This window comes from Rhinopithecus roxellana, chromosome 8, assembly GCF_007565055.1.
Source record: "Rhinopithecus roxellana isolate Shanxi Qingling chromosome 8, ASM756505v1, whole genome shotgun sequence".
NCBI lineage: Eukaryota > Metazoa > Chordata > Mammalia > Primates > Cercopithecidae > Rhinopithecus > Rhinopithecus roxellana.
This window is the reverse complement of record NC_044556.1, coordinates 48711553-48776997: the sequence shown is the minus strand read 5'-3', so window position 1 is coordinate 48776997 and position 65445 is coordinate 48711553. Positions and strand designations below refer to the sequence as shown.

The following is a 65445-nucleotide window of genomic DNA, read 5'->3' as shown; positions in this document are numbered from 1 at the left end:
CCCCACCGAGCAGAAGGGACTCATCACTGCCTAGCAGCCCCAGGACACGCTCTAACCCAAAGCTGAAGAATGATCCCTTCCTGGCATGTAGTAGACAGGGCAGGTGCCCTTAGCCCACCCCTCCCGCCATGGCCCACCCAGCCTCCTCTGCAGGTAGATGACGGTGCTCTAGAGGATTCCAGCTGAGGAAAAGGGGTGCCAGGTGCCACTGACAAATACTTGAGTTTCCTACAATGAAAATAAACAGGTCAGCCCGCCAGATCCCGGTGCTTCGAGGACTAGGGGAGAGTGGGACGGGAACTCTCTCCTCCTTCCTCTTCAGTTGGGCCCTTCAGGGTTTCTGTCCCCTTGCTGTCATTTTTAAAGATCCACGTGGAACTGTTACAGGGGAATTGACACACGGCAGTGAAGGGTCTTGTCTAATGACAATCTTTCATCCCAGGGGCTGCCAGAGTCAACAGCTCTGTAAGATAAGCCATGAGGCCCTCAGGAAGAGCTATCAGGGCAGCCGCAGATGAAGTCGGCCTTCCCTGGCAAGCCTGGCTCTCCTCCGTCCTGGGAAGCCTTTTATTTTGCCATACACTGTCCGGAGCCATGAGGCCCGGAATTAGCCGACCTCTGTTGCTTGATCTCCGCAAAGCGGAGACAAGACGGCACATTTCCGGGTTCTTTATTGCGGACCCTTCCCGCGCGCGCCTAAACTGTTCCCGCGTGCGCCAACCTTTCCCGCGCGCGCGCAAACATTTTCCCGCCCAGGAAGATATGCAGCCTAGGGCTCAGGCGCGATCCCGCGCCCGGGAAAACCCACGGCGCATGCGCGATTGTAATTTGAGTAAGCCCAGCCTCCTGTCACCGCCCTGGCCCAACCCCTTCCTCTGCCAGCCTATATAAGGCATTGCACTGCCACCATTAAACGAGACTTGATCAGGCTATTTGTCTTGTCTCCATTTCTCGTGTTTTGTTGTCTCCTCCATTCCCACTCCCCCTTCCAGGGTCTGTTCGACTGTCCTGCAGGTCGGGACAATACACGGGTGAGAGCCTGCTGTGGGAATTCTTTAACCTCAACAGCACCCTGAGGCCCCTTAGAGAAAGGAGTCAAGGCAGGGACAGGTTAGGAATTTATGAGGAGCTTTTCACACCCTATTTTCCATCCTCAGGACAAATCATCAGGTAGATAAACATTAACTTTCCCGCTTTATAGTTGGGAAAATGGAAGCTCAGAGAAATTAAGTGACATGCCCACAGTCACACAACTGGTGAGTGAGGGAGTCAGGGTTCTGTACAAATCTCCTGCACACACAGGCACAGTGCCCCTGGAAGGGCAGGCGGAGACGGGGCGCTGCCTGCAGAGGAGCATCGCCAAAGGCTCCCTTGGCTTGGGAAACCTACCATAGTTAAGAACCTCGTGGGATGTGAGATGAAAGAGAAAAGGGAAAATAAGCACATTTGAAGGCACTTATACGTTTCCTTAATTAATTCTCACAACAACCCTAATTAGTACTATCATTATGCCCATTTTCACGAGAGGAAAAACAGACTCAGAAACACCCGTCCAAGGGTTGCAAATAAATAAATATGCTGTCAGAATTTGAACCCAGCTAAAGCCTTGGTGTTTTCCTTTACTCCATGCTGTCCCCTAGTGGTGTGTGGAAGGAGAGTGCACAGAAGCCACCTGGGTGCCAACGGAAGAGTTAAGTCTTAGCGTTCTGAACTCATTTATTCATTCAGTAAATCTTTGCTGAGGTCCATTTGTACAGTCTCTGTACTTGGTTCTAGAAATACAATAAAAGACAAGACAACCTCCTATTAAAGGACAAACAGAAACACAGGAAGCCTGGAGATAATTGGATTAGACAGGAAAAGGGAGTGTGTGTCAGGGGTCAGGTGATAGAAAAAATGTGTGCCAAGGTGAAGAGGCCAGAGAAGTGCAATTTCCTTTTTTTAAAACATACTATGGGTCTGGCTAGGGAGACATGTGAGGGGTGAAGCTGGAGAGGTAGGCAGGGGCCAGGTCTCAGGGGGTAATGGAAAGCAAGTGAGGGTATGGCCCATTAGGAAGCCACTGTGGTAACCTAGGAGGGTGGCCTTGGGCCCCAGAAAGATGTGACAGAGGGGATGTGTCCTTCAAATGTTCAAGTGTCTGAGTACTAGCATGCAGTAGGCACTATTCCAGGTGCTAGGGACACATCAGTGAGCAAGAGGAAATCTGCCATCATAGAGCTTCCATTTTAGTCAGGGAAATAAGCATATGGATACACAAATACGTAATATCCAGCACTGATAAATATCACAGGGCAGGGGGAAAGACAGGACAAAGTGTATTCATTTGCTAGGGCCTGCTGTAGCAAAGTATCACAGACCAGGTGGCTTAAACAACAGAAATGTATCTCCTCACAGTGCTAGAGGTTAGAAGTCCAAGATCATGGTGTCAGCAGCGTTGGTTTCTTCTGAGGCTTCTCTCCTTGGCTTGTAGATAGTCATGTTCCCTCTGTGTCTGTGTCCTCATTTCCTCTTCTTATAAGGATTCCAGTCATATTGGATTACAGCCCACCCATATGGCATCATTTACCTTAACTACCTCTTAAAAAGCCCTATCTCCAAATATATTGCACCTGAGGTACATTCAGTCCTCAACATCATTGATAGGATCTTGGAAACTGTAGCTTTATGTAAAACAACGTATTAGAAAACCAACTGTTTTTCTCATCAATGGTACAAGGCAGCGATGTTGAACAAAACACAGTGTTATTCAAGGACCTGCTATATGTCCTTTCACTGAAAGTCAACATTTCCAAGAGCCTATTGACAGTGTCAAGTGAGGACTTACTGTACTAGGGGTTAAGATCTCAACATATGAATTTTGGGGGGACACAATTCAGCCCATGACAGAAGGTGGCTGAGTGCACCTAAGGCAGGAGGTAGAAGGAGGGCCTCTCTGAGATGACAATGAGCTGAGATCTGAATGAAGAGAGGGAGCTAGCCACGCAAATGTCTAGGAGAGCATTCCAGGCACAGGAACAACTTGTGCTCACCCCGAGGTGAGGACATGGCTCAGGGCTACTTGGCATACTCCATCTTCAAGGATAGTAAGAATGGGATGGGATGATGGGAAAAAGGGAGATGTCAGTCAAAAGGTACAAAGTTTCAGTTACACAGGAGAAGTAAGTTTTTGTGATCTAGTGCACAGCATGGTGACCGTAGTTCATAACAGAATACTGTTGTCTTAGTCCATTTTACGTTGCTATAACAGAATACCACGGATGCGGTAATTTATAATGAACAGAAATTTATTCTCTCATAGTTCTGGAAGCTGAGAAGTCCAAGATCAAGGCACCAGCAGGTTAGGGCCTGGTCTCTCTGCTTCCAAGATGGTGCCTGTTGCTGCATCCTCCAGAGAGGAGGAACACTTTGTCATCATGTGGCAGAAAAGCAAAAGAGAAGGAACCCGTTCCTGCAAGTCCTTTTAGTAATGGCATTAATCCACTCAACATCCGCATTAGGCTCCACCTCCCAGTAACATTGTGCTGGGCACTAAGTGTCAACATAAAATTTGGAGAAGACAAAAGCACTCAAACCACAGCGACTGTACACCTGAAATCTACTAAAGAGTATATCTTAAACATTTTCACCACAAGAAAGTGATAAGTAGATGAAGTGGATATGTTAATTAGCTTGAGTTAATAATTCCCTCATGCATACATATATCAAAACATCACATTGTACTCCATAAATATACACAATTCTTATCTGTCAATTAAAAAGAAAGAAAAAGTTTGTATTACAAAACAAAAAAAAGAAGAATGGTAAGATGGCTCGTATGGCTGGGGTGCAGTGAGATGTCATAGGACCGTGAGGGCATTATGACTGGCCCTTAGTTTGAGATGGAAAACCAATGGGGAATTTTGAGCAGAAGAGTGGCATGATCTGACTTTGTTTTAAAGGCAACACTGCATTGAGAATAGATGGGCAGAGAAGGGAGGGGCAGAAAAAGGAAGACTAGTTATGAGGCCTTTACAATAGTCTAGGTAAAAGATGACACTGGGACTAAGACAGTAGCAATGGAAGTCTTGGGACATGGTCAGTTCTGGACATAGTTTGAAGAGAGATACAACAGGAGTTACTGATGTAGTAGAGGTAGGATATGAGAAAAAGAGGGGAGTCAAGAGCAATTCTAAAGTTCTTGGTCAAAGCAACAGGGTGAATGGTGGTGCCATTTACCTAGATGGGAAAGCCTGTGGAAGGAGTAAGTTTGAAAAGGCCCAGAAATTGAGACTTTATTGTGGACAATGGGAAGTTTGATACCTATTGTATATCTTAAACACCCAATAGAGACATTGACTAGACTGTTGGAAATGAGACTGGAATTCACAGGGAAAGGTCTAGGTGGAAGGCATAAATTTAGCAGATATTGTATAAATATTTAAAACTGGAAATTCTTTTTTTTTGAGATGGAGTTTTCGCTCTTGTTGCCCAGGCTGGAGTGCAATGGTGCAATCGTGGCTCACTGCAACCTCTGCCTCCTAGGCTGAAGTGATTCTCCTGCCTCAGCCTCCCGAGTAGCTGGGATTACAGGCACACTGTACTCCATAAATATACACATAAATATATAGCTTCCCGAGTAGCTGGGATTACACCACATTGTACTCCATAAATATAGTAATTTTATAAAATTATAATAATTTTATAAAAATATAATAATGTTTGTATTTTTAGTAGAGACAGGTTTAGTAGAGACAGGGTTTTGCCATGTTGGCCAGGCTGGTCTCGAACTCCTAACCTCAGGTGATCTGCCTGCCTTGGCCTCCCAAACTGCTGGGATTACAGGCGTGAGTCACTGTGCCCAGCCTCAAACTGGAAATTCTTGAGATCACCTAGTGGGTGAGTGTAAGGGAAAAGGTGGAAAAAAGGTCCAAGGAGTAAGCCCTGGAACACCCCAACACTTACAGATTAGAAAAAGGTAGATTCAACAGGAACAAAGTTGAGAAACTGGAGGAAAACCAAGAGAGCATTTGTCCTAGAAGCCAATGAAGGAAATAGTCTAGGAATACTGATGAGAAGTTTAGTAAGAAGAATGAAAACTGGCTGTTGGATTTACCACACAGAGGCCATTGATGATTTTGACAAGAGCAGTTTCCATGGAGTGGTGGGGTTGAATACTTAATTGTAGTTGGTTCATGAGAGAACTGGAAGGGAAGCATCAGAGGTAGCAACTCTTTTGAGGAGTTCTGCTATAAAGGGGAGAAGGAAAAGAGAACAGCAGTTCAAAGATGCAGAGAAAAAAGTTTAAGACAGGAGATTTTACCACATATTTGTATTGCTAATAGAATAACTGGTCAGGAAAAGAATGGACAATCCAGAAAAAAGATAATAGGAGTCAATGTAAAGCTAGAGGGTTGGGCTTGGATAGGAATAGGGTTGGTTCATTCTTAGTAAGAGGGAGGAAGGAAGGCTATAAAAGCACCAATGCAACCGGGTTAGCAGATTTGGTGGTTGGGTGTTGGGGGATATGGAAGTTTTCTTCTGATCTCTTTTAGTTTCTTAGTAAAATAAGAAATACAGCAACCAGCAGACTGAGGATGGAAAGGGGATACTGAAGATTGAGGATAAAGATATGTGAATAGATTAAAGAAATAAACAGGTAGTATTGATAAAACTTAACTGATTAGACATAGGAAAATATAAGACAAAGAAAACAAAGACAGATTTCTGATTTGGCAACGGGGTGGACAGTGGAGGTGTCTTTCATTCAGATAGGGAGGTGTGTGGGAGAAGCAGATCTGGGAGGAGAGGGGGTTGATTCCATCATGGCAAGTTTTGTGCCAGTGAAATCCAAGTGGACAAAAGTGTCTGAAGCTCAGAAGAGAAACCTGAGCTTGAGATATCTCAGCTCCCTGATCTAGAAGTTGTCAATATTAAGATAGTAGGAAGTGGAGAGGCTTTTGTGGTTGCTGTTTTCTCTGAGAGGTAAAGGGACTGGTGGTTTGAAATCAGAGAAGGGTTGAAATAGATTCTGGAGAAGAACAGGAACATTGACAAGGAGATAGGGGGATCATCAGGTACTCTTAGGGGGCACAGTTGAAGGTGGAGCTCTTATGTTCAGTAGTTCCAGTCCTACCATTGCAGAGCCCTGGGGCCCGCATTTGTTTCTGGAACTAAAACCACCAGGGGCCCAGTGGTTCCTGCTTCTTCCTGCTGGGCCTCCACATCAGGGTTCCATCTTACCACCAGCAATGTTCCTTGACCTTGAAGCCTATCGTTTACCTACATGCAACATGCTTTTCTCCTTGCTTTCCTGGTTAACTCCTACCCACCTTTCTCTACTCAGATCAGGCCAGGACTATCTTAGAAGCCTTCTTTGACTGCTCCCCACATCCCCTGCCATGTGAGCAGGAAGTTTCTTCTCTATACCCAAATAGCCCCTCGAATATCTATTACAGCATAAAACATACTGCACTGTATCACTGATCTACTCAGCTGCCTGTCCCACTGGACTGCAACAACTTAAGGGCAGAATGTTTTCACCTTTATAATGATCACTACTTAGTAGGTAGCTCAATACATGTGAAATTAATATAGGAGAAAAGAACTAAAGTCCAAAACCAACACAATTCTATAGGGTCACGATGTCCCCAGCCTGTGTCACACACAGATGCTTCTAACCTTAGAAACCAACTCACAAAATAGAGAAATATCCTTTTGGTGTCAATATTATACCCCTTTTCCTTTCAGGAAGAAACCTTAATATACCCACAGAAAGGAAATATCCTTACCTTATATTAAAGTACATTACCCCTTGCTCTCTCCTCTTCCCAAACACACAAAGCAGGAGGCATTGTATAAAGGCACTTTATTTTAAAATCAACACATCCTGCTTGTATAAATCAGTTACTCTCCATTTCCAACTTCCATCACCTGACTTTGAGAGCAGAGTGCGTGGTATTCTCCTGGGCTTAATGTATAAACTGACATGGCGTTCAAGAACACGTCCAGCGGGCAGAGCCCATCGGGGCAACCTCTCGGCACTTGCTCCTGCGGAAGAGACATAACTCAGCGGGTCCACCAAGGAGCCTGTCCTTCTGCTATTTCCAGCTGAGCCCAGAGATCTGAGAGGCTCTGACCCACGTGGTATATGTGTGCATACATATTACAGACAGGAAGGCACCACTACCCGGTCAGCTTCCAGAAAAAAAGGACTATGCTCTGCTTGTAAAAGTCACTCAAAAAGTGTTGAATTGACTGGGAAGAAACAGTCAAGTTACATCCCTGAGCTGGGAGAACCAACAGGCTCATCCCTGGGACGTGCTCCGGCCTCTGCCCTGGACCCCAGCTCTGATGAAGCAGCCAACACCATGGGTGCTGCTAACAGCAGCACACATCACCTCCCAAAGATACCATCAACAATCTGCAAAACAGGCCTCACAGCCAGGAGGCTACATCCTGACAGGAACACTCAGGAGAAGAGGAGGGGGACCCTGTTCCTAGAAGGAGTCCATAACAGAACTGGGATAAGGCCCAAGCCCCATCCTGCCACCATCTGTCAAGTTCTGCCTGACCCGTGGGCATAGCCAGGAGTTGCCCTATATGATTTAGAGAGCTGACTGTGCCGAGGGAGACTCCACTGGGCCTGAGGAGGGGGACTGGGTGCTAACTCAGGTGGGTGGGTTTTGTGGGAGGGTGCCTCACCACCACCCAACCCCACCTCAGGGGTATTACCTTCCCATGGTAATAGAGCTGCACAAACCACTCCTTAGATTCCAGGTGCTGGTATAGTTCCATGGTCAGGTCAACAGCAAACGGTGGCCATTTGCGGTCAAAAATCCCCAGGGTCATTAAGAGTGGTATGAAGGTCACATCATGAGCCGCATAGAGATACAGCTTTCTGCAAGAGGAAACCGCTCTCCACAATTCTCTACCTCAGGACTCTGAAGGTCAGGATGTGGCCTGCCTCCTTTAAGTAAGACACACTTGCCTGAGAAACCAGGTGACATCTAGAAATCAGCTGAGCCTGGTATAAAACTCCTTTGCAATAGATTGTGGGAAGAACCCTTGTTCCCACTCCCCATGTCTTCGTGAGGAGGGTCTCTGCCAGAGAAACTCTCCTGGCTTCCTCCTTACCACCCACTCACTCCTCCCTGGTGAGTTTCAAAGAAGAAACTGAGCATGTCTGGCTTAGGCCCTACCTCTCTTCTCTCTTTGGGTCCTGCCAGCCTACGTGAATGCTCTTCCTACTCTCAGTCATGAGATGAGTTTAGTAGGGCAAGGTGTGCTCCTTGTTGGGGAGGCTTAAAGTTTTGGGGTATTAAGTTTATTTCAAAAGAATATTCATAAGCCCATTTGGCCCTCAGCACATTCTCCAAATGGCTTTCATCTGTAATAAGAATGCCATTTTAATCTACATCTGCCTGACACCAGTATCCATCTCTTAGGAAAGACCAAGGATTTTATTTATGAACCCCCACCCTAGAAGACTAGCATTGGATCCTGTGGTATTCTAAAGATCCAAGGCAGAGGGTGGCAAGGTGGCAAAAGCCAGCAAAAATATACTGTCATTGCAGGTACTGTGAAGGATAGGAAATGGCATTCACAAGATTTGCTATTACAAATCCTGGTCCAAAGTTCCTGTTTCAACTCACTGTCCCCTATTCCTTTTATGCCATCATGAGTTTCTAGCTGTGCATAATACCACAACAGTGCTTCTCCAAAATTCAAGTGAATATCAATCACCCGGGGATCTTGTTCAATTGCAGATGCTGATTCAGTAGATCAGGCTGGAGCCTGAGAATCTGATGAGTTCTTGGGCAATGGTGAAGCTGTTTGTCTGCAGACCAAACTTAGCAAGTGCCTAGGACACATAGTATTCCACAGCCGTAGTCCCAACCTCAGATTCAAGGCTACAAAAGTGGCAATGGAGGCTCATGAGCCACTTCCAACTTTTTTTTTTGGAGACAGAGACTCGCTCTGTCACCAGGCTGGAGTGCAGTGTCGTGATCTTGACTCACTGCAACCTCTGCCTCCTGGGTTCAAGCAACTCTCCTGCCTCAGCCTCCCGAGTAGCTGGGACTACAGGTGCATGCCACCACACCCAGATAATTTTTATATTTTTAGTAGAGCTAGGTTTAACCATGTTGGCCAGGATGTTCTTGATCTCCTGACCTCGTGATCACTCGCCTCGGCCTCCCAAAGTGCTGGGATTACAGGCGTGAGCTACTGCACCCGGCCACTTCCAACATTTTTAAATGCCTTATGGATATCATACCTTCTTTACACTCAATGAAAGTGGTTCAAACCACACAATCCATTAAGCAATTATCTTTGTTTTGGACTATTATCATATCAAATCAGTGTCACATCATAATTAGCTATTGTTTGACATATCTTCAATTAATTAAAAAAAAAGAAGAGAGAGAGAGAAAGCAAAAGGAAATTTGAGGTTCTTTTCACTAAAATAAAATTTTCAAAACATGGTAGGAGGGATGCAGCAGGAAGAAAGGTTAAAAGATTGTGAACCTTTTTGAGACATGGGGCCTGTTAAACATCTACCTTTGGTCACTGACAGCCTGGTTCTTGCCTCCCTAAGATTTGGGTTCCCTCCCTGCAGTCAGAAGTCCCCACGGCTCTTAGCTGCACAAAGCAGAGTTGCTGTGCCAGGTACCTGATGTTGTTGGGTGCAGTGGCAGAATCCACGGCTCTCAGCAGGTTGCCCTCCAAGATATGGAGGAATGGGCCTACTGCCATCTGAAGACTTTCCCTGTGAAAAGTGAACAACGTTTAAGCACCTAGAGGACACTCAGCATTCAGGGGACACAGACTGATTCTGCCCCCAGGACCTCATGAGTCCAATCAGACAGAGCTGAGAAAAAGGCAAGTAATGCATAAGGGCTAGCAATGGGCAAGAAGGAGAGAAATGGCACTGAGTCTGGTTTTGGGGTCCTCTGTGAATAAAGACTCTCAACAACACAAGCACCAGCACACAGACCTGTTGTGAACACAACTGAGATAGGAGGGGCTGAGGGAGCAGGAAGGTGATAACCTGGATAAGCCGTGACCAACTAGGCCTTGAGGAATCAAAGAACAAAGCTGACAAAGCTGGGAAGGAGAAGGGGTAATAATTTCCAGGAATTCTAGAAGGCCCTTAGAAAAACAATCAGAAGTAACAAGAACATCCTAAATTTTGTTTCCTATGTGCCAGCCTTCCTTCTTTTGGAGTTTAGACCATAAGGTCATTTCTTATTTATGTCTTATTTACTTTACAGAAGAAGTTCAGTGGTTGTGCTCCCAGGCTTGGCTCTGTGGCTCCACCACTTTCATTCTCAGGCCTGTCACATCACGACCACAGGTGACTACTGCAGCTTAAAGCACATTCACTCACAGTAGTGAACAAAGTCCACTTACTATAGAAGAAAGAAATGTTTCTCATCTACTCATCCTAGCAGCTGATCAGCTTCCATGGAGCCTTCAGGGGCGGGTCTTCTCCTTGTTTTTGTGCTTCTTACTTTTTATCAAAGAGAAAAAAATACCCCTCCTAGAATTCCCAGAACCCAGTCACTGACAAATGAAAACAAGGTTGCCATGACTGGCTTAGACAAATCCTTATTCATGGTGACTGGGTAAATGACCATCTTTATAAGTCAAGGAATGTTGCAGCAATGGATGAAGAACAGGCAACCAACACTGTATGCAACATATACTTTTCAGAAGAATATATACAGGCAAAGCCAAGTTGTATGACCTTGTGAGGTTGTAACCATTTGTCCTTGAAGAAATGTCAGTTTTATAAAACCAGGGCTAATTGGAATGGAATAGACAAGGTCCTGTTTAAAGTGATTTACACCAGAATAAAGCAAACTACACCATAGGCCAAATCTGACCAGTTTTGGTAAATAAATTTTACTGGCACACAGTTGTGTCTATTTGTTTGCATATTGTCTTTGGTTGCTTCATGTTACAAGGGCAGAGATGAGTAGTTTTAACGGAAATTGCATGATCCTCACAGCTTAAAATATTTACTAAATATGTGTGTGTGTGTGTGTGTGTGTGTGTGTGTGTGTGTTGATAAAGGAGAGGGCAGTAAGTAAAAACTTAGGTACGGTGGGGCCCCTGCACAAACAGAAAAGGGAAGCTGGCAAGCCCCAGGGAGTGGCAGCAAGCTGTGTGGCATGGTAGGAACCTTCTGGACGCCCTAGGCTTGCATAAAAGTGGACACACTGACTCTGAGTGGAAGGAATGCAGTCAAGGGCTCTTATCCTTAGGCACTCAACCGTGCAAATTCTTGAACTATTAGATGCCTTTCCCCCCTACTCATCTTTCCCCGGACTACTTCCTACCTCCCCTCCTCTATCAAGTCACCTATTTTTAGTGCAAGCTGAATGCTCTCAACCAATCAGAAAAAAAAGGTGTCTTCTGAAATTTGGTAAGAGGAAAACTTTCCATTCTGGTAGTCAGGAAACACACCTAGAAACAGAACCCTAACTGTGAGTCATATAGCGAAAACACAGAATAGGTAGTCAGTGGATCTGGGTCCAAGTTCTGGCTCCATCACTTGCTAGCTGGGCCTAGACCAGGTAGGCAGTATCTCCCAGCCTCAGTTTCTTTATCTATAAAGCCAGGGAGAAAGGTATCTCTCTCACCTCACAGTGAGAATGTGAAAATGATTTGTAAATTGTAACATGATGACTAAAGAGAGAAATGAATATTCTTTCTTCAGCTCCCTGCCACCCAAATCCTTTAAACCTTAAAGCAAAAGGAAAAGGCAAGTGATAAAGTCAGGAGGGTGGTGGCTCCTGGTTCTGCATAACGGAACAGAAGCACTAGGTCACCAGTTCCAGCTGCAGAAGTGCAAAGACCTAGGGCCTACTGGCAGGCGGGCAGAGTGGGGTTCAGCCTCCTTACACACGGAGATATCAGCTGTCAGGCGTGAGTGGGCCTGATGAACTCCTCTTCCCCATACACTCGGATGTCTGACCAAGTGTGACTTCACGCCAGCAGTGAGAGGCCCCTCACCTGTCTTCCTTGGGCAGTATGTACAAGGATGTGTCCACAGCTCTCTCTTCAATCATCCGTGCAAATCTCTTCAGCATGGGGCAGCTTGGGAGGCTGTGTGCCTGAAAGGGCCACATGTAGTTTTAGAAGAAAATGCTTCTCATCTACTGATTCTAGCAACTGATCAGCTCCCGTGGAAGCTGCAGGAGCCTGTCTTCTCCCGGGAAGAGAAGACAGGCTCAAGAACAGCTATGTCCCTTAACAGCTCAAGAAGATATGCCGGCCGGGCGCCGTGGCTCAAGCCTATAATCCCAGCACTTTGGGAGGCCGAGACGGGCGGATCACGAGGTCAGGAGATCGAGACCATCCTGGCTAACACGGTGAAACCCCGTCTCCGCTAAAAACTACAAAAAACTAGCCGGGCGAGGTGGCGGCACCTGTAGTCCCAGCTATCCGGGAGGCTGAGGCAGGAGAATGGCGTGAACCCGGGAGGCAGAGCTTGCAGTGAGCTGAGATCTGGCCACAGCACTCCAGCCTGGGTGACAGAGCGAGACTCTGTCTCAAAAAAAAAAAAAAAAAAAAAAAAAAAAGAGAAGATATGCCTGTAAAGCTCTTCCAAAGCTATTACTAGCTATCTGAAGGCCAGGGAGAAAAAAAAAAAAAAAAAAAAAGAAAGGGTTTCTTCCCTTTCTGATGACTCCCCATCCACTCCAAAATGATTAGCATTTTTGTTTTTTGTTTTTTTTTTTTTGTTTTGAGACGGAGTCTTGCTGTGTCGCCCAGGCTGGAGTGCAGTGGTGCAATCTCGTCTTACTGCAAGCTCCACCTCCTGGGTTCACACCATTCTCCTGCCTCAGCCTCCAGAGTAGCTGGGACTACAGGTGCCTGCCACCACACCCGGCTAATTTTTTTTGTATTTTTAGTAGAGACGGGGTTTCACCATGTTAGCCAGGATGGTCTTGATCTCCTGACCTCGTGATCCGCCTGCCTTGGCCTCCCAAAGTGCTGGGATTACATGCATGAGCCACCGTGCCTGGCCTGTTTTTCTGGTTTTTTTTTTGAGATGAGTCTCACCCTGTCACCCAGGTTGGAATGCAGTGACGCGATCTCGGCTCACTGCAACCCCTGCCTCCTAGGTTCAAGTAATTCTTCTGCCTCAGCCTTCTGAGTGGCTGGGACTACAGATGCGCACCACCAAGCCTGGCTAAATTTTGTATTTTTAGTAGAGACAGGGTTTCTCCATATTGGCCAGGCTGGTCTCGAGCTCCTGACCTCATGATCCTCCCACCTTGGCCTCCCAAAGTGCTAGGATTACAGGCATGAGCCACCATGCCCAGTCTGTATTTTTTAACTTTAAAAAAAAAAAAAAAGGAGATGAATAAAATACAAAGTAAGGAATTCATAAATTCCTACTTGACCTTCGTTTTTCCAAAATGACTTCTAAAAAATACGTCATACAAATACATGATACGAACTCTTGCCTTCTAACCTTAAACCTGTTTTACGCGTAAGAGCAAGGTGCATTTCTGCCTTCAGGGTACACTGTCATTTTATTTTCACAAGAGAATGAAGGAGGATCCTATATACCTTTGGATGTCCAACTTCTGAATCTAGAGAAACTTTTCCCATTATTAGTCTTCTTTATATATTTATTACAGAAAAAAAGATCCTATGGCTAAATAAGCTTAAGGAAAACAGACTTAAAGATTAACCAGCTTTCTTTACGAAGGGCATCTCAGATTTTTTTAATATGTTGATGTACATATAGTACTCTCAAGAAGTGATACAATAAATAGGGATTCCAAAATTTTTAGACCCTACTCATCCCTTCCAACCATTGCCCCCACCTGCCCAAACACACACTTGCATATTGGGTGTTCTGGGGAACATGCCTCAAGAAGCTCTGGTCTAGAGTTCAGTGTCTGTGTTCCTACCTGGGTAAGGAGTCTTCCTCGATTGCTCCCTATCCCTCAGTCCCCACATCCATTCTATCTGCAGGTCCTATCACAGTTGCCTCTAAACCAGGAGGCCTCCACCCACTTCTCTCCCCCCAGTTTTAACTCAGGAGCCAGCCCACCAAGGCTATTATCCCAGGCTCCCCAACCCCAGGACTCACCTGCTCGGCAGCCACGTTGTCCAGGAGGATGAAGAAGTCCACTTCATCACTACTGTCAATGCCCATCCCTTCCTTCACCCTTTTCAAATCCTCTGAGATTCCTGGCTGTAAAGAGGCAGTCTTCCTCCGGCCTCTGACAAAAAACCAAAAAGTAATGCCTTATATTCTATAGTGATTAACAGTTTACAAAGTGTGCTTCACACTTGGGATATCATTTGGGATACCATTTAATCCCCACAACCCACTGGGGTTAGCTGGTATTATCCCAATTTCATAGATGCATAAACTAAGGCTCTATAAGGTCAAATGACTTGTAAACTTAAGTTAGCAAGCACCAGGGTTAGGATAACAGGATGAATTTTCCAAATCTCACTCTAGCATTTACATTATATCAAAAATGATGGAAGCATGGCCCACATGTGTCTGAAAACAGCATTCTCTTTTCTTTATGGAATGCCATATAATCTTAGTGCAGCCTAAAGATACCTGATAACTGAAAAGTGTCATCAGCCCAAACCAATCTATCCTACATAGAAACATATTGGTAAGAGAAGAAAAGTCTGTGTCTTCTTGGGCTTGTACACCTGGATTTGCAGGTTAAAGACAGTCTCAATCATCTTTTATTTAACCTGTTGGTTTCCTCATCTGCCCCACCTGAGAGCCCCGGGTCGTCAGGAGGATAATACTTTGTAAATGGCAAAGGCCCATTCGTGGCTGTATGTATCATCTTGCTAGCCCAACGTGCGGCTCTTCTCAGAATTCCTGACCTTCACCGTGGGTCTGTCACTGTGAATAAGACTTCTTCACTTCCTAGACAGCTGATGTCACATTTAAGTGTAATTCAAACCTTCCCATCCATTATTCGTCAGTACGGTAAGCCTGGGCAGGCCCTCAGTACAGACAGTTCTGCCAGCAAAGGTGGTCAAAGGCTGTCTCCCACTGGTGAGCAAGAAACCAGGAGCAGTTACCTGGTTCTCTGCCTCAGGCTCCAGCAGTTTTGGTAGTTGGGATACAAGACTTCTGAATCTGCTACATCAGTGTGGATGATGACGGGTCCTGGAAGAAAGGCAGGAAGCACAGGCAGGCAGAGGCTTCAGCTTGTTCTTCCCAGCATCTCCACCCCTTTCTCTTTGTCTACAGAGATGGGGCAGAGATCTGCTCTGAGAGGCAGATCATCAAGGTTACTCCTTAAATACAGAGAATGCCCTCCACATGCCCTGGCCCTGCCAAAAGGGGCTCTCCTATAATCTGAGCAATGGAAAAAGTAAGTCACAGCAGCCTTGTTCTGTCTAGCACAAGCCCTCCTATTGGGCCACAAATAGACTAGAGCAGGTAATAGACCTGAATCAGACTGGCAACTCCCTGACCCCTTCCAAAAAATCCCTGCTGTAAAGCACTACCAGCATCTGGGCATTCTAATAAAGAATAGCGTTATCAGAACTAAGTTACTTTCTTGCTTCCCGAAGCCTGATCCTATAGGCCACTATGGTGACTTATCACATAACAAACTGAGAAAAGTGAACGCAAGGCCACAGATCCTCTCAGAGACCCCATAGCCTTGCCCAAAATAAAAAGCCAGGCTTTTAGATGAATGGCTGGTCTAGCCAAAGATCTAACCAAAGAAACTACAAACAATGTTTCTTATATCTCATGGCAGCTCACTGCTGTTCAGAGCTCCTCAGTACCATTGTCCCCTCCTGTCAATGTCCAAAGAAGGTGTTCTAACACCCTCCCAGGCTTTGCTCTGTGCCAGAGATGGAAAGGGCCATCTCTGTGTGGTAGGTTCTTTTTCCACACCACTCAAGCCTGATGGCAAAAGAAGTAGCTCCCCAGCAGCAATTTGGGATTCACTGAGGTCAGTCTACAGAGTGATCAGCTGAATCAAAGTCCCAAAGGGGTATTTATTCCCAACTTATTGATAGTCAGAACCAAGGGCTTTAAAAGTAGCCTATAACTTTACTAGAATATCAGAATCCACACACACATCATTGGTCTGAACAGAAGAAGAAACCACACTGAAAGTCATGAGTTTAGTCTTCAGTCCACAACTAACCAGCAGAGTCACCTTGGGAAGTCACTACCGTTCTCTGGGGTTCATCTGTACATTGAAGGGGTAGGACTATATCAGCCACAGAACCTCCTCCAACCTTCAACTATTATGTAAAGCATAATAATAAAAGAAGAGGTGCTGATGGCTGCAAGGTGGAGATCCAAAGCATAGTGCACTTGCATGTCCCATCCCCTCCTTTTCTGTACTTCCTGAGACCCCTCTGAAGAATTCTGGGGTTCTGCAAGATGTGTTGTGAAAAGGACAAACCAAATGATCTGATGCCGCCTCCAGATATACATGTCCTCAAAGAAACAGTTGAGCATAAAAGGAAAAAGTAGGATTCTGAACCAAGACTGCCAGAGTTTGAATCCTAATTCCACCATTTACCAGTTTTGTGTCCCTGGGCAAGACATTGAGCCTCTCTGTGTCTTGGTTCTCTTATCTGTAAAAGGGGATAATGACACCTACCTCATAGGGTTATTACAAGAATTAAACAAGTTAATATATGCAAGTTCTTAGAACAAAGTTTGTTGCATACAATTGGTCCTCCACATCCTTGGGTTCCACATCCATGGATTCAATCAACCATGGATTAACAATATTTGAGAAAAAAAGAACAATACAAAATAACATAATAAAAATAACAAATTAGAAAACAGTACAGGATAATACATAGCATTTGTGTTGTATTGGGTATTATAAGTAATCTAGAGATGATATGAAGTACATGGGAGGATGGGCATAGGTTATGTGCAAAGCTACGCCATTTTATAAAAGGGACTTGAGCATTTGTAAATTTTGGTATCTGCCAGGGAAGAGGGTTGTCCTGGAACCAATCCCTTTTGGATACCGTGGAATGACTGTACTAGGTCCTTTATGTGTTAGAATAACTATGACTTAAACTTATATAACACTAATAAAATTATAAACCTCTAATATTTCCATCTGGGGTCTGACAATGCTGTCTGGATTTTGGACCCACAGTTTATGATAAATAAGGCACACTTGAGTAGACAAATGTACACTGAGCAAATGACCGGCCAAGTGGGCAGACCAACAATCTCCAGCTTTCCCCATAGCCTGATTCTCTGTAGCTTACATGTAACCTCTGGGATTTTTCTAGGATTTTACTCCTAAAGCAATATCCCAAAGTTGCAGCATTTCCATCAACAGGGCCACCTTCTGGGATTCTCTTTTTTTTTTTTTTTTTCTGAGACGGAGTCTTGCTCTGTCACCCAGGCTGGAGTGCAGTGGTTTGATCTTGGCTCACTGCAACCTCCATCTCCCAAGTTCAAGCAATTCTCCTGCCTCAGCCTCCTGAATAGCTGGGATTACAGGCGCCCACCACTGTGCCTGGCTAATTTTTGTATTTTTAGTACAGATGGGGGTTTCACCATCTTGGCCGGGCTGGTCTTGAACTCCTGACCTTATGATCTACCCGCCTTAGCCTCCCAAAGTGCTGGGATTACAAGCGTGAGCCACCGCACCCGGCCCCTTCTGGGATTCTTTATTCAAGTCCCTTCATATAGGAAAGGCATGGAAGTAGCTAGGAAAGAAGTCAAACTGGAGTCCCAACACCTGTGGGTCCAGCGCAGGGAGCTGCTACCCAGACACCTGCACCTGAGGCTAGTGATTTCCTTCCCTGCTGGAAACCTGGGACATTCCCAGTCTGGGACCTGCCTAAAGAAAATGTTGCCACCAAGAAACATCTTTCCTTCTCAGTACCACTTCTGATGTTTCTAAGAAGATCTTTGCCTTTTAGAAGCTGAGCAATTGAGAGCTTTCAGAAGATCAGGTGCTATGGGTCATTCTTAAACTCAAGGCCTCCTAAGAAGTAAGGGGCAGCCCAAACTGCTTTATGTTACCTAGACACGTACTGTTTGTGTGCAGCAGCCAACTACAGCCAGAACTAGCAGCAGTATCCAACCCAGTTGGGAGTAAGACCAGACTCCTCTTTCCTGAAGGTTCTATTATTTTACATATTTCTTAAAAAGTGTGATGGAAATTTTGTTTCTATTTGAGATACTGCCAAAAAGCTAAACAAAGTAACAAGAACCTTTGTTTTGTGGCACCTGTTAAGTGAGGTCATGATAATCTGAAACTCAGACCAGTGATTAAATGTAAATTTGAGTCAATTACAAATGACAAAATGAAGCTTCATGTGATGGCCAACGGCTCTCAACACATGGGATCCACAAGGGAAAATAATTAACGCAGTCCTTGGGGATGACAAGGTTAGGAACCACTGACTGCAACCATTCAGGGGTTGAATATATCAAAACCCAAACTTTCTCAACTAGGAAAGGCTAGACAGAACACTGTTCACGCTACGGATTATTACCAAGATTAGGGCAGTAGCAGCAGTGTTGGGGCCCAGTGTCCTTCCTTTCCAGCAATGTCTCACCTAAACAAAAAGTACCCTCGATTGTTCACAAAACATGGTTAAGACTGCCTTGTGCAGCTTGTGTAGAAGCTTGAGGGGAGAAGCCAGGAGCCAGAGGCAGATCAGAGCAGCTGCTACACTGCTGCTACTGTGGAGGTCAGGCTGGCAGGGGCACCATAAGGCCAGACAGGGAAGGACCCACCGGACTAGGTACACACTGGAAGTCACACATGCAGGAGAAAAAAAATCAAGGGAACAGGCACCAAGAAAGAGATAGGGGCTTTGGAAGCGAGAAGCAAGAACCCCAGGGACAGGGACTGACTGGGATCCCAAATACGAACCTTCTTTCTGACACTGGAAAAGCCCAGCCAGCAAACAACGGGTGGACTCCAGATTCCGAAAAATGTTAGTGGAACGAATACTGAAAAAAATGAGAAGACAGTGACAGTCATAAAAGGAATATTTAATTATATACACTCTTATTTTATTCCACAGAGGCTCCAGGGGTCTTTCAAGAGTACATAAGGAGAGCTACGGAACTAGGAAGAAAGCTTTACTTCTCTGTGGGATGTCTGCCCTCAAGAGACTCAAAGTCCAATGAATGTGACCTCCAGGAACCACCTGTTCACCAGATCCTGTGACATAAGTGTATGCAGCATGACAAAGTGTCCCCCCAACTACCTTGGGTGAGAGTGGGAACCATCTTTGGGAGTCAGGACAGGTATCCTCATGCTCAATACCTTAAATTAAGTGCAACATCCCTTTTCAAGTGACTCACAAGACCTCCTCTGGGTTGAAGGTTGGTGAAAGAAAGGGAATGTCTTCCACATAGTTCTTCCTCAGTCTCTCTCCCAAGGCAAACATCTGCTGCATGCCCACCTTGGTCAGCTGCCCAGCAAACATGCCCCCCTAAAGTAGGGAAGAAAGAGAAAGAAGAATGAAAACACCTGACAGCCTGCTGAACTCAGCCCAGAGAAAACCACCCAACCTTTGCAGTGAGACTCCCCAGAGCAAGGAAGCATTACTCACCTTCAGGGTGGTCTCATGGTATTGAGAGTCATAAGGAGAATATGGTTTTGGACCACCAGTTAGACTGGTGACTGTGTAATCAAACTGAGTTTGGGGTGGGACCTCTAATAGCTGCGGGTTCCACTCTACCTGTTAGTACCACAAAAAACAAACAAACAAACAAAAACAAAACAAAACACACAAAAAAAATTGTTTAAAAATGGTTCTTGAAATGTACTGCATTAACATCTCAAAGTATTCAGAACACATGGCTGGAATCACTGAAACTAGGCCTGCAACCTTCCCATGGGATGGAAGGAAAGAAATGTTAGCTAAAATTAAGGGAAGAAAAGACGGTGATTTATTATTCCAGGTGTCCTTAGCCTAAGTCCTGTTATTGCTACACTAGTAATGACTGCTAAGGGGCTGCTCTGGCACTTAGCCCACACTGAAGTAAAGGGGAAAAGTGACCAGAATGCCTGGCATGCGGATACATAGTGAATGAACGAAGAGATGGATGAAAGAAACATGATATCAGTGACCATATGTGTGTAAGAATTTATAAGGAATTAATCTGGAGGTTTCTACGCCGTATCCCAGCTTAAGGATTCTACTTAATGTCCCTTGTAACTACTACATTTTTCTCCTCCTTTCATGCAATTTGTGAAACAAGCAGCTGCCATCTAGGAAGATGTTGCTTTTTCATGATCTTCCGTTATTCCTTGCAATCTGGCTCCTGCCCCAACTGTGCTGTAATGATTTCAAAACATCACTAGTGGCCACAGGTCTCATAGCTCCAACTGTCCATAAAACTCTGACACTCATTGAGTCAGATGTGATGACTTCAATTGTAAAAACAAGTCTAACCCCATAGACCAGTTCCCCTTCCCAATCTACTATGTCCCTCTCAATGTTACCACAGTTCTCCTAGGCCCCAAACCTCATACCTTTGCCTCTCTGTGGATCCACCATCCCCACACCAAGCCCTGTTGATCACTGCCTAGAAGAAAAGTCCTCCCCAATGGTCCTTCCATTATCTTATTGTACAATGTAAACCTTATTACTACAGACAAAAGCCTGTGACAAACTCCTCCCTTTTACCTGCACAATCCATCCATCCATAGCCAACTAATTAATCTTTTTGGGAAAAATATTTTTTATTGCATTTAAATATTTTATATTTTAATTGACAAATAATTATATCTTGTATATATTTATGGAGTATAATGTGATGTTTTGATATACATTTACATTTGATATATGATTAACTAATGTAAACAAAATTCATCAGCTCACATGCTTTCATTTTTACGTGGTGAAAATATGTAAAGTCAACCTTTTAGTAACATAGGCATACATCATTTTATTGCTCCTTACAGATACTGCATTTTTCACAAATTGAAGGTTTGGAGTAACTCTGCATTGAGCAAGTCTATCAGTGCCATTTTTCCAACAGCACGTGCTCATTCATGTCTCTGTGTAAAATTTGGTAATTCTCATAATATTTCAAACTTTTTCATTATTATTAAGTCTGTCAAGGTGATCTATGATTTGTGATTTATTTTTTGTTTTGAATTGGGATCTGGCCATGTTGCCCAGGCTGATCCTAAACTCCGTGATCTTTGATGCTACTATTTTAACTATTTGGGAGTGCCATAAACCACACCCATGTAAGATGGCAAACTTAATCAATAAATGTTATGTGTTTTCTGAGTGCTCTGCTGACTGGCTTTTCCTCCATCTCTCTCCCTCTCCTCGAGCCTCCTTATTTCCTGAGACACAACAATATTACAATTAGTCCAGTTAATAACCCTACAATGGCCTCTAAGTATTCAAGTGAAAGGAAAAGTTGCAAGTTTCTCACTTTAAATCAAAAGCTAGAAATGATTAAGCTTAGTGAGGAAGGCATGTAGAAAGCTAAGATAAGCCAAAGCCTATGCCTCTTGCACCAAACAACCAAGTTACGAATGCAAAGGAAAAGTTCTTGGAGGAAATTAAAAGTACTACTCTGGTGAACACACAAACCATAAGAAAGTGAAACAACCTTATTGATAACATGGAGATATTAAATGCAGAAGAAACAGCCTACATAGGAAGAAGATCCCAGCTAGGACTTCCACAGCTAAAGAGAAAAAGTCAATGCCTGGCTTCAAAGCTTCAAAGGACAGGCTGACTCTCATTAGAGATTAATGCAGCTGGTTTCCTTAAGTTGAAGCCAAGGTTCATTTACTACTCTGCAAATCCTACAGCCCTTAAGAATTATGCTAACTGTACTCTGACTGTGCTGTATAAATGGAACAACAAAGCCTGTATGGCAGCACATCTGTTTACAGCATGGTTGACTTAATATTTTAAGCCCACTGTTGAGACCTACTGCTCAAAAGAAAAAATGGATTCCTTTCCAAATATTACTGCTCATTGACAATGCACCTAGTCACCCAAAGGCTCTAATGCAGATGTACAAAATTAATGTTGTTTTTGTGTCTGCTAACACAACGTCCTTTCTGCAGCCCATGGCCCACAGGAGTAATTTTGACTTTCAAGTCTTTATTATTTAAGACATACATTTTGTAAGGCTATTGTTGCCCTAGATGGTGATTCCTCTGATGAATCTGGGCAAAGTAAATTGAAAACCTTATGGAAAGAATTCACCATTCTAGATGCCATTAAGAACATTTATGAGGAGGAGGTCAGAATAGCAACATTAAGAGAAATTTGGAAGATTTGATTCCAACCCTCATGGATGACTTTGAAGATTCAAGCCTTCCGTGGAAGAAGTAAATACAGATGTGATGGAAATAACAAGAGAACTAGAATTAGATGTGGAACCTTAAGTTTTGACTGAATTGCTGCAATCTCATTATAAAACTTGAATGCATGAGAAGTTACTTCAAAGAAGTGGTTTCTGGAGAGGGAATCTAGTCCTGGTGAAGATGGTGTGAACACTGTTGAAATTACTACAACGGATTTATTACAGAAACTTAATCGACAAAGCAGTGGCAGACTGTGGGAAGATTGACTCCAATTTCAAAATATGTTCTACTGTGGGTAAAATGCTATTAAACTGTGTTACAAGCTACAGAGAAATCTTTCATGAAAGGAAGAGTCTATCAATGTGGCAAACTTCACTGTTGCCTTATTTTTAAAAATTGTCACAGCCACCCCAACCTTTAGCAACTACTACCCTGATCAGTCAGCAGCCATCAACTCAAGGCAAGACCTTCCATTGGCAAAAAGATCATGGCTCACTGAAAGCTCAGGTGATCACTAGCACTTTTTAACAATAAAGCATTTTTTAATTAAGGTATGTACATTTTTAGACATGCTATTGCATAACAGGATACAGAACAGTGTAAATATAACTTTTATATGCACTGGGAAACAAAAAAAAAAATTGTGGGACTCACTTTTATTGAGATATTTGCTTTATTATGGTGGTCTATACCTGAATCTGCAATATCTTCACGATATGCTTGTATGTGTAGAATCTAAAACAGTCAAACTCAGAATTAGAGAGCAGAATGGTGGTTATCAGAGGCTGGGGGGCGGGGCGTGCAGTGAATGGGGAAAGGAGAGATTTTTATCAATGGGTACAAAATTTCAGTTAGGAAGAATAAGCTTTAGTCAAGTCATCAATTGTACAGGATGGTGACTACAATAAATAATAATGCATTGTATATTTCAAAATCACCTAATTAATCTTGCTAAGCCACTTTCATCATATCAGTAGCTTTTTCCTAATGTCTCAGAGGTGAACATCTGTCCGTCAAGGACTTCTACATCATGGCTGGGTGCAGTGGCTCATACCTGTAATCCTAGCACTTTGGGAGGCTGAGGTGGGAGGATCACTTGAGACCAGGAGTTCAAGATCAGCCTAGGCAACATAGCAAGACCTCATCTCTTAAAAAAATAAATTTTAAAAAAGGACTTCTACCCCTTTGCCCAGCCCCTGTACTCAGCTTCACTGCTTCTCTCCTCCCCTCCAACCCAAAGGTTGCCCACTGCTTCTGCAAAGATGCCTTCCAGCTTGCTTCTCTTGCTTGGAGGGACTCCTGTTCCTATCTGTCCATCACCTTGTTTTCAATGTTTAAGGATAGCTCAAATCTTACTTCCCGATCACTGACCACTCCAGCTTTCAATGGTTATCTTCTAAATATGAATTCCTATAACATTTATAATTAAAAAAAATAGGCCGGGCGCGGTGGCTCAAGCCTGTAATCCCAGCACTTTGGGAGGCCGAGACGGGAGGATCACGAGGTCAGGAGATCAAGACCATCCTGGCTAATACGGTGAAACCCCGTCTCTACTAAAAAAAAAAAAATACAAAAAACTAGCCAGGCGACGAGGCGGGCGCCTGTAGTCCCAGCTACTCGGGAGGCTGAGGCAAGAGAATGGCGTAAACCCGGGAGGCGGAGCTTGCAGTGAGCTGAGATCCGGCCACTGCACTCCAGTCTGGGCGACAGAGTGAGACTCCATCTCAAAATAAATAAATAAATAAATAAAAATAAAAAAAATTTTAACTCAATTTCCTACTAATTTGTTTAGTTTTAAAACTAACATTTAGAAACCTACTATGTCACACATATCATCATATTTATCTTCATCCCTCCCAGAACTATCCCAGGATAATGGCACTGGGAGCCTCAGTTTCTCTTTGCATAGAGGGAGTCCTCCATTCTTCCCAAAGGCACGTGTCAGTCCCACTGGCACCTGGTCTCCAACACCTGAACCTCCTTCTGACACATCAGAGGACCAGATGTTCACAGAGAGGCCTTCTTCCTTCTTTCACAGTTAATCACTGCTCCCTCTTTCTGACACTCTAAGCCCTCTGGATAAAAAACCCTTCAAGGGTTCATGACTCATGTGGCCCCACCTCCTCTCTAGTAGCCCCCTTACCACTTCTTCCCTATTCTACACACTTACTCTCTAGCCACACAACTTTGTTTCCTTTCTCATATTTCACGGCCTTTCAGTATCATGTTTCTTATGCCTGGAATTTTCTTTCCTCATTCATCTAGAAAGACTTTTGTTCATTCCATAAGACTCAACTTAAATGTTCCCAGAAACCTTGCTCATGGCCTTATGCTTTCACAGTTGCTTCAGTGGCTCTCTTTAGTAGCCTTTACCAAAGTGTATTAAACGAGCTCCTTTATTGGTCTGTCCTGTTCGGTAGACTTGGCTTCCTGAGAACAGAGACTGGGTCATCTACTGACCTCTGTTTCCCAGCATAGGGCCTCACACACAGTAGGTACAATTAATAGCTCCAACAATTTGCCAGCTCTTGTGGAAGATACCCATCTTGAGAAAACTTGACACTGCCTTTCCTGGGTTTTCAAGTTAGTAAAGAAAAAAGGCCAGCTGTGAATGTAAATGGCAGCAATACCATAATAGAGGCTGATATGTGCTGCAAGAAACCATATGAAGGTCATCGCAGTTCAAAGGCAAGACAGACCTTCCCTTCTGGCTGGGGATTCAGGAGAAGTTTCATTGAGGGAATAGCATTTTAAATGAATAGTATTTAGACAAGCAAATACCTGTACTTAAAAAGGGTGGCATTCAGAATTCCAAAAATAACTAGAAAGCTTGAGCAAAGCAGAGATGGTGAAGAATGTGTATGGCAAAGAAGTGGTTTGGTTTGCCTCAACCAGGGAATGGTTTTCCAATTTTTAAATCAGAAAACACCAGGTAAAGTTAAACTTAGATTTGTACACATAAAGGCAAAAACTGGAATTTCTCTAGTTGAAGTAGGAGTAGGATCCTACAGCCCCAGCTGCTCAACATCACCTTAGCCCAGGGGCTCCACAGAATAAATCTGAAACCTGGCAGCACATATCACAATTGGAATGGGAAGACTAGATGCAGAAAAGCCTATTTTGAGATGTTAGCAATAGCCCACGTGAGAGCCTAAGTCCTCATCTAAGCCAGTAGGAATAGAGGAGATAGATGTAAGACATGTGAGTTAGACTTGGCAAGTGAGTAAATAAAAGCTTTATTTGGGGACTGTGTTGGTAGGTAAACACAGAGGAACAACAACAACAAAAACAACTACTTTGATTTTTGAGCCTAGTAATGGAGGTATTCCTTGACTAAAACTAAGACTGAGACAGAAAAACAGGTGGAAAGCTGATTTCAGTTTTGGACATTTGGAGACACCTCCTTTGTGTTCCCAGTGCTCCCAACATATTCCCTTAATTGTTGTCTGTTGTCGCTCTCCTTTATCACATTGAACACTCCTTTAAAGGCAAGACTGAATTATCCATTCTTGTAGTTCCAGTGTCCACCACAGGGCGTGACACAAAGCTCCACAGGGCCATTCAGCCTCACTAAGAAATCTCCTGTTAGCCACATTCACCAAGAGAGGACCCTTGGTGTCCCCTAGGAGACTGGAGTCCAGGTCATGTCAAGTCTAGAGTACAAGTTTTCAGATTTTCAAGAATGGATGATACCTCAGTTTCATATAATAGTGTCCACTCCACATACACACTCTTATTCTCATTCCTGCTCTTAAGCTTCCCAGTTAGTGGCAAAGACTAACGTGATAACTTATTTTATGTATACCCAACTTCAAGGAGTAATAAAGTAGATAGAGCAAAAATTAAAATATAGTAAGACAACCAATCCCAAGTAGGCAAGAAAGACAAAAGCAAACAAATGTAGGGACAAAGAAATGGATGCAGTAACAAGGTTACTAAAATATGTACAACAAGAAGATCTGTTTACTTACTATATGTGGGCAACGGACTTGGCACCCAGCTTCCGGACTTTCACATAAAGAAACTTGATCAGCTAGACTAAAGAAAAAGGCAAACCAATTGTGCAGGAGAAGCACACCATTTCTAATGCTAACAGACAAATTCTTCCCAAGGGTCCTCATAAAGAGGATAGAGTAATATAATGAACATCTTTTCAGCAGTCACAGCAATGAGTTCTGTGGGACTGTTTCTCCTACTTCTCTCAACACAGAATGATGGCCTCTTACCAAAGCACATTTCAGCGAAGGCAATTCTGTACTGGGATTGATATACTACATTCCAGATAAAAGAAGAAATCTACATAAAAGTAAAGAAAAACCTTCCAGGTGTAGATTTTAAAATAAAGCAATCATATTAAACCTTGTCTGTACACTGGTATTACCAGGACATTTTTTAAAAGTTACTGATGCCTGAGTCCCATCCTGGGATAATGACATTTGGATTATCCCCCCAAAAAGGGAGGCCTCCACTTTTTTAATGCTCTTCAGTCCAGATAATTCTCAAGCTTCACCAGAGAGTCTTTTACATTATCTGGATACCCTGGACCAATTAAATTAGAATCCTTCAGAAGGAGACCCTGGCATGTGTATTTTTTAAAGCTTCCCAGTTGACTTCAATGTTCCACCACGGTTAAGAACTACCGATCCTGAAGAATGGGTGGACTGACTAGCACATCCCTCATGTAATGCTTCTTGAATACCACTTCTTTTAGCTGAGCTTTGGGAAGGTACTAAGCAACAAAAGATACTGACATGCTTCCCAGCTCATCTGTATTGTCAAATAAATAAGGACCCAAATGTCTTAATCAACAGTGAAGCTGGGGTAGGTTAGACTTTATTTTATAAAAATTGAGGAACCTCCCTGGGTGGAGGCCATCTTGACACCCAGGGGAGTTGAGGGAAGCCTGGAAGCAGTGCCAAATCTTTTCTTTTGATAGTGCATTTGGATCTACTCTAATGATTAAAAAAAAAAAAAAAAAAAAAAAAAAAAAGGCCAATCAAGTTCTATATTTTTATGTCCAAAGCACAACCTTTTAGCAAAACAGGTTAAACCAACAGCCATTCAAGCCATAAGAAAACAACTCAATAAAGCATCTAGTTTTTTGTTTTTGAGATGGAGTCTTGCTCTATCACCCAGGCTAGAGTGCAGTGGCACGATCGTGGCTCACTGCAACCTCCGCCTCCTGGGTTCAAGCAATTCTCCTGCCTCAGCCTCCCCAGTAGCTGGGATTACAGGCGCCCCCCACCACACCAGGCTAATTTTTGTATTTTTAGTAGAGAGGAGGTTTCACCATCTTGGCCAGGCTGATCTCGAACTCCTGACCTCGTGATCCACCTGCCTCAGCCTCCCAAAGTGCTGGGATTACAGGCGTGAGCCACCGCACCCAGCCAAAACATCTAGTGTTTTCTAGTTTGTTTGTTTGTTTTTTGGAGACAGAGTCTTCCTCTGTTGCCCAGGCTGGAGTGCAGTGGCGCGATCACGGCTCACTGCAAGCTCCGCCTCCCGGGTTCACACCATTCTCCTGTCTCAGCCTCTCAAGTAGCTGGGACTGTACCCAAAGTGCTGGGATTACAGGCGTGGGCTACCACACCCAGCCAAAACATCTAGTTTTAAATCATGTAGCATGAGAATTTGTGAGATGACTGAATGAAGTGACTTGTCACATACATTAATCTATAAACCAGTCAGAAATCAGGAAACATGTACCAAAGACAAAAAATTTTTGCCAGGCAGTCCCTTCTGACTATAATTAATAGCAGAACCAAGAAGATTAAAAAATCCCAATAATGGCCGGGTGCTGGCTCACACCTATAATTCCAGCACTTTGGGAGGCTTGAATCGGGCAGATCATGAGAGCAAGATATCAAGAACTTCCTGGCCAACACGGTGAAATCTCGTCTCTACTAAGAATACAAAAATTAGCCAGGTGTGGTGGCGCATGCCTGTAGTCCCAGCTACTCCGGAGGCTGAGGCAAGAGAATTGCTTGATCCCGGGAGGTGGAGATTACAGTGAGCCGAGATTGCACCACTGCACTCCACCCTTGCAACAGAATAAGATTCTGTCTCAGAAAAAAATAAAATAAAATAAAAAATTCCAATAACAACCTCTATCAAACTGGATCATGAAATGAACACCTGACAGAGACTATCCAGAAACAAGTTTTAAGAGGTTAATATTTGCTCATAGCCTAAACTGAAAGAGAGTTGGTTCACCCCTGATTTTTATGCACATGACTTTATACTAGATAACCAAAGATGTTTAAAGCATCTGCCTAAAGTCTGGAGAATATGAGCAGAGAGGAGAGGTAATATGCCTCCTCTAATTGCAAAGTCAGGCCATGGATTCAGATGCTATTTTGTGGCTACACAGATTGAAGACGAATGAAGCTGGTATCCTAAGCTACAATGGACTCTTCAACCATAAAGGCAGAAGATACCCATCACACACCCACTCTCCCTCAGGGATAAAGCCCTAAAAGAATCTAAATCTTTTCCTAGGGCCTTCAGGGTGTATATATATGGTACATACTAGGTCTAGGCCTGCACATTCAAAGTTTTACTCTCCGTTACCACTGATAACTTTTTGTCTTCTAGGTAAATATAATATATATTCCTACATATGATTCCCCAGTCCTTCTATACCAAGAATAGAGAAGAATTGGGGGAAGGGGAGCATCAGAGATGGGCTGTATACAAAATCATAAAGAAAATTTAGTGATCTAATATAAAAAGGCAAAGTAAGAGACTGAAAAAAAAATCAAAGAATCAAAATGAAAGAAGAAATCCCAGTACCAGAGAGCAAGTGGTACAGCCAGAGTAAGGCTAACCAGAAACCTGGTAATAGAATTAAGTGCCTTCCAAATGTATTTATTTATGTGGAAAATGCTTTATAAGTTTAATTTCATGTGCGGTCAATTTTGAAAAATGGGTTTCCAGTTGTACAATGTAAAGACACAATCCTGAAGGTTTCTAGAAAGCAACTGTGACTATGAAGAGTATACCTAACATCAATTTTGGACAATCTGTTGGACCTCCTCCAACACCAACCTGGAAGACCAACGATACATCACTCCACAGGTGTAATACCTGGGTGTTTGGGGATTTCAGGTTGCCTATTCCTCTTCACTAGGCCTTTCTGCTGTGAAAAGTCACATCAGGAAAGATAATCATTTTTTAAAAACTATTCGTGCTTTAGTTATAATTATCCTGACAAAACCAGACAGATTTTTAAGACATAACAGCCACAGACTAGCCCATTTTTTATTTTTTCCGACCTCAAATCCCTTCCACTATACGTTTAGTAACCTTAAACAGAAAAAGAGAACCCTAGAGTACAACACTTGTTACAAAAATAAAAATAAAAAAATAAACCTTCAGGAGATGTCAAATGGCCTCCAGCAAACCCTGAGAAAAAACTGTTATAAAGTTTGTTTCCAAAGGCAACGACCTTATCCACTGTGATCTCAGTTAAGAGTGGTTCCTGTCACTAAAGTCCCTTCAGCTCTGACAAACCACCTTCAAAATTGTCACACAGAAGTGCACTGCACCCTTGTACTCAGGTTCACCCAGACACTTAATAGAAATGCTGACCTGGGGCACTACTCCACACTTGCTGAATCAGAATCTGCAACGTAGCAGGATCCCCAGGCGACTCCCATGCGTCTTAAGAAGCGCTTGGTGCGCCATCAGGGCAAAACGAGAAGTTCCGGGTCTGTCCTACCCCCAGCAGGTCCTTTGCTCAAAAGCCTGGGGAGGAACTGGCTACTGCTGTTTTCCCCTCTTCTGGACCCAACCCGAGCCCCGCTCCGCGCGAGTAAAGCTCTGAAGATGTGTGTTCCGGCGAGACGCCTGGCCTGGCACACGGTCCTCGCCCCACCAGCCCCGGCCCGGGCCGACCTCTCACCTGCTCCTCCAGCGGGAGCGGCTTGAGAGGACTCCGCGCCCCGTGTCGAAACACGACCTGCACCATTTTCAACTTCAGCAGGCTGCGGTCGACTGGACGCTGGCCATCGGCCCCCTGCAGCTCGGCCAGGGCCCCCCGCCGCTGGTGCAGACAGTACGCCAGCGAGGTCAGGACGCCCACCGGGGTCCACAAGCGCATGCTGAAGACACCAGTGATCATGGTGGTAGGCCCTCGCTGCCCTCCGGGTTGAGGCTGCAGGAGGCAAACACAAGCCCTCTGCGGGCGCCGGGGCTCAGCGGGCGCCCCCAAGTCCGCGGGAACCTGCGGGTGCGTACATCCAGCCCCTCAACAAACAGGGACCGCTGTGCCTCCCGGCCCTGAGGGAGACCCCGAGTGGGAACGTGGGGAGAGAACAGGAGGTGGCGGCAGCGAAGAGTCCCTGGGAGTTTTAACCCGGGTCGGGGTTGGTCGCTCCTGCTGCACACCGGGCCGGGGGAGTTCGGATCCTTATCTTTTGCCAGATGGGGAAGCTTAAACTTGTATTTCAAGTTTGGCCTCCAGCACTCTTGAAGGAACAGGAACCGGCTCTGAGTTCCCTGGCGGCAGCGGCTCCACTAACAAGTAAGACTCGATTCCACTTTTCTATAAGCAAGCTCCTACCCACCTCACCTACCCAGGGACCCGTCCCAAGTGGACCCGCGCACAGGAGCACGGGAAAACGAGTCCTGCAGTGACGCCTCGCCTGGAGACTCGGAGTTGCGGGAACTACAGCTCCCACAAGGCTGCGCATACCGCGGCTCCCAAGCAGTGGCTTGTACCAGCCCCGCTCTGCAGCCGGCCTCGCCCCTCAGGCCCAGCCAGCCGTTTTCCAGGCATGGGTGGCCCACTGACGTTCCTGGACCGGCCGTGGAATGGAAGTGAATCTGTCGGGCCATGGAGTTTGCCAGGCAGGAGGAGCGCGAGCACAGGAGTAGAACTGGGTGGTGGAGGGGAGTAGTTTGAGTCTAGTTTTGAATGCAGAAGACTTCCTTCCGGTCCTGGAAGCCTGGTTGCTGAAGCGAGGAGCTGAGACACCTGCTGAGTGATTACCATTTGCGAAATACAGCACTAGGTGCTTTATATTTAGTCATTTACTACTCCCTTCTCTCTTTTTTAAAAATTCTCAAGCTTAAGTCATTGTGATCATGTAGAACTTTAAGCTCACTGATGTGTTTACTTCCATCCAGAATATTTCTTGTGGAAAAAGCCAGGCCTTGCCTGTGGGTGTCCCAGTGATTAAGTTGGCGCGGTGGCTCACGCCTGTAATCCCAGCACTTTGGGAGGCCGAGGCGGGCGGATCACGAGGTCAGGAGGTCGAGACCATCCTGACTCACACGGTGAAACCCAGTCTCTACCAAAAATACAAAACAAAAACAAAAACAAACAAAAAAAACTAGCCGGGCGTGGTGGCGGGGGCCTGTAGTCCCAGCTACTCGGGAGGCTGAGGCAGGAGAATGGCTGAGGCAGGAGAATGGCGTGAACCCGGGAGGCGGAGCTTGAGTGAGCCGAGATCAAGCCGCTGGACTCCAGCCTGGGCGACAGAGGGAGACTCCATCTCAAAAGAAAGAAAGAAAAAAAAAAAAAGAGCCTAAGAACACGGGACAATGCCAGGCTTACCACCTGCTAGTCTGGTTTCTGTTGATATACAGGTATCCCAAGCCTGTGTTCCCAGATTTTGCAACAGGACACAATCTGCGATCCATTATGTGTCTATCTGAAGGTGAAGGCCAAATTGAGAGGAGACACATTTGTGAGGAGAGTCGGTGTATGCCATCTATTTCTTTAATCATTCTAAATCCTATCTTTGGATCAAACTGGGCCAGATGTAAAGACAACATACTTACAGAGCATGGCTCCTGGCCTGAGAGCAAATTCTGTTCACCAAGCTGGAAGTTTTGAGTGCTCCCTGATGCAGGAAGGGTCATTTTGGAACACTACACATTGTCACAGTTTTCTCCCCAGCCAAGCCAATGGACTCACTTTTCAGAGTCTTATTGTGTGTGCTGATGTGATTCAAAATCGCATACTGTTTGCTATGGACTCAGTTGTGTCCCCCCCAAATTCGTACCCACTAAGTGACTGTATTTGGACAGAGATGATTTTGTCAGAGGCATCTGAACCATAGTGACTCCATCTTGAATAGGGGCTGGGTAAAATGAGGCTGAGACCTACTGGGCTGCATTCCCAGGATGTTAGGCATTCTCAGTCACAGGATGAGGTGGGAGGTCAGCAGGACTGGTATCATGAGAAACCGGTCAAAAAGACCCTCCTGATAAAACAGGATGTGGTAAAGAAGCTGGCCAACACCCACCAAATGCAAGATGTTGATGGAAGTGACCTCTGGTCAAACTCACTGCTTGTTATACATTAATTATAATATATTAGCATGCTAAAAGACTCCCATCAGCACCTTGACAATTTACGAATGCTGTGGCCAGCAGTTATCCTATATGGTCTAAAGTGGGGAGGAACCCTCAGTTCCAGGAAATCCCACTCCTTTCCCAGAAAATTCATGAATGATCCACCCCTTGTTTGGCATATAATTAAGAAACAACCATAAGTATTTTCAGTCGAGCAGCCCATGCCTCTGCTCTGTCTATGGAGTAGCCATTCTTTTGTTTTTCTTTTTCTGTAATACACTTGCTTTCACTTTATGGACTCACCCCAAATTCTTTCTTGCCTGAGATCCAGGAACTCTCTCTTGGAGTCTGGATCAGGACCCCTTTCCAGCAACAATTTTCGTTAAGTGAAGATATAAATGTGAGGTCCTAATCCGGTAGGATTGATGGCTTTATAAGAAGAGAAAGAAGGATCTCTCTCTCCACACAGGAGATCTGATGGTTTTATAAGTGTTTGGAAATTCCTCCTTCTTTCTCCTCTCTAGTCTGCCAACTTGTGAAAAAGGTGCCTGCTTCCCCTTCTGCCATGGCTGTAAGTTTCTTGAGGCCTCCCCACTCCCCAGCCATGCGGAACTGTGAGTAAGTTTACTCCTTTGTTTATAAATTGTAGTATCTTTATAGCAGTGTGAAAACGGACTAATACAGCAATGGTCCTGTTGGGGCTCATGTGTTGTGTTGGAGGGGGAGTGTGGGGAGGTGTGGGGAACAACTTAGCAGCAGATCTCCAAAAGAAACCAGAGTAAGTGAGGGTGGAAATTAGCAGATTTCATGTGGTTGTTAAAAGCACTGTTTGTCAACACATGTGAGATAAACCATAGGGAGTCCAGACATATTTTGTGTGTGATAGTAGTGTCAGTAAGCTGCAATTTAAAAGAGGCTGGGCCGGGTGCGGTGGCTCACACCTGTAATCCCAGCACTTTGGGAGGCTGAGGCAGGCAGATCACCTCAGGTCAGGAGATTGAAACCAGCCTGGGCAACATGGTGAAACACTGTCTCTACCAAAAATACAAAAATTAGCCAGGTGTGGTGGCACACATCTGTAATCCCAGCTACTCGAGAGGCTGAGGCAGGAGAATCGCTTGAACACGGGGGGCAGAGGTTGCAGTGAGCTGAGATTGTGCCACTGCACTCCAGTCTGGGCGGCAGAGTGAGATTCCATCTCAAAAAAAAAAAAAAAAGAGAGAGAGAGAGACTGGAAGTCCTGACCCAGGGCAGGACCATGTGGGTGGCAGTGTTAGGGTGGTTGCAGGAAGCAAGAGAACACTGAGTAGCTGTCATTTTGACCCTGGTTTTAAACTACCAGGCAGGGATGGCTTGGGAAATAAGCCCTTTCCCAGCCAAATTGTCTTCAGAGGATTGCATTTAATATTATGCAAAAACTTGATTTTAATAATGAGATTAGATAAGAAACAACTACATTCACTGTTTTATCCCCAGTGGTGAGCATGGTGCCTGGCTTGTAGTAAGTATTCCATAAATACTTGCCAAATGAAGTTATAGGATATATCATAGGAATGTTGTTGAGCCATTGTTCATTACATCATTTATTGCTTCCTTTATAAATCTCCTCCTGAGAAATTTGGTTTAAAGTGTTAGAATTAGAACAAGCATTAAGAAGTATGAAGATTACTTTCCCTTCAATTTTGCCTTGGTTGTCAGGAAGCTTGGTGCCTAATTTCAAACTTTCCTATAGCAAATATTTAGAACCTAGTGGCCAGTATAACTGTGATCTTTCCCTCCAGAGTATTACTCTGGATTGGATGGGAGCAAAACTGGAGAAAGGGCAGTTAGGAGGCTGTTGCAGCAATCCAGCTATGAAACATGTAAGAGGTAGTTAACAAGTGAGAAGGAGGAAGGAGTCAAGGATGACTACTGTACATTTTTGGCTTGGACAACTTGCAGATGATGCCATTCACCTGGGAAGGAGGTTAAGCAGAAATTACCAAGTTAATTTTGAATATGTAGATTATAAGGTACTTAGGTATCAAGGAAGCCAAGCGAAAAAAGGTTTTTAAAAAAAGAATGGACAACAGTGTCAAATGGAACTGAGAAGCCAAGTAATGTAAGGTCCAGCATCCAGTGGATTTAACAACAGATTAATCTTCTGTTAATTAAGTGAGAGCAGTCTCAGTGAAATAGTGGGGTCCGAATCCAATAGTGGGGCAGAAATTGAATGCAAGTGGGAAGTAAGTGTAGACATCTTTAAGAAGTTTAGCTGAGAAGAGGGAATGAAAAAATGGCCGGGCGCGGTGGCTCAAGCCTGTAATCCCAGCACTTTGGGAGGCCGAGACGAGCGGATCACGAGGTCAGGAGATCGAGACCATCCTGGCTAACCCGGTGAAACCCCGTCTCTACTAAAAAATACAAAAACTAGCCGGGCGAGGTGGCGGGCGCCTGTAGTCCCAGCTACTCGGGAGGCTGAGGCAGGAGAATGGCGTAAACCCGGGAGGCAGAGCTTGAAGTGAGCCGAGCCGAGATCTGGCCACTGCACTCCAGCCCGGGCGACAGAGTGAAACTCCATCTCAAAAAAAAAAAAAAAAAGAAAAAATGCAGTAGCTGGAGGTGTTTGGTTCATGAAATTAAGGGAGAATTGTCTTTTGAAAATGAGAGAAGCTTTATATATGTTTAAATGTTGATAGAAATAAGTTTGCAGATAAGGAAAGACAGGATAAGAGATTCAATGAAGTGCTTAGGGCAGGAGAAAATGAGAAATGAGCTTAAGTGGCATAATTAGCTTCAGAAAGCAAAGTATGTATTTTCCATGTTTACAGGAGGGAAATAAGAAAGAATAGGCATGGGTGAAATACAATCATGGTATGGAGATTCATGGGGCTTTTTTCTTTGATTTTTTTTTTTCTGCAAAATCAGAGTATGAGTTAGAGGAGTGGTGATTGGTGCTCTTGACAATTTGAGGAATGTGAGAAAGTAAAATACCCTCAGTATACATGAGAGAGGGTCGCAGCTAGGTAGCTAGAGGATTGCTAGGTACCATGGAGAGCCCAATAGAGAACAGTTTTCTCCAACTTTATGGTACATCATAATCATTTGGATTATTTGTTAGAATGTAGGTACAGGAGCACCAATATGTCTTACTACAGCTGAGTGGAGCCTGGAACTCTGCATTTTAAACAAGCATCCAGGTGATTCTGATACAGAAGCTCTTCAGATCGCACACTGAAAACTGTGGATAGAGAGTCAAAGAGGGGATAGTTTTAGTATGGAGGTGTTTTTTGTAAAATGGGTGCTATAGTTTGGATGTTTGTCTCCTCTAAACCTCATGTTGAAATTTGATCCAGTGTTAGAAGTGGGGCCTAATGGGAAGTGTTGGGTCATGGCAGTAGATCCCTCATGATTGTAATAGACGGTTGCCGTCCCTCAGAAGTGAATAAATTCTCACTCTACAAAAGCTGGTTGTTAAAAAGAATGTGGCACCTCCCCACCTCCTTGCTTCATTTCTTATCATGTTATCTCTGCACTCACTGGCTCCCCTTCATCTTCCACCATGAGTGGAAGCACCTAATGCATATGCCCAACCTTGAATTTTCCAGCCATCCAGAATTATAAGCCAAATCAAACTTGTTTCTTTATAAATTATCCAGCTTCAGATATTCCCTTATAGCAACACAAAATTTACTAAGACAATGAGGACAATTCCCAGTGGAGGGGAAACAAGAAGACAAAAAGAAATAATTGGTAGAGAAAAATTCCTAAGGAGTTGAGAGAATGTGTGATAAAGAAGAAAAGAGGAAGGGTCACCCTTGGACAGGGAAGCGTTGCATCTTTCATTAAGGGTCATCTAATTCTCTTCTATTAAAATGGAAGAGGAGGCCGGGCGCGGTGGCTCAAGCCTGTAATCCCAGCACTTTGGGAGGCCGAGACGGGCGGATCGCGAGGTCAGGAGATCGAGACCATCCTGGCTAACACGGTGAAACCCCGTCTCTAGTAAAAAATACAAAAAACTAGCCGGGCGAGGTGGCGGGCGCCTGTGGTCCCAGCTGCTCGGGAGGCTGAGGCAGGAGAATGGTGTAAACCCGGGAGGCGGAGCTTGCAGTGAGCTGAGATCCGGCCACTGCAATCCAGCCTGGGCGACAGAGCAGGATTCCGTCTAAAAAAAAAAAAAAAAAAAAAAAAAAAAAAAAATATATATATATATATATATATATATATATATATATATAAAATGGAAGAGGAGGAGGTAAAGATAGATGGTGAAGCAGGGAAGATTGGTAGTTTCACATCTAACAAATTATTTCCCCCAGTGATATCTCCAATAAGCTTGGAAAAAGAAAACATCGATAATAGTAATTGAATTAAGTGCTTACCATAACCATATACATGGCATTATATAATGTGGCATTTAATCCTTATAGTAACTCAAGTTGCAGCTACTGTCACCATTTTGTAAAGGAAGAAATTGAAATTAGAGAACAGAGAAGTAACTTGCCCAAGAATGTACAGATCTTAAGTGGCAGAAAGTGAGTAAACTAAATTTGAACCCATGTTTGTCTGGCATCTGGGCCCACACTGTGAGTCACAGATATTACAGATATTATAATGCTTAACTTATATTAGGGAAGAGGTAGCAATTTGTGTGATATTTAGCATGAATAATACTCCTGTAAGATGAGAGATTAAAACTTTCCTTTGTGACTTCTCTCCAGTAAGTCTCTTTCTTCCTACCGTTTCCTCAATCCTGATGGATGGCTTCCTGTTTTTTCCTTAGTGTTACTTAGGACTCTTTCTGTTGCAAGTGGCAGAAGACCTGATTCAAGCTGGTTTAACAGGAAAAAAGACAAAAGAGTTGATTAACCCACACAATTGAAAATTTCAGAACTGCCTTCAGGCTTAGCCGGATAGAAGCTCAGTTAATATTGATTTTTTATTTCTTTTGTAGCCTCCAGTTCCATCTCCCACTGTTTTGCCTTTGTCCTCAAACTTTATCTGGTGACTCAGAGCTCACCCCTTCATTACACAATGACTCAAGCAGTCTAACTGGAAATAAAGAGCTCTTTTCCCCACACAAGCAGAAATTCTGGGCCTCAGAATTTTTTGCCAGATTTGAGATATGTGCTAACTTCTTGAACCAATCATTTCCAACCATCCCTGAAGTTGAAGGGGAAGTCAAACCCACCCAAACTAAATGAGCTACTAGGGGGTTCAGGCGATTCTTCAAAAGAGGTTCAGATAACTGTTTTTACTTTAAAAAGAGAGTGAATGGATGATGAGGAGAGAATAATAGATGTCCTCCATGCCTTTCTCCAATCTCTTCTTTGCTCATTAATCAACTTCCTATGTGCATTGTTGGTGACTCATGCTGAAGTTGCTGACCTTTCAACAGAGGGACGGAGGGAGGTGGGCTTAATACTCTACAACTCCTACAACTCTAACAGTATGTCTGTGTCTATACATCTTTGTAATCTCCTTGTTTAAACATCTTTATTGGCTCCCCATTGCCCACAGAGAGTGACTTACAATACCAGTTTTCAATGTTCCACTACTCTGATATTCCATGCTGTTTTCAAAGGTACTAGAATACTGGTACTTCTGTTGGTATGATACTGTTAGTTTGAAGTTAAAAAAAAAAATCTGAAATCTGAAACATTTATGTTCTGAGACATACCAGAGACCTGTTTCATTAAAATTTGGGAATCACGTGTAGGTGAATGTGTTTAGAAAACTGTCTTATATGCCTTTATAATCCTCAGGAAAAAAGAAAACAAAGCAAAGCTTCTAATACAAGAATAAGTATTATCTATCACAAATAGTTTACAACAAATGGACATGAACGGAACACTATTGGTATTAATAAGGTGTCTGTGTTAGAATCTTCATTTATGGAAGATGAGATGGTAAAATAAAGACAAACCAGAAATACTTTCTTTGAAGCAAAAAAAAAAAAAAAAAAAAAAAAAGGTTTGTTATTGTCTTGGCCCACTTAGGATGCTGTAACAAAATATCTAAGATTAGATAATTTATAAATAATAGAAATTTACTTTTCACAGTTCTGAAGTCCAGGATATCAAAGATCAAGGTGCCGGCAGATTTCTTATCTGGTGAAAGTTTGCTCTATGCTCCACAGATGGTCCTGTTGTTGCATGCTCATATGATGAAAGGGCAGAAGGGCAATAAAGGGCTAAACAGGGAGAACTCACTCCCTCAAGCCTTTTTTTATGGGCACTAATCCTATCCATGAGAGTGGAGCTCTCACGACCTACTCACCTTCTAAAGTCCCAACCTCTTAATACTGTTGCATTGTGTTAGCAATGCTTGTTTCCCGATGCCGTAAAGAAATAGCACTTGAACATAAATTTAATTTTCTCAGCAAGGCCATTTTTACTTTCTGCAGAAAGGGTACACTCGCCAGCAGTTTTGCCATGAGAGTACACCGAACAAAGGAGACAAGGTTCTTTATAACCTCACACGTCCACTCTACTGCTGTGTCCAGTTTTCATTGGCTGGAACGGGACCTCACATTCTGTATTTGTCCCAACTGGCTAGCAACTTAGAACTTTCTAAAAGAGGCAAAGGCAGTGGAGAACAAAGGAAGGAGGAAGTAACTTGTGGAATGCTGAAAAAGGTAAAAAACACCTCCAAATAAAGAAGAGGAACAGGCTATGACCTAATGTTTTCTTGGACCAGTATAAGCGTGCTAGGGCAAATATTTAGGCTAAATTGTAGGAGCTAAGAACACAAAGTACATTGATTTCTTTATTATGGCTTGCAGATATCTAAGAATGTTAGCACAGGTCTTTGAATAAATTTTGCTTCTAAATGAAGTTACTATTTATTCCTAATTAGACAAGGAGGAAAGTGTTTTTAAAGAGAAACCTCTACTTTACTTTTACAATTGGAATTATGTTTCAAAACGAATTCTTGAGGGATACAAACATTCAAACCATAGCAGTTAGAAATTAAAAAAAACTGTTCTTACAAAGAAATGAAACCTTGCCCCCCGAAAAATATTCTCCTCAAAGTTATTAACCAAGAGATAGGATTGTTTGTAGATAATGGGTGTCTTAGTCTATTTTGTACTGCTACAGCATAATACCTGAGACTGGGTCATTTATAATGAACAGAAATGTATTGGCTCACAGTTCTGGAGGTTGAGAAGTCCAAGATTGAGGCACTGGCATCTGGTGAAGGCCTTCTTGCTGCATCATCCCATGGCAGAAGGCACAGGGGTGAGAGAGAGCAAAGTGGGGCTGAACTTGTCCTTTTATAAGGAACAGATTCCTGTAATAATGGCATTCATCATTCATGAGACTGGTGCCCTCATGGCCTAATCACCTCTTAGAGGTCCCACCTCTCAACATACTTGCACTGAGGATTAAGTTTCCAATGCATGAACTTTGGGGGACACATTCAAACCACAGCAGTGGATTAGAAAAAAATATTTAAGAGCAGTTTATAACAGTATCTTTATCATTCTCTTAACTGCATAGATTCAGAGAGAGGTTTTCAGCACTGGAAAGGTTTACACAGCTCAGTGATGACATCATTGATGGACTAAGTACACATTAAAAAATTATAATTCTATTTTATTTTTAAGTTCAAACTTTAGTATGTAAACAGTATTTTATTTTTATATTAGACTAAATTATTTTAATATGTTCAAGTATATTTACATTTTACTTATGGTTATTAATTTTTGTATTTGAAAAGTATTGTGTCTTAATCAGCAAGATGGCAGAAAAGAACTTTCCAGTGCTAGTCTCTCCACAGAAACATCAATTTGAAAAACTATCCATGCATAAAAATACCTTCACAAGAGTGAAGAAAACCAAGTGAGAGATTATAGCACCTGAGTGTAGCACAGAAATAAGAAAAGACACATTGAAGAGGATAGGAAGGGCAACTTTACATTACCCACATCACCCTTACCTCCATACCAGGCAGCACAGTCCACAGAGAAATACCTTTCACTTCGGGGAAGATGAGGCAACTAAGCATCAGACTTTGCCTCAAACCCCAATACTGGGCCCACCGATAAAACCCAGCACTGGGAAGGGCCCTACAGCCCCAGATTCTAGGCCCATCCTGACACCAGGCCAGATCCTATATTCCCAGGCTCCAGGTCTGCTCCCTAGTCTCAATTTCCAGGCCAACCTAACATTCCTATGCTCCATTCTGACCCCAACACCTAGCTGACCCTCATGCCTCAGGCTTTGAGCTCACTATAGTGTCAGGCCAGCCCTCACAGATCAAGCTCCAGGCCTACCCTGAAGAGTCCATCTTCAGGTTTACTCCAGGGTCAGACCAGTCCCAATGGTCCCAGGCTCTGGATGCCTCCCAACCCAGCATCAGGCTGGGCCCCATAGCACCAGGCTTCATGACTATCTCAGAACTAGGCCAACCCCTACGACCCTAATCATCAGGCCAGCACTCAGCCTTCAGGCTGGCCTGCAGATATAGGTTTCAGGCCTGCCGATGATGAGGCTAGCTCCTGCAGCTGCAAGCTACAGACCCGCCCTAGTTTAAGATCAGTCCAAAGCCATGTCAGCCCACACAGCCTAACGCTTTAGGCCCACCTCAGTGCCAGGTCGGTACATCTCAGGGACAAGGCTCATACCACAGACAGGTTTCAGGTGGGCCTAGTGCCAGGCTGATCCCTATGGCCTCATACTCCAGGCTGGCACCTACAGTCCCGTGTTCCAGCAGATGTAAGGGCCAGATTTGTCCCAGTAGACCTCAGTGCTAAGCTGACCCTCATGGACCTAGGCTCCAGGGCTACTCCTAAATACCCAGGTTCTAGGCCAGCCCCCATAGACCCAAAACTCCATGAACTCAGGATACAGGTCTACCGCAGTGCCAGGTCAGCCCCCATGGACACAGGCTCTGGGCTCATCCTAGTGGACCCAGGCTCCAGATCCATTCCAGGGCCTAGCCAACCCCTACAGACTCAGGTTTAAGACTCACCCTAGGTCAGATCAGCTACTATGGAACCAGGCTTCAAGCCACCCCCCATGGATATAGGCTTTAGGTCTGCCCTTGGACCTAGGCTCCAGGCTCACCTCTGCAGACCCAATCAATACATCTACCTCACGGGATCCAGGATACAAGCTCAACCTTATGGACCCAGGCACCAGGTCTGCCCACTTGCTGACCCAGGCACAAGGCCCACTCGTCCAAGGACTCCAGCAGCAAGTGCGCCAACAGGCCATGCTAGACAGCCTGCCCAGAATCTCTGGACTTGCTGATTGGTGAAGGATTTCCCAAACAAAACCAGTTTGCAAAGATTGGAATAAGTCTCCACTTCTTAAATGAGCAGACACCAGCAAATGGCCACAAAGATCAAAAATAATCAGGGAAACATGTCATCACCAATGGAAGAAAATAAAACATGAGTAACTGACACTAAAGAAATAGAGATATAAACTGCCTGATAAATAATTCAAAATAATAGCTGTATAGCAAACTTCAATAAAATGCAGAGAAATAATTCATTGAAATAAAGAAAACAATAAATGACCAAAACAAGAAATTTAACAGGGATTGAAATTATGAAAAAGTAACCAAATTCTGGAGGTGAAAAATACAATGAATTAAATTCTAAAATGCAATAGAGAGCATTGACAGCAGAATTGATAAACAGAAGAAAGAACCTGCAAACTCAAAGACAATTATTTCAAAATATGCAGCAAGAAGAGAAAAAGGAAAAAAGAATGAAAAAGAATGATGAAAACTTATGGGATTTATGGAACAGTATCAAAAAAGCAAATGTTCAAGTTATAGGAGTTAAAGGAGAAGAAAGAGAGAAATCTGTAAGTTTATTTAAAGAAATAATCACAGAAAATAAATTAAATCTGAGAAAGAAATATCCAGGTACAGGAAGGTCACAGGACTGTGATTAGACTCAAGCCAAACAAGACTGTAAGATATAATCAAACTGTCAAAAATCAAAAATAAAAAGAAGACACTGAAAACAGCAAGAGGAAAGAAGCAAATCATCTATAAAGGAATTCTTAAAAGGCTATCGTGATTTTTGCACATTAATTTTGTATCCTAACACTTTGCTGAAGTTGCTTATCAGCTTAAGGAGATTTTGGGCTGAGACGATGGGGTTTTCTAAATATACAATCGTGTCATCTGCAAACAGGGACAGTTTGACTTCTTCTTTTCCTAACTGAATACCCTTGATTTCTTTCTCTTGCCTGATTGCCCTAGCCAGAACTTCCAACACTACATTGAATAGGAGTGGTGAGAGAGGGCATCCCTGTCCTGTGCCAGTTTTCAAAGGGAGTGCTTCCAGTTTTTGCCCCTTCAGTATGATATTGGCTGTGGGTTTGTCATAAATAGCTCTTATTATTTTGAGGTACGTTCCATCAATACTGAATTTATTGAGCGTTTTTAGCATGAAGGGCTGTTGAATTTTGTCAAAGGCCTTTTCTGCATCTATTGAGATAATCATGTGGTTTTTGTCTTTGGTTCTGTTTATATGCTGGATTACATTTATTGATTTGCGTATGTTGAACCAACCTTGCATCCCAGGGATGAAGCCCACTTGATCATGGTGGATAAGCTTTTTGATGTGCTGCTGGATTTGGTTTGCCAGTATTTTATTGAGGATTTTTGCATCGATGTTCATCAGGGATATTGGTCTAAAATTCTCTTTTTTTGTTGTGTCTCTGCCAGGCTTTGGTATCAGGATGATGTTGGCCTCATAAAATGAGTTAGGGAGGATTCCCTCTTTTTCTATTGATTGGAATAGTTTCAGAAGGAATGGTACCAGCTCCTCCTTGTACCTCTGGTAGAATTCAGCTGTGAATCCATCTGGTCCTGGACTTTTTTTGGTTGGTAGGCTATTAATTATTGCCTCTATTTCAGAGCCTGCTATTGGTCTGTTCAGGGATTCAGCTTCTTCCTGGTTTAGTCTTGGGAGAGTGTAAGTGTCCAGGAAATTATCCATTTCTTCTAGATTTTCTAGTATATTTGCGTAGAGGTGTTTATAGTATTCTCTGATGGTAGTTTGTATTTCTGTGGGATCGGTGGTGATATCCCCTTTATCATTTTTAATTGTATCTGATTCTTCTCTCTTTTCTTCTTTATTAGTCTTGCTAGCCATCTATCAATTTTGTTGATCTTTTCAAAAAACCAACTCCTGATTCATTGATTTTTTGGAGGGATTTTTGTGTCTCTATCTCCTTCAGTTCTGCTCTGATCTTAGTTATTTCTTGCCTTCTGCTAGCTTTTGAATGTGTTTGCTCTTGCCTCTCTAGTTCTTTTAATTGTGATGTTAGAGTGTCAATTTTAGATCTTTCCAGCTTTCTCTTGTGGGCATTTAGTGCTATAAATTTTCATCTACACACTGCTTTAAATGTTTCCCAGAGATTCTGGTATGTTGTATCTTTGTTCTCATTGGTTTCAAAGAACATCTTTATTTCTGCTTTCATTTCGTTATGTACCCAGTAGTCATTCAGGAGCAGGTTGTTCAGTTTCCATGTAGTTGAGCGGTTTTGATTGAATTTCTTAGTCCTGAGTTCTAGTTAGATTGCACTGTGGTCTGAGAGACAGTTTGTTATAATTTCTGTTCTTTTACATTTGCTGAGGAGTGCTTTACTTCCAATTATGTGGTCAATTTTTGGAATAAGTGTGATGTGGTGCTGAGAAGAATGTATATTCTGTTGATTTGGGGTGGACAGTTCTATAGATGTCTATTAGGTCTGCTTGTCGCAGACATGAGTTCAATTCCTGGATACCTTTGTTAACTTTCTGTCTCGTTGATCTGTCTAATGTTGACAGTGGGGTGTTGAAGTCTCCCATTATTATTGTATGGGAGTCTAAGTCTCTTTGTAAGCAAAAATCACAAGCATTCTTATACACCAGTAACAGACAAACAGAGAGCCACATCGTGAATGAACTTCCATTCACAATTGCTTCAAAGAGAATAAAATACCTAGGAATCCAACTTACAAGGAATGTAAAGGACCTCTTCAAGGAGAACTACAAACTACTGCTCAGTGAAATAAAAGAGGACACAAACAAATGGAAGAACATACCATGCTCATGGATAGGAGGAATCAATACTGTGAAAATGGCCATACTGCCCAAGGTAATTTATAGATTCAATGCCATCCCCATCAAGCTACCAATGAGTTTCTTCACAGAATTGGAAAAAACTGCTTTAAAGTTCTTATGGAGCCAAAAAAGAGCCTGCATTGCCAAGACAATCCTAAGTCAAAAGAACAAAGCTGGAGGCATCACGCTACCTGACTTCAAACTATACTACAAGGCTACAGTAACCAAAACAGCATGGTACTGGTACCAAAACAGAGATATAGACCAATGGAACAGAACAGAGTCCTCAGAAATAATACCACACATCTACAGCCATCTGATCTTTGACAAACCTGACAAAAACAAGAAATGGGGAAAAGATTCCCTATTTAATAAATGGTGCTGGGAAAATTGGCTAGCCATAAGTACAAAGCTGAAACTGGATCCTTTCCTTACTCCTTATATGAAAATTAATTCAAGATGGATTAGAGACTTAAATGTTAGACCTACTACCATAAAAACCCTGGAAGAAAACCTAGGTAATACCATTCAGGACATAGGCATGGGCAAGGACTTCATGTCTAAAACACCAAAAGCAACGGCAACAAAAGCCAAAATTGACAAATGGGATCTGATTAAACTAAAGAGCTTCTGCACAGCAAAAGAAACTACCATCAGAGTGAACAGGCAACCTACAGAATGGGAGAAAAGTTTTGCAAACTACTCATCTGACAAAGGGCTCATATCCAGAATCTACAAAGAACTCAAACAAATTTACAAGAAAAAAACAACCCCATCAAAAAGTGGGCAAAGGATATGAACAGACATTTCTCAAAAGAAGACATTCATACAGCCAACAGACACATGAAAAAATGCTCATCATCACTGCTCATCAGAGAAATGCAAATCAAAACCACAATGAGATACCATCTCACACCAGTTGGAATGGCAATCATTGAAAAGTCAGGAAACAACAGGTGCTGGAGAGGATGTGGAGAAACAGAAACACTTTTACACTGTTGATGGGATTGTAAACTAGTTCAACCATTATGGAAAACAGTAAGGCGATTCCTCAAGGATCTAGAACTAGAAGTACCATACAACCCAGCCATCCCATTACTGGGTAGATACCCAAAGGATTATAAATCATGCTGCTATAAAGACACATGCACATGTATGTTCATTGCAGCACTATTCACAATAGCAAAAACTTGGAATCAACCCAAATGTCCATCAGTGACAGACTGGATTAAGAAAATGTGGCACATATACACCATGGAATACTATGCAGCCATAAAAAGATGAGTTTGTGTCCTTTGTAGGGACATGGATGCAGCTGGAAACCATCATTCTCAGCAAACTATCGTAAGAACAGAAAACCAAACACTACAAGTTCTCACTCATAGGTGGGAACTGAACAATGAGATCACTTGGACTCGGGAAGGGGAACATCACACACTGGGGCCTATCATGGGAAGGGGGGAGAGGGGGAGGGATTGCATTGGGGAGTTATACATGATATAAATGACGAATTGATGGGTGCTGATGAGTTGATGGGTGCAGCACACCAACATGGGACAAGTATACATATGTAACAAACCTGCACGTTATGCACATGTACCCTAGAACTTAAAGTATAATTAAAAAAAAAAAGAAAGAAAAAGAAAAAAGATCACAAAAGGATACATGTAAGTTGGGATGCCTCTTGCAGCCAGATGTTTCCGAATAAGTCGCTCAGTACCATACCATACCAGTTAAAACCTTTCGAGGGATTGCATTGGAAGTTATACCTGATGTAAATGATGAGTTGATGGGTGCTGAGGAGTTGATGGGTGCAGCACACCAACATGACACAAGTATACATATGTAACAAACCTGCATGTTATGCACATGTACCCTAGAACTTAAAGTATAATAATAAAAAAATTAATAAAAATAAAATAAATAATTAAAGGCTATCAGTGGATTCCTCAGCAGAAACCCTGCAGGCCAAGAAATATTGGAATAATATATTAAAAATGCTGAAGGGAAAAAAAAAACACTATCAACCAAAAATACTACACCCAGCAAAGCTGTCCTTCAGAAATAAAAGAATGATGAAAACTTTTCCAGATGAACAAAAGCTGAGTGAGTTCATTCCACATGATCTGTCTTACAAGAAATGCTAAAGGGAATTCTTCATGCAGAGCAAAAAGGATGCTAATTATTAATGGTAGCGCAACATATGAAAGAATAAAGCTCACTGCTAAAATTAAGTACACAGCCAAATTCAGAACACTATAAAACTGTAATGGTGATATGTAAATCACTTATATCTTTAGTGTGAAGGTTAAAAAACAAGTATTAATAATAGCAACAATAATTTTTAAGGGATATATAGTATAAAATATGTGAATTGTGACCTCAAAAACAGAATGTGTGAGTGGGTAAAGTAAAAGTGTAGTTATTTTTTGTAGTTAACGTTAACTTCTTCTTTGCTTAAAATTGCCTTTTACGACTATAAGATGTTTTATGTAAGCCTCATGGTAGCCACAAAGCAAAACATTATAGTAAATACATAAAAGATAAAAAGGAATCAAAGCATACCATTGGAGAAAATCATCTAATCACAAAAGAAGACATCAAGAGAGAAAAAAGAAACAAAGGATCTACAAAACAACCAGAAAACAATTAACAAAATGGAAGTAAGTTTTTACCTATCATTAATTACCTTAAATGTAAATGGAGTAAATTATTCAATCAAAAGACATAGAGTGGCTGAATGGATAAGAAAAGAAGACCAAATATACACAGCCTACAAAAAACTCACTTCACCTGTAAGGACACCCATGAATTGAAAGTAAAAGGATGAAAAAAATATTCCATGCAAATGGAAAAAAAAGAGAGTGAAGGTAGCTATACTTACAGCAGATAAAATAGACTTTAAGTCAAAAGCTGTAAAAGGAGACAATGGAAGTCAATATACAATAATAAAGGGGTCATCAAAGATATAACAATTGTAAATATGTATGTTCCAACATTGGAGCACCTAAATATATAAGGCAAATATATTAATAAATCTGAAGAGAGAGATGGATTGCAATACAGTAATAGCAGGGGACTTAAATACCCCACTTTTAACAATGGATAGATCATCCAGACAGAAAATCAATAAAGAAACATTGAACTTGAACTACACTTTAGACCAAATGGACCTAATAGACATTTATAGAATATTCCATACAATAGCAGCAGAACACACATTCTTCTCAAGTGCATTGCAGTATTCTCCAGGATAGATCATATGTTTGGCTATAAAACATATCTTAGCAAATTTAAGAGGATAGAAGCATATCAAGTAGCTTTTCCAATGACAATGGTATGAAACTAGAAATCAATAAGAGAAGAAATTTCAGAAAATTCACAAATATGTGGAAATTAAGCAACATGCTTCTAAACAACCAATGGGTCAAAGAACAAATTAAAATAGAAATTGAAAAATATCTTGAGACAAATGAAAATGGACATGCAATATACCAAAATTTATAGATGGCAATAAATGCCTACATCAAAAAAGAAGAAATACATAACCTAATGTTACACCGCAAGGAACTACAAAAAAAAAAAAAAAAAAAAAAAAAAAAAAGAATAAACCAGTCCCCAAAAGGAAGTGATCAGATCAGAAATAAATGAAATAGAGGCTAGAAAACAATAGAAAAGATAAACCAAGAGCTGTTTTTTTGCAAAGAGAAAAGAAACTAACAAACCATTAGCTAGACTAGCTAAGATAAAAAGACTCAAATAAATAGAATTAGGAATAAAAGAGGAGACATTATAATTGATATTATACCATAGAAATACACAGTATCATAAGAGACTGCTATGTGCAATTATATGCCTGAAAATTGTATAACCTATAAAAATTGATAATTATTAGACATATATAACCTATTAAGACTAAGTCTTGAGGAAATAGAAAATCTGAACAGAATAATGAGTAAGGAGATTGAATCAGTAACAAAAAGTCTTCCATCAAAGAAAAGCCCGAAACCTGATGGCTTCATTGCTGAATTTTACTTAACATTTAAAGAACTAATAACCGTTCTTCTCAAACTCTTCCAAAAAATTAAATAGAAGGGTGCTATGGTCTGAATGTTGGCTTCCCTGCAAAATTCATACATTTAAATATAATCCTCAATGTGATAGTATTAAGAGGTAGGGCCTTTGGGGACGTGGTTAAGTCATGAGGGCTCTGCCCTTGTGAATGGAAGTAGTGCCCTTGTAAAAGAGATGGAGGGATCATGTTTGCCCCTTCTGCCATGTGAGAATGCAACAAAAGGCACCATCTTTAAAGCAGAGCAAGTTCTTACCAGACATCAAATGTACTGGCATCTTGATTTGGACTTCCTAGCATCCAGAACTATAAGCAATACATTTCTATTGTTTATTAATCACCCAGTCTAAGGTATTTTGCTATAGGAGCCTGAACAGACTATGGCAGAGGGACAACTTCTAGAGTCATTTTACAAGGCCAGCAATACCTTGATACCAAAGTCAGACAAAGGCACCATGAGAAAAAAAGTTACAAGCCAATATCCCTGCTGAGCATAGATATAAATGTTCTCAACAAACTACTGGCAAATGGAATTCAGCAGCACATTAAAAGGATCATTAATCACTTGGGAGGCCAAAGTGGGTGGATCACCTGAGGTCAGGAGTTTGAGACCAGACTGGCCAACATGTTAAAACCCCATCTCTACTAAAAATACAAAATAGTAGCTGAGCGTGGTGGCCCACGCCTGTACTCCCAGCTACTTGGGAGGTGGAGGCAGAAGAATCACTTGAACCTGGGAGGCCAGGCACGGTGGCTCAAGCCTGTAATCCCAGCACTTTGGGAGGCCGAGATGGGTGGATCATGAGGTCAGGAGATCAAGACCATCCTGGCTAACATGGTGAAACCCCGTCTCTACTAAAAATACAAAAAATTAGCCGGGCGTGTTGGTGGGTGCCTGTAGTCGCAGCTACTCAGGAGACTGAGGCAGGAGAATGGCGTGAACCCAGAAGGCAGAGGTTGCATGAGCTGAGATTGCACCACTGCATTCCAGCCTGGGCAACAGAGTGAGACTCCATCTGAAAGAAAGAAAGAAAGAGAGAGAGAGAGGGAGGGAGGGAGGGAGGGAGGGAAGGAAGGAAGGAAGGAAGGAAGGAAGGAAGGAAGGAAGGAAGGAAGGAAGGAAGGAAGGAAGGAAGGAAGGGAGGGAGGAAGGAAGGAGGAAGGAAGGAGAGAGAAAGAAAGAAAAGAGAAAGAAAGAAAGAGAAAGAAAGAAAGAAAGAAGGAAAAAAAGAAAGAAAACCTGGGAGAGGGAGGTTGCAGTGAGCCAAGATTGCACCACTGTACTCCAGCCTGGGTGACAGAGCAAGACTCCATCTCAAATAAATAAATAAATAAATAAATAAATAAATAAATAAATAAATAAATCATTTACCATGACCAAGTGGGATTTATCCCTGGGATGCAGGAAGGGTTCAACATATACAAATCAATAACAGATGAAGGACAAAAACCATAATGATCATCTCAATAGATGCAGAAAAGGCATTTGACAAAATTCAGTATCCCTTTATAATAAAAATCATTCAACAAATTAGAAATAGAAGGAATGTGCCACAATACAATAAAGATCATATACAATAAGCCCGTAGATAACATATTCAATGGTGAGGAGTTGAAAGCTTTTTCTCTAAGACCAGGACTAAGACAGGGATGCCCACTCTCACCACTTTTATTCAATATGGTACTAGAAGTCCTAGCCAGAGCAATTAGGCAAGAAAAAGAATAAAATGTATCCAAATTGGGAAAAAATAAGTTAAATTTTCTGTTTACAGGTGATATGATCTTATATAAATAAAACATTAAAGACTACCAAAAACTGTTAGAACTAGGAAACAAATTTAGTAAAGTTGTAGGATGCAAAATCAACATACAATCAGCAGGTTTCTACACACCAATAACAAACTATTCAAAAAAAAAGAAATCCAGAAAACAATCCCATTTACAATAGCTAGAAAAAATAAAATACGTTGGAATAAATTTAACTAAGGAGGTGAAATACCTGTACACTGAAAATTATAAAACATTGATGAAAGAAACAGAAGAAAACACAAATAAATGAAAAGATATCCTGTGTTCATAGATTGGAAGAATTAATATTATTAATTCTGTACTGCCTGCTAGAGTTTGAATGTTTGTCTCCTCGTAATCTTATGTTGACATTTGATCCCCAAAGATGGAGGTGGGGCCTAATGGGAGGTGTTTGGGTCATAAGGGTAGATTCCTCAGGAATAGATTAATGCCCTCCCTATAGGGATATAAGATCATGTTATAGGCAGACAGTGAGTGCATTCTCACTCTGTTAGTTCCCATGAGAGCTAATTGTGAAAAAGAGGCTGTCGCCTCCTGCCTCTCTTTCTTGCTTCCTCTCTTGCCATGTGATCTCTGCACACACTGGCTCCTCTTCACCTTCAACCATGAATGAAAGCATCCTGATGCCCTCTTCAGAAGCAGATGTTATCACTATGCTTCTTGTACAGCCTGCAGAACTATAAGCCAAATAAACCTCTTTTCTTCATAAATTACCAGCCTCAGGTATTCCTTTATAGCAACACAAATGGACTAAGACACCACCCAAGGCAATCCACAGATTCAATGCAATCTCTATCAAAATTTTAATGACATTTTTCACAGAAATAGGAAAAAAACCTAAAATGTATATGGGAACATAGAAGACCCCAAGACCCCAAATAGCCAAACCAATTGTGAGCAAAAAGAACAAAGCCAGAGCCATCACACTACTTGCCTTGAAAATTTACTACCAAACTAGAAGAATCAAAATTTACACAAAACTAGAAGAATCAAAAGTGTATTGTACTGGTATAAAAACAGACACATAGACCAATGAAACGGAAGAGAGAGCTCAAAAATAAATCCATGCATTTATAGTCAATTGATTTTTGACAAAGTTGCCAAGAACACAAAATGGAGAAAGAATACCTCCTTCAGTAAATGGTGCTAGGGAAACTGGATATCCACATGCAGAAGAATAAAATTAGATCCTCCTCTCACACCATATATTTATACAAAATTAACTCAAAATGAATTAAAATCTTAAATGTAAAACTTGAAACTGTAAAATCAGTAGACAAAAATCTCTATGACATTGGTTTGGGCAAAGATTATTTTGATATGACCCCAAAAGCAAAAGCAACAAAAGTGAAAGTAGACAGATGGAATTACATCAAACTAAAAAACTTCTACATAGCAAAGGAAACAATCAACAGAGTGAAGAGACAACATGTAGAATGACAGGATATATTTGCAAGCCATACATCAAATAAGAGGTTAATATACAAAATATATAAGGAACTCAAACAATTCAATAGTAGGAAAACAAATAACCCAAATAAAAAATGGGCAAGGGACCTGAATAGACATTTTTCAAAAGAAGACATATAGATATCCACTAGTATATGAAAAAATGCTCAATAACACTAATCAGGCGGGGCACGGTGGCTCACGCCTATAATCCCAGGACTTTGGGAGTCTGAGGTGGGTGGATCACAAGGTCCGGAGCTCGAGACCAGCCTGGCCAATATGGTGAAACCCCATCTCTACTAAAAATACAAAAATTAGCTAGGCATGGTGGCGGGCGCCTGTAGTCCCAGCTACTGGGGAGACTGAAGCAGAAGAATCGCTTGAGCCCAGGAGTCAGAGGTTGCAGTGAGCCAAGATCACACCACTGCACTCCAGCCTGGGTGACAGACCGAGACTCCATCTCAAAAAAACAAAACAAAACAAAAACAAAAACAAAAAACCACTAATCACCAGGGAAACACAAACCAAAACCACAATGAGATATTATATCACACTTGTTAGAATGATTACTATCAAAAAAGATGAAAGATAAGTGTTGAGGATGTGAAGAAAAGAAAACCCTTGTACACTTGGTGGATGTGTAAATTGGTGCAGCCATTACAGAAAGCAGTATGAGGTTTCCTCAAAAAATAAAAATTGGACTACAGTACCATATGATCCCACAATCCCACTCCTGGGTCTATATCCAAAAGAAATAAAATCTGTATGTTGAAGAGGCACCTACAATGCCATGTTCACTGTGGCATTATTCACAATGTTCAAGATACGGAACCAACGTAAGTGTCCATCAGTGGATGACTGGATAAAGAAAATGTGTTATACATACATAATGGAATACTATTCAGCCTAGAAAATAAAAACAATCCTTTCATTTATGACAACATGGATGAACTTGGAGGACATTATGTTAAGTGAAATAAGTCAGGCACAGAATGACAAATACCACATAATCTCATATGTGGAGTGTTTAAAAACTCAAACTTAGCCAGTGGCTAAGTGGCACATGCCTGTAGTCCAGCTAATCCAGAGGCTGAGGCAGGATGATTGCTTAAGTCTAGGAGTTCTGGGCTGTAGTGTGCTATGCCAATAGGGTGTCTACACTAAGTTTAGCATCAGTAGGTGACGTTTTTGAAAGCAGGGGACCGCTAGGTTGTCTAAGGAGGGATGAACCAGCCCAGGTCAGAAATGGAGCAGGTCAAATATCCCGTGCTTGTCAGTGGTAGGATGGTGCCTGTGAATAGCCACTGTGCTCCAGCCTGGGCAACATAGTGAGGCCCCATCTCTTAAAAAAAAAAAACTCTCAAACTTATAGAAATAAGGAGTAAAGTGATACTTACCAGAGGCTGAGGGATGGGAGGATTGGGGAGATATTAGTCAAAGGAGACAAAATTTCAGGTAGACAGGAGGAATAAGTTCAGAAGATATATTGTTTACCTTGTTGGCTATAGTTAACGATGATATATTATATAATTGAAAATTGTTGAGAATAGATTTTAAATATTCTCACCACAATAAATAAGTATCTTAGATGATAGATATTTAGGTGATGGTTAATTAGGTTGATTCAACCATTTCACAATGTATACACATATTAAAACATCATGTTGTCATTGTGGAAAACAGTATGGCGATTCCTCAAGGATCTAGAACTAGAAATACCATACGACCCAGCCATCCCATTACTGGGTATATACCCAAAGGATTATAAATCATGCTGCTATAAAGACACATGCACACGTATGTTTATTGCGGCACTATTCACAATAGCAAAGACTTGGAATCAACCCAAATGTCCATCAGTGACAGACTGGATTAAGAAAATGTGGCACATATACACCATGGAATACTATGCAGCCATAAAAAGGGATGCGTTCATGTCCTTTGTAGGGACATGGATGCAGCTGGAAACCATCATTCTCAGCAAACTATTGCAAGAACAGAAAACCAAACACCGCGTGTTCTCACTCATAGGTGAGAACTGAACAATGAGATCACTTGGACTTGGGAAGGGGAACATCACACACCGGGGCCTATTGTGGGGAGCGGGGCATTGGGAGTTATACCTGATGTAAATGACGAGTTGATGGGTGCTGACGAGTTGATGGGTGCAGTATACCAACATGGCACAAGTATACATATGTAACAAACCTGCACGTTGTGCACATGTACCCTAGAACTTAAAGTATAATAATAATAAAAAAAAGAAAAAAAAACTATTGGACATGGCAAAAAACAACAACAACAACAACAACAACAAAACACATCATGTTGTATACCACAAACACATACAATTTTTAACAGTCAATTAAAGAAATAAATAATTACGAGTATTAAATACTTAGTTTTACTGATCTCAAGTACTGAAAATATATCAATACAAAATATACGGAAATACCAAAATATACTGAAATTATACACCCGTATTTAAATGACACTTCAGTTTGGTACTGGAGGTCCTTTCAATCAGCCTTCCATCTACATCCGCTATTTCCATCCCAGAGGTAGATGTTTTTATCTGTGTGTCCTTTTCCAAATAGACCTTGGATCTGGCTACCTCGATTCCTTTGATCAAGACCCCTTTTCCTATTTCTATCTGTAATGTTTATATGAAACAAACACAACTGGTAGAATGGAATCTTAAAGCAAATTCGTTTTTGACTATCTTTTTAAATCCTCACTGAGGAGCTGTTCTCCTTGACCCTAGAAAAAACAGAGGTTGCCCCTCAGAGATATTAAAGGTACTCAGCCATTTTTAAAAACACAAAACATACTGGAAATCAGGAATTAAAATGGCAGTCATAGGTAAGAATGATAATTTTAATCTTGAAATTTCTCCTCCTCTCCTCCAGTTTGTACTGGCCACAGGCTAGAAGTCTGAAATTTGAAAGTGGGGTAGGGGATAATCTCATTATTCTTCTCCTTTTACCATCTTTCTAAAACTGATTCTGATCACTCTAGGATCTGGAGCTTAGGAAGGGAGATCAATGAAGGAATACTAACAAAGTTCTTAGTTGACTGGTACTGCGCAGGTGATCAAGTTGGTGCTCTCTGGCCTTTGCAGATGTTTAAAGCTGACTGCTCTTTTAAGGGATTTTCATGGGTTGCTCTAAGACTCTTCCTTTTCCCCACCTTTCTGCAGCCTTAGGTATTCAGCAGCAGTTCATCTCCAGCTTTCCTTTATTGAGGCTCCTCGCTCCTGCAGGAGGTCATTATAAACAGGGGCTAAGCAACACCACACAACTCCCTTTCCCTCTTGGGCCACATCTGGTCCATAGGAAACATGGTTGTCCAGGAAAACTCTGGGAGTGCAGCCGCTTCCCCACAACTCAGCACCCTGGATTTAGATTTCTCAAGGATGAACCAGTCAGAAGTCTCCTGTGTCCCTCAAACTTTAGAAGTCACATATTAAGCTCCACAGATGGCTCCGTAAAAGTTCTGTCCTTTGGTTTGATTTAAGGAGCAGATATCCCTCCTTCCCACCCCCACCCTCTTTCTCCCCCTTTCTCTATCCTCTCCTCTTCTCTTTCTCTTCTCCTCTTTTCCCCCCATAATGAGGATAGAATTCTTGGAACCCAATACTTCTCTCCAAAGAAATCCTTTTCAAAAACCTTGCTGATCTCCAATTCAGCATCCCTTTACGCCATCAGTGTGGGTAACTATTTAAGAATTACCAACCCAGGGCCAAGCACGGTGGCTCATGCCTGTAATCCCAGCACTTTGGGAGGCAAAGGCGGGCAGATCATGAGGTCAAGAGATCGAGACTATGCTGGCCAACATGGTGAAACCCTGTCTGTACTAAAAATACAAAAATTAGCCGGGTGTGGTGGCACGCACCTGTGGTCTCAGCTACTTGGGAGGCTGAGGCAGGAGAATCGCTTGAACCCAGGAGGTGGAGGTTGTATTGAGCTGAGATCACGCCACTACTCCAGTATGGTGACAGAGAGAGACTCCATCTCAAAGAAAAAATTAATATAAAAAGAGTTACCAACCCCTCCACCCCTTTTTACCACCTACTTTGAAAGTGTTTGCATTTTGGTCCAACACATAGCTCTGTAATGTGCCTTAGCTGAAGCTTTCATTTTAACATCTTGTAATATCCCTAAAGCTCACTTTCATACAGCTATCTTTTAAAAAAATCTTCTCCATCATGCTCAGGTAGTAATTTTTACTTCTTTGAACTATTAGGTGTGGATCATTATGCCGTTCACATAGCACTTATTTTCTTCCTTGTTTTGTAGTTATTTAAGTCTACTTATTTTTATAAAAAATGTATAAGTTCCTCAAAGGTAGAGACTATGCCTCTTTCATTTTTATATCACAAAAGACTTACACACAGTTTGTATGTACTATTTATTATATTTATAAATGGATTGTTCAATATTACTGATTGTAAAAGTCTTGGAAAATAATCTCTTCAATTCAACGTATATTTATTGAATATGTGCTGAATTTCAAGCACTGTGTCCAGTTGAGGATACAGACACAGACAAGACATAATCCTGCTTCTAAAGAGCTTACTATTATCAGAGGAGGCTGGCATATATGAAAAATTGCATGTGTCCACAATAAAAGTGTGATCTAAAGGTTGTGCACAGGAGGGAACAGTTAGTTCTAACCATGAGGCTCAGGGACGTCTTCATGAAGTTGGATATGTCTGAATTGTTTTGTATTTTAAATGAGCTAAAATTTGTGTACCATAAAATTCACCCTTTTGAAGATTACAATTCACTGATTTTTAGTATGTTCACAAAATCACGCAATCATTACCACTATCTAATTCCAGAACACATTTATTACCGCAAGCCCATTTGCAGTCACTCTTCATTCTTCCCTTCCCTGAACCCCTAGCAACCAGTAACCTACTTTCTGTCAGTATGGATTCCCTAATTCTAGGCATTTCATATAAATGGAATCATCCAATATGTGGCATTTTGTGTCTGACTTCTTGCACTTAGCATAATGTGTAATGTTTTCAAGCTTTGCGTTGTAGCATGAATTGGTACTTCATTTTTATGACTGAATAATATTCCACATTATAATGTACATTTTATTTATCCATTTATCTGTTGATAGGCATTGTGAATAATGTGCTATGTGAATAATGCTATTCACATAGCACATTATTCTATGCTATTCACATAGCATAGCATTATATAATGCTATGTGAATAAAGGCTATTGTGAATAATGCTGCTATGAACATCCGTGTACAAGTCTTTTATGAGCAAGTTTTCAGTTCTATTGGGTATATACCTAGGAGTAGAATTGGCAGGTCATATGGTACTGAATTGATTTTTGAGGGATCCATAGTTTGCTAGTAACTAGACTAATAAGAGAAAATGGCAGCCTAGATCATTATTACATCAAGACACTCAGACTCTCAGTCCAAGTATTTCTAAGTTCAGGAGTCCTCTCTACCTTTCTGTCAGATAATGTTATTTTAGTTCCTTGTGGTTTTAAATCCATGAAATCACTCTACCTCTTGGGTAGGAAATATGGCTTTTTCCTTAATGAAATACTCTTTCTGCAGCTATGGCTCATTTAAGGTGAGATGTGGTGATTTTAAGGATCCAGTCCACTGTTACTTATCTAACCCCACAGTCCCTGCTTCATTGAGAAGCCCAGAGCTTTTGGCAGGATAAACCAATGGGACATTTGCCTTGGAAAGAGTAGTTCTCCCTGAGTCCTAGAAACAGCTGTGTTATAACTATGTGCCCAAGATCCCTTAAATTACCTGGAAATCAATCCATATCCCTCCTCCAGCTGCAGAGCTTAGTTTATTAAACTTTTTCAAATAATTACAAGCATCATACTTTGATGTGATGATTTTTTAACTAACATTATATTGTTTGCCATAGGGGAAGATTTATTTTTCCCAAAGGAGGAAGTGGGTAGAATTGGTGGAAAAAACAAACTAAAATAAACTAATGCCTAATTTCTCAAGCCCCTTCTAGAGGCTAATTTATATAGGAGTGCTAAATGGGCCCACTCTCCTGCAATTCCAAAACAGGACAGGCTCTATCTGCTCATAGGTATTCTTTTCCTAGGCAATGTTAGTGTATGTGCATATTCATTTTTGAGATCCAGCTCATTTTCGAGGCCACCTTCCCTGAGAAATGCCTTCCCTGGTTCCACAGGCAGAGTGACAGACTTCCATTTACTACACTCCAATCCTTAACTGCTGTCTTGGTTTCTTATAGGTTGGTATTATAGAATGCCACATACTGGTTAATTTATAAAGACGAGGAATTTATTTCTCACAACTGTGTAGGCTGGGAAGTCCAGTATCAAGACAGTGGCATCTGGGAAGAGCCTTTGTGCTGCATCGTCCCCTGGTAGAAGACTGAAGGGCAAGAAAGCACGCAAGAGAGAGCAGGAGGGGAAGGTTCCTTTATATGAGGAACCTACTCCTAATGGCATTAATCTGTCAGAGCAAAGCACTCATGACTTAATCACCTCTTAAAGATCTCACCTCTCAACATAGGTCAACTGGGGATTAAGTTTGCAACACGTTAAGTTTGCAACACGTGAACATTCAAACCAGGGCAGGTGATCATCTCTAAAAAACCTTATGTGTTTGATTGCATTTGTCTGTTTGTGTTCACCGTTCTTTTCATCAGTGCTTTGCTCATAGTAAGCACTAAATAAGTGTTCAGTTTAATTATTCTGAAGTGATGACCCTATACTGGTAGAGTGTTAGTCTGCCAGCACAGCATGCCAGTTCCAGCTTCATGAAAGAGGGAACTCACTACCCAGGGAAGCACAATGCTTTGCTAGGTTTATACTCATACTCTGAGTTTGCACAATGTGGGTCAGACACAGAATTCCCAATTTTGTGTTCTCATGACTCTATCCATCTAACGAAATTTGTTGGGCACTTACCATGTTCTGGGTGGGATTCAGAGGTGAATAGGACAAAGTACAATGTGCCAGGCTGCTGTATAATTATTATATTTACTTCCTCCAGTAACAAAGAAAAGTATGTTACTCAGGATTTTTCTGGTTGCAAGAGATAAAAAGACAACTTAATGACATAAAACAAAAGAAAATCAAATGTATTGGCTCATGTATCCAAAATATACAGATGTAGACTTCAGGTGCTGCTGGATCCCGGAACTGGATGATCCTATCTTGATGCTATCTCTCTCTCCATCTCTTGGCTCTATTTTTCCTGTGTCTTCCTTATTCTCTGGTAGGCTTTCCCTTCATAGTCATTAGTGGCTGCCAGGACCTCCACAATTACCTTCTATCTTGTTGGCAGCCCTTGTCAAAAGAGAAAGATTCTTTCTAGCTGCTCCAGCAAAAGTTTTGGGATTACCTCTGTTGAACTTCCTCAGATCTCAAGCCCATTCCTGAACCTTTGGGCTGTGCCCAAAGGGAGAAAATATACTAATTGACTAGACCTGGATCATATGCCCTCTTTATTTTTTTTTAAATTTATTTATAGATTTTTTGAGACGGACTCTCGCTCTGTCACCAGGCTGAAGTGCAGTGGCGCAATCTCAGCTCACTGCAACCTCTGCCTCCCAGGTTCAAGTGATTCTCCTGCCACAGCCTCCTGAGTAGCTGGGATTATAGGTGCGCACCACCACGCCTGGCTAATTTTTGTATTTTTAGTAGAGACAGGGTTTCACCATGTTGGTCAGGCTGGTCTCGAACTTCTGACCTCATGATCCACCTGCCTTGGCCTCCCAAAGTGCTGGGATTACAGGCGTGAGCCACCACACATAGTCGTCCTCTTTAATTTCTAGAGAGTGGACTCAGCCAATTAAACCTTATGGGCTAAGGGTGAAGAAAGAGTAGTTTTCTAGGATAATTTGGCATCCTATTATGTGAAAGGAAAATGCATACTGGATAGACAGAGACCATTACAGTAGTTATAATAAACTCCACTTTAGAGATAAGGAAATTATGGCTTGGGAAGTTGTCATATGTTACTCAAATTCTCATTACTAATATGTATTAGAGAGAGGACTAGGACTCATGAGTGTCTGATTTCAAATTCTGGGTACTATGCCATGTAGCCCATGCTTTCAAAGAGCTTATACCCCAATGGCCTTGCAGCCTTGCCAGTCAGTGGGAATCACTTTTTTTTTTTTTTTTAAGAAATTGTAAAATATACATAACATGAAATTTACTATTTTAACCACTTTTGAGAGTAAAGTTTAGTGACGTTAAATACTTCCACCATATTGTGCAACTAACACTACCATCCATCTCCAGAAATTTCCATCATATCAAACAAGAACCACTGACTCCTTCCTCCCCCAGACCCTGGCAACCACCTTTCTGTGTTCTGTCTTTATGAGTTTGACTACTCTAGGTATCTCATATAAGTGCAATCATACAATATTTGTCCTTTTGTGTTTGGATTACTTCATGTAGCAGAATGTCTTCAGGTTTCATCCATGCTGTAGCATGTATCAGAATTTATTTCCCTTTTAAGGCAGAACAGTATTCTACTGTATGTACATATCACATTTTGTTGATGGACATTTGGGTTTTTTTCCTATCTTTTGGCTATTGTAAGTAATGTTGCTATGAACATGAGTGTACAAATGTCTGTTTGAGTTCTTGCTTTCCATTCTTTTGGGTACATACCCAGAAGTGGGATTGCTGGATCATGTGGTAATTCTATGTTTAACTCTTTAAGGAGCAGCCATAGTGTTTTCCCTAGTGGCTACACCATTTCACATTCCCACCAGCAATACACAAGGGTTCCAATTATTCCACAGCCTTGACAACACTTGTTATTTTCTGTTTTTGTTTTCCTTAAATAACAGCGATCCTAATGGGTATGATGTGGTATCTCATTGGCTTTGATTTGCAATTTTCCTAATGATTAGTGATGCTGAGAATCTTTTCATGTGATTTTTGGCCATTTGTATATCTTTTTTGGAGAAATGTCTGTTTAAGTCCCTTGCCCAGTGTTGAATTGGATTGTCTGTTTTGTTTTTGAGTTGCAGGAGCTCTTTATACAGTCCAGGTATCAATCTCTTATCAAGTATTTAATATATGATTTGCAAATATTTCTGCCATTCTGTGAGTTGCCTTTTCACTCTGTTGAAGTAGTGTCCTTTGAGACACAAGTTTTTAATTTTGAAGTCCAACTTTTTTTCTTCTGTTGCCCGTGCTTTTGGTGTTATATCCAGGAATTACTTTTGAAAAGCAAAAAGGAAATGTTTAAAAGGATAGCACATTGTCATTAGTCATAGAACATGTATGCATAAATGTATTGGTCATTTTCCAATTTCAGCCAGTTGAAGTTTAGTTTAGAAAAGAGAGTGAGCTACCTGAAGGAGCGTTTGGGGTAGGATGCTACAATGAGCAAAGAGACTTTTACCAATATTAGAGCTATAACTGTCTGACAGGGAAAAGGAGAAGAGTTGTAGGAGCAGGAGAGTGATGTGTTGAGAAGAAGCAGCACAAATGTTACCTATTTCACAATTTTAACTACTCTGATGTAACGGTCTTACTGAAGTGTGGTGAAAGCAAATGTCATTAAAAATCTGTACAGTACTTTAAAAAAAAAATATCCTTCAGACTCCTTGGTTCAGTACTGTGAATTAGGGAAGCATGCCATACGTGAAAGCATTATAAAAGTGCTACATAAGATTGTATTATTGTTGCTAATGTGTTTGTTCAACAAATAAGCATATGAAATTGGAGCACAAGAATACGGACCTAGGAGGGAGGTAACAGACATGGAAAGGCCCCACTCAGATCTCCTTCTCTTTTCCAGGAAAGACTTACAGCCGTGGGGAGTATAATGTGCAGATATCCTCTAGCTGTAGCTTTCTCAGATTTGGTCTCATCACAGAAAGCACCTCACCTCAGGTCATGACCTATGGGTGCATTTGGTGTCTAAGTGAGGTGAGAATATAAAAACCAGGCCATTTTGACCCAATGTAGAACACCCTTGTTGGTAGTGTTTGTTCTAAAGCTCTCTTGAGTCTGTACTTCAGTTTAACTTCTTCCACTGCTTAATCCACTCTCTGCGTCTTCCTTTCACAGGTGTTGATCCTGAATAAACATCTTACAGCCAAACTTCAACTCAATATCTGCCTCCAAAGAACCCAACCTGTGACAAGTGATTTTAGAGATTACCTAACCCAAACTCTTTTTGAAATAATAAAGTTTATTTTTTCCAAATTCAAAATTATTATTCTTCTAGAATGAGGTGAATATTCAAGTAGAAAGAAAAACATCACTCACAATGTTTGGAGACCACTTGCCATAATTGTAAGTAACTGTTTTAACCTTTGGGTGTATAGTAATATACTTATCCCTTGAACAATTAATACTTTTTCTAGTATTTTTTTCTAGTTTTTCACTAGTTTCAGTAATGCTACAATAAATATCTTTGTGCAATAAAGGTTTTCATGTATTCTAAGTTATTTTCTTAGGATAGATTCCCAGGTGTAGAATTACTGGTTTACAGAGTAAGATTTTTGTTGTTGTTGAGATAGGGTCTCACTCTGACACCCAGGCTGGGGTGCAGTAACATGATCACAGCTCACTGCAGCCTCATATTCCTGGGCTTAAGCAATCCTCCCACCTGAGCCTCCCAAGTAGCTGGGACTGCAGGCACATGCCATCATGCCTGGCTGTTTTTCTTTTTTTTTTTTTTTTGTAGAGGCAGAGTCTTGCTATGTTGCCCAGACTGGTCTCAAATTCCTGGGCTCAAGCAATTCTCCTGCCTCAGCCTCTCAAAGTGTTGGGATTACAGGCATGAGTAACTGTGCCCACCCAGGTATGCCATTTTCAGTGCTCTTGATGGATAATTTTCCAAAGGGTTGAATCAATTTTTACTGTCAACAGAGTACAACAGGGCATCAGGAGGCCCATTTCAATGCATTTTTTCTATCATTTTATAGAAGAGATAATTATTGGTTAAATATTAATTTGTGACAGTGTTGAGTCTTTTGCTTCTTAGGTGAGATTAATTCCCTTTGGTCCATATGTGTAGAAAACCTGAAACTGTAAAATGTAAAGCTCTTCTCATCAGCTCACCAGTATTCCTTACTCTCCGGCATGGAATGCCAACCCCCAAAGGATGCTTTTATGAAGAAAAAAGGACTCAGGTGGTGATGGTAAAAGACAGAGACTCCTCCCTGGAGAGCAATAGAGATCAAGAGGCAGTGGTCTCGACAAAAACCAGCGGGAGTGAATAGGGACCCATGTAGTAGGTGGATCCATGTATTTCCAACATGGTGCGATGTGTATGTGGTAGCAGTGGACCCAAACACCACAGAAAACTTGAGGCAGCCACACAATGGTGTTATTTCAGTCTATAACAATGTTCCATAACCACCTTTTTTTTTTTTGCTTAATATATCATGCATTTTCCATGTTATTAAATATATATATGTGATTTAAATCGTTCATATTATGTTAAATAAAGTATGCAGATTCTGAGATAAGTACTAATATTTTCATTTTAAAGATGAGCAAACTGATGTGCAGAAAGTTTTATAAACGTCTACCAGTCCCACAGCTAGTAAGTGAGGGGCTCATACTGAAATGCAGTCGGGTCTCACTCCAAAAGCCAGGATTTTCTCACTACACTGTGTTGATCCTCAGGGCATAAAAAAACCGGGTCTAGCACACACCCTCTTCTTTTGATATCTGGCAGAAGGCCTGGGGAGCAAGGTGTCTGTATGAGAAAGCAGAGTGGTCAAAATACGGCCCCAACCACCATCTTCCTGAAATTGTTCTATTATTTTGCAGTTAACAAGCTGATGGCAATTTAAATTCAGTTCAGGTACTTAAATACTAAACACTGGGAACACAAAGATAAACAGGGATGCCAGTTTAAACAGCTGTATCTGCTTCAACACATTTCGGAAGCAGGAGCAACAGGAAGACCAAATTAAGGCCTGGCACCTTGTGTGCTAGAGGCAGATTCCCAGAGTGAGCCAGTGGAGCTCATGCCCCACTGCTGGTTCTGCCGTGCTTACTGCTGCTGCCACAGAAATGTAGCCTAATTTGAATGGCAGTCTGTTAGACTCCTCTTGATACCAAAGGAAGCCTTCTCTCTGTCTTTTAGTGATGAAGACAGCAGTTGCCCCACTTTTCTCCCTTCCCCCCCCCCCACCCCCTTGGCATCATTTGCCAAACCCTCTAAATACCCAATTCAGGCAGAACATTAGAATTTGCCTCTCAGAGAAGGTGCCTCTGACTCCCTCTAGAGGGCACTTGCTGCCAGTTCTGGGCTAAGTGCCACTGCTGGGAGGATTCCGTGATCAGCCGGCTGTCAGATTCACAGAAAGCTCCTGGCGCTTATTGGTTGGTTTGTTCTAGAGAAACAGTTGGAGGGTGTTTCCTTGGGCAGCTGGGAGAGGTAGGGGGACTCCCTGCCCACCTCACTCTCCTCAACACCCCTCCACCCCTCCCCTCCCTGACTGGGCCTTCACTCAGCAGGCCCTTCCAGAGGGTGGAGGCCAAAGTGTGTCACCCGCTTTCTTGAGCAATAATCCTGCACAATGCTGCCTGGAGCCTGTGGTGTTTGGAGGAGTAGATTTAACTACAGAGAGCTTGTGGGAACTCCTAGTTCAGAACACAAAGGAGGAGAGAACAGAACACTGAGATGCAAAGATTTATGAGGGAGAAAGACTCACGTAAGAAAAGGAAATTAGAAACCAAGCAAGCAGAATATTCCAAAGACAGCCACATACCACGCATAATAATGAAGTTTCCATGACTCTCTTTGGCTCAGATCAGTCTGCTTAATAATTAATATGGCAACTCTCCCTCTCTGCAAACAGGTGGGTGTAGAGGGCTTGGCAAATATTTCCTTATTGCTCCCTTTACTTTCTTTGAGAGGAAGATTGGGTGGTCCAGAGGATTTCCCAGATGGAGCAACAGGCTCCCCATGCCTTCCATTTGCATAAGGTAACAGAGTGAGACAAGGGCAGTTCTGGGACTGGCAGGCAGAGTTCCTTAGTGCCATGTGGACAGTGGCAAGATCTCTCAGGCACCTCAGGAGAGTGGGATCAAGGCCGAGAGGGTAGGCGAATGTCGGTAGATAAATGGACTTTGAAATGGAGGCAGCACTTGGTGTGTGCCAGGTTCCTTTGGAAAATGATGCTACAGAGATCCCATCTCTGGTTGGGTCTCATCCAGCTGCTTTGTGGAGGGAAGGATGAACATGGCATGCTCTCCTTTGTGCCAGTGCCACCACCCTAGTCAGGTCTGTTCCTTTCCATCCCTGGACTTGTTTCTAGTCTTTCTTGGCTTCACCCTCTCCTCTTCCGTCTAGACTGTGCATACTGCTACCAGAAATATCTTCCCAAAACACTGCTTCTCCCATGTCCCTCCCCAGATAGAAAACCTATGGAGGAAGTCACGAACAAGTCATATCAGTCCTGTAGATATACTTTGTTTCAATGATGTGATGTTTTAAGAAATA

General features: G+C 42.1%; 1 protein-coding gene across 2 annotated transcripts; it reads right to left on the bottom strand.

The window, feature by feature from the left end:
- Positions 1 to 4763: 4763 nt before the first annotated feature.
- ACP6 (acid phosphatase 6, lysophosphatidic) lies at positions 4764 to 30890 on the bottom strand. Of its 2 annotated transcripts, XM_010383990.2 has the most exons (10): positions 30193 to 30890; positions 19558 to 19686; positions 19307 to 19437; positions 18870 to 18949; positions 15064 to 15151; positions 14096 to 14228; positions 12001 to 12101; positions 9653 to 9748; positions 7714 to 7879; positions 6829 to 7029 (listed from the first exon to the last, which is right to left on the bottom strand). In XM_010383990.2, exons 1-10 carry the CDS (start codon positions 30409 to 30411, stop codon positions 6886 to 6888), a joined length of 1287 nt encoding a protein of 428 aa, XP_010382292.1. In that variant the 5' UTR covers positions 30412 to 30890; the 3' UTR covers positions 6829 to 6885. The 2 variants fall into 2 exon arrangements, with proteins under 2 accessions (XP_030792188.1, XP_010382292.1); XM_030936328.1 differs by lacking the exon at positions 7714 to 7879 and having other exon boundaries at positions 4764 to 7029.
- Between the last annotated feature and the right edge of the window lie 34555 nt (positions 30891 to 65445).

Excerpts from the sequence above, each read along its gene's own strand:
- ACP6 (XM_010383990.2), bottom strand. The coding sequence starts at position 30,411 with ATGATCACTGGTGTCTTCAGCATGCGCTTGTGGACCCCGGTGGGCGTC. Across the intron at positions 19,438-19,557 it reads ACCATGAGACCACCCTGAAG|GGGGGCATGTTTGCTGGGCA; the intron begins GTGAGTAATGCT and ends TCCCTACTTTAG. Across the intron at positions 18,950-19,306 it reads TTCAACCCAGAGGAGGTCTT|TATTCGTTCCACTAACATTT; the intron begins GTGAGTCACTTG and ends CATTTTTTTCAG.